The sequence below is a fragment of the Arvicanthis niloticus genome, chromosome 2 (genome assembly GCF_011762505.2).
Source record: "Arvicanthis niloticus isolate mArvNil1 chromosome 2, mArvNil1.pat.X, whole genome shotgun sequence".
Taxonomy (NCBI): Eukaryota; Metazoa; Chordata; class Mammalia; order Rodentia; family Muridae; genus Arvicanthis; species Arvicanthis niloticus.
The window spans coordinates 83,083,961-83,141,410 of NC_047659.1; the positions used below are offsets into that span (position 1 = coordinate 83,083,961).

General features: G+C 34.7%; 3 protein-coding genes and 1 pseudogene across 6 annotated transcripts; 3 read left to right on the plus strand and 1 right to left on the minus strand.

Annotated features, from left to right (window-relative positions):
• Window positions 1-243: 243 nt before the first annotated feature.
• On the minus strand, window positions 244-7,071 carry LOC117703837 (olfactory receptor 4K3-like). Its single transcript, XM_076929418.1, has 2 exons — window positions 6,672-7,071; window positions 244-2,710 (listed from the first exon to the last, which is right to left on the minus strand). Exon 2 carries the CDS (start codon window positions 2,660-2,662, stop codon window positions 1,751-1,753), a length of 912 nt encoding a protein of 303 aa, XP_076785533.1. The 5' UTR covers window positions 2,663-2,710; window positions 6,672-7,071; the 3' UTR covers window positions 244-1,750.
• An 11,708-nt stretch (window positions 7,072-18,779) lies between these two features.
• On the plus strand, window positions 18,780-23,945 carry LOC117703886 (olfactory receptor 4F15-like). Of its 2 annotated transcripts, none has more exons than XM_034495742.2 (3): window positions 18,780-18,903; window positions 20,001-20,043; window positions 22,120-23,945. In XM_034495742.2, exon 3 carries the CDS (start codon window positions 22,140-22,142, stop codon window positions 23,079-23,081), a length of 942 nt encoding a protein of 313 aa, XP_034351633.1. In that variant the 5' UTR covers window positions 18,780-18,903; window positions 20,001-20,043; window positions 22,120-22,139; the 3' UTR covers window positions 23,082-23,945. The 2 variants fall into 2 exon arrangements, with proteins under 2 accessions (XP_034351633.1, XP_076785535.1); XM_076929420.1 differs by lacking the exon at window positions 18,780-18,903 and adding an exon at window positions 18,934-19,900.
• A 6,320-nt stretch (window positions 23,946-30,265) lies between these two features.
• LOC117703997 (olfactory receptor 4F15-like) lies at window positions 30,266-38,868 on the plus strand. 2 transcript variants are annotated; one of them, XM_076929421.1, is made up of 3 exons: window positions 30,266-30,405; window positions 34,082-34,254; window positions 37,156-38,868. In XM_076929421.1, exon 3 carries the CDS (start codon window positions 37,593-37,595, stop codon window positions 38,514-38,516), a length of 924 nt encoding a protein of 307 aa, XP_076785536.1. In that variant the 5' UTR covers window positions 30,266-30,405; window positions 34,082-34,254; window positions 37,156-37,592; the 3' UTR covers window positions 38,517-38,868. The 2 variants fall into 2 exon arrangements, with proteins under 2 accessions (XP_076785536.1, XP_034351824.1); XM_034495933.2 differs by having other exon boundaries at window positions 37,455-38,868.
• Window positions 38,869-45,310: 6,442 nt separating this feature from the next.
• Window positions 45,311-47,767, plus strand: LOC117704031 (olfactory receptor 4K3-like; annotated as a pseudogene). Its single transcript, XR_013108741.1, has 2 exons — window positions 45,311-45,418; window positions 46,639-47,767. The product of XR_013108741.1 is annotated as an olfactory receptor 4K3-like (transcript).
• The last annotated feature ends 9,683 nt before the right edge of the window (window positions 47,768-57,450 follow it).

Sequence of the window (57,450 nt, forward strand, 5' to 3'; positions counted from 1 at the left end):
GAAGTGTGTGTGTGTGTGTGTGTGTTGTAACAACAAATAAGAGAAAGATGACAAATTTGAAAGAAAGCAGTAGTATTGAGTGTATCTGAGACATTAAAGAGAATTGATAGAAGGGAAGAAATGATATAGTTATAATATTGTCTCAAAATGTAATTAAAAATACTTAAAGAATTAAAAACATAAATTATTCAATTCTGCAATTGAGAAAACAAATAACAAACAAAGGATATAGTGTAGGAAGAAGGTTACAAACTATTAAAAAGTCACTAAAAGCCTAAAATACCATATAGATTAGAAAAGCAAGAAAGAAAATGGTAAGAAATATTTTATAGGTGGAAGCCAGCTTTCTGGCTACAGCATTTGAATCTGCTGTTAAAAGCAAACTTACCCTTAGGTAAAAGCACAATTTTTAGAGATTTAAATAAGGTGAAAGAGTACAATTAGTTAAGAATATATTTGATTCCCTGGTATTGGCAGCTGACCACATTCCTGTCTGGAAGAAAAATTCCATAGTCCACTCAGGATTTGAGATGAGTTCAGGGATTCAGTCAGAGAGTGAATCACCTTCATAGTAGTCTAGCACAGAGAAGCAAGCCCATTACATCCCTTAAGCTCAATGGATAAAGCCAGAAGCCATTGGGTCAATATAATGTTATCAAGGAAAAGAGACCTCTGGCCTGCAGAAGGCACAAGAGTAGACTGATCTGAGAGACATACATCTCACTGGAACATGGGGGCAGTAGCTCAATACTGTTAAACATTCTTTTTCAAATTTTATTTTATTTTATTTTAAGTGTGTGTGTGTGTGTGTGTGTGTGTGTGTGTGTGTGTGTGTAAATGCACATACAAGTGTGAGTACAGTTGTCTATAAGTCCAGAGGTTTGAGATGTCCTAGATTACAGGTGACTATGAGCCACACATCAGTTCTGGGCACTAGATTTAGGTTGTACTCTTTAATTGTTGCTTAGTCTCCAGCACTGTGTTAAGAATTCTTTAATACTATAATCATTTTTAAATGCTGATGGCATTTTCTGTGTTGAGATCTTTTTGAGCCTTTATAGTAAAGATTTTTTTTTAATGCTTTAATTCTCAAGAGTGGGTCTCTGGGAGGTCTTTCCCTTAGGCCATGCAACTTGAGCAGAGATTGTTTCCTAGATATATATTTTTTAATAGCAAGCAGATAATATAGCCTAGTGGATGTTGTCATTTTAACACTCAATATTTTAAGAAAACTTCAGCACCAAAGGAAACTATTTCAGAAATGACAAAGGACATGCTCCAGTCATGACCACTTGAGACAGCCCTACTCTAGACTGCAAAAACACTCTAATAAGTTTGAGATTCAATCTGCTGGCTTATTGGGAAATTTAGAGACTTGTCACATGCTTTGAAAATTGATTTTATGATGAGATAATGAGAGTTGAAGTAACAGCTCCAACTGTAATAGATACAAGTAATTTGTCATTAACCTGAAGCTTCACTTGAGATAATCAAAATCTTAAATTTAAAGATTAGCATCATTATATAAACAGAAAGTTATTTTTATACAATGATCAATGAAATTTATAAAAGTGAAGAGACACAGATCTATTAACTAGCAGTACATATAAGTTCCATCAATTGGGGAATGTTTGTAGTCTAGAGTAAAAGAAAAAGGTTGATTAGTTTAGGAACTCACAAGTTAACATTTTAATAATGTTAAAATTTTAAAAAATGTTAAAATCTTAAAATATCCACTGAAACTCATTTGCTAGGATTGCAATCTCTTCATAGCATTTTTAATCTCTTTGTTTCTTAAAGTATAAATGGCTGGATTCAGGAGAGGTGTGATAACTGCATAAAACACAGCAAGAAACTTGTCTACCCAGGTTATGCTGACTGGCCACAGGTAGATAAAGATGCAGGGCCCAAAAAATAACACCACCACTGTGATATGTGCAGTACAAGTAGAGAGAGCTTTGGATACTCCATCCTTAGAGTGAAGGCAGACTGTAGTCAGGATATGGGAGTAGGACATCAGCAACAGAATGAAGCATATGGCTGCTAGCACCCCACTGTCAGCATTTATCAAAATTTCTAGAACATAGATGTCCAAGCAGGCTAGCTTGATGACCAATGGAATATCACAGAAAAAACTGTCCAAAACTCTGGATCCACAGAAGGGCAGATTTACAATTATAACCAGTTGGCTTATTGAATGCACAAAGCCAATGATCCATGATGCCATCACTAATCCAATGCACATATGTCTGTTCATGATTCTGGAGTAATAGAGTGGCTTACAGATGGCTACATAACGGTCATATGCCATTGATACAAGCAGTACCATCTCACCTCCTCCAAAGAAGTGTCCAAAGAAAATCTGACACATGCACCCTCCAAAGGAGATGGTCTTTTTTTCCTTGAGGAAGTCTATGATCATCTTAGGTGTAGTGACTGAGGAAAGACAGAAGTCAATGAATGAGAGGTTGGCCAACAGGAAGTACATAGGAGAATGAAGGTGAAGGTCAGTGATGATTATGACTATAATAAATATGTTTCCCAAAATGGTGATTAAATAAAGTGAAGAAAATACTACCAGGAAAAAAGCCTGGAGCTCCCACGAATCACAAAGCCCAAGAATAATAAATTCAGACACCTCAGACTGGTTTATTTTCTCCATTTAGTTCAGTTCCAAATTATTCCAAAGTGAAACATACAGTGTGAGATTCTGGGAATAGCAGAAAATATTAATTAAAAGAAGATCTTAAATTCTTCTGATAGAAGTGATTGAACCTATTAATGTTGGAATGACCTTGGCTTTTGGATGTAACATTCCTTATAACATTCATATATTATGTGTCCTAGAAACTTTATTCTCATTTATTTACACAAATTAATTATTATATAGGTAAATAAAAAGAAATGTATGCTAATGTCAATGGCCATTAACAAAACAATGGCATATTTTTCAGAAACACGTGTGAATATAAATAAATAAAAATATAAATATATAAATAAAACACAAATGTAACTGTAAAATATAGAACAATTTAGTAAAATGTAACTAAAGTGCTCAGAGTGGATTTTTGACATCATGTTTATAAGATGAAAAGCAATAGGAAATAAACTTTGAACTTGATAAAACTAAATATGCAATGACAAAAATTTTTAGAGAAAAGTAACAAAGTTAGGTCAGGTCAAAGGTAAGTAGAAAGCTAAGCATATAAGCAAATTAAGATATTTTTAATTTTCATTCTTGAATTTCCATTATATACCATTATATAATAAATTATTTAATAAATAGTTATGATATAATATAAATAATCAATCTTAATTGGAAATGGTCTTCCTCAGGAAGACCCAACCAATTGGTTATCAATCCCAAATGGTCAGCCCTGAAACGTACACACAAGTAACGTACAAACTCATCATGATATATGCATATATTTAGTAATATAAATGTATAAATGTTACATACATATGTATACGTAAAAATCAGTGAAAAAAATGGGTTATGAATTTGAAAGCAAACAAGGAGGGCATACAAAAGGATTTGGGGAGTAAAGGGAAAGGAGAATGATATAATTATATTGTAAGCTTAAAAATAGAAGAAACAATAAAAATATTTTAAAAAGAGAGAGAGAAAAGGAACTCTCTAGAATCTAATAAGCTTTCTCATGTTATTTACCCTGACTAACCCAAAATGTCTTTCACTCATGAGTATGGGGACAGTATTATAACATATTATATTGTTCTTAATTGATCAGTATAAATGTGATCTGAATCAATTCAATGCTGTATACCTGAAATAAATGTGAACTTAAAAATGAGAATCATCAGGAGCTATAAGACAGGAAAGGAAAGTTCTATATGAACCTAAAATCTTAGATGACTAGCTCGTTAATGAATCTCAAAAATGTAATAATTAATGAGTGGATAAATATGTAAGTTACTTACAAAAAGAGAAATAGTAATAATAGTTCTTTTAAAATTGACAACATTATTTCAAAATGACAGTAGTTGATTTTATAAGAACTGAAAAGCCAGTGAATATAAGATGTTTAGCCATCTGTGATGGGATAAACATTCAGTCATTAAAAAAAAAAAAAAGTCATGAGTATTGGAAAGAAATATTCTCTGATCACAAATTTCAAATTTATAAATCCTGTATAAAATTACTTAAAACCTACAGTATACCAATTACAGTGAATAAGGAGGCCTAGTGTTCAGAAAAATAGATCTATAGTTTAGCTCATTTGTGCTAAAATGTGACTTAAAGAATACACTAATTAATATTAAATTTTTATTTTAAAAACAAAATAAATTTCTATTTAAAAAAGATAGGCTGTGAGAAGCTGAAATCAGGAAGTCAGTATGGAGTAGAGTGCAAACGAGACTTAGGAGAATCACAGGGTCTGGGCAAGTGTCGATTTATTTCAAATTAGAAGTTCCAAATTAGAAGACCTTCGCTTCTGAAACTAGGACAGTGGTGATATGTGCTTCCAGAATCAGATGGGTCCTTCATTTCTAGCATGTTTGTATTATTCCTGCTGATTCTCAGAAGCAATAAACTGGAAAACCATAACTTATAGAAGAGAAATCTGTTCCCTGTATTCATGAGTGGAAGACATTTTGGGCTAGTCAGGGTAAATAACATGAGAAAGCTTACTAGATTCTAGAGATTTCTATTTTCTTTTTTTTTTTCTTTTAAAAATATTTTTGTTATTTCTTTTATTTTTAAGCTTATAATGTAATTACATCATTCTCCTTTCCCTTTACTCCCCAAATCATCTTGCATACCCTCCTTGTTTGCTTTCAAATCCATAACCCAATTTTTTCACTAATGGTTTTTACATACACATATGTATGAAACATTTATACATTTATATTACTAAATATATGCATATAGCATGCTGAGTTTGTATGTTGCTTGTGTGTACGTTTCAGGGCTGACCATTTGGAATTGATAACCAATTGGTGGGCTTGTCCCTGGGGAAGACTGTTTCCTACCTGCTCTCATCATCCCTTAGCTGCTTATACTCAGTTCCTTTTACAAAATAGCATTCTCCACGTACTATGTCCTAGTGATGACCTCAAAATAATATTACTGATTATAGTGAATTGCACATACTAATAACCATTATAAACATAACACTCTTATAACAAATCATTTTTAATGAATAGCTTTATGTATGTTCAGTCAATTCAAAATATAGAAAATTTTCCTCTACATTTTTCATAACTCCCAATTCTCTGTCCTTCCACTTTCATTCCCTTTTCTTCCTATCTTCTTCTCCTCACTTTTCCTCTTTACATTTTCTGCCTCCTTTTGAACTATCACAATTTCAATGCCCTTGACACATTTCATCCAATACCTCTACAATGTCAAAATCTATTTTCTAATAACTGATGTTAGTTCATCATCCTCTATCAAAATTAGGTAATGTCATAATCATGGTAAAAAAATCTATGTTCATCTTACAGGTGAAAAAAGTCATCAGGTAAACTATAAAGGTAACATAGGTAATTAAAGACCTAGGATCAAGAAGGGAAGATTGATTACAGAAGAGTTAAACTTACTTGTGAAGATTCTATGAATTAAGAAAAAATTATAACACATTATCTATGACAAAATAACAGCATAAAGATTATAAATATGCAAGTAACTATATGAAAATATTATATATATATATATATATATATATATATATATATATATATATATCTCAATATATTGCCACTAGTCTTGGCATTGATTATTCTAGGGCTTCTCCTTGTGTAGTCACCATACTTGCATGGTTGTACATAATCAAATTTGTTAATGTGGTGTTATATTATGCAGTCTATAGCCACCCAAAAATAAAGCAAAACTATGATGAAAAAGTGTCAGATGTATGAAGATTTTTTTCTATCATCAAATTAATAAAAATCAATTAGTATTTAGCGAGCATAATAAATTCTTCTAAGGATTTTCTATTTCATATTTTTAAGGCTGTAAGTATTATTATACCAAAACTAAAAACCCTTGCTTATTTTCTCATACAGTATTTTCTTTGGAAGTAATTAATGTTTAGTAGAATTATAAGAAACATCAATTTATATTAAACTAATTCATATTGGTGTCAATATTAATAATTGACTATCAACTGTGCATACCCAATGTAGAAAATTAAATCTCTATTCAAAAAAAAAAAAAAACCCCACACTTCTAAAGCCAAAAGGCATGAATCAGAGCTTGAAGAAAAATCAAGTTAGGATTAAAAAATGAAAATCAGACCACCTTCATCTTTTAAAGTTGCTTATTTGAAAATCATATGAAAATTGTGTCCCAATCAACCTCTCTGACTTCCACATACCAGTTACTTCTAGTATACTGTGTCACTAATTTTCATAACATCAGGAATGTACCAGCATGCATAGCATGTATTCTCTAACATTATACCTTTTCCTTCTGTGATATCACTTTCAGTTCCTTAGTTTCAAAATCACAATTTCCTTCTCTCTCTCTCTCTCTCTCTCTCTCTCTCTCTCTCTCTCTCTCGGTCTCTCTCGCTCTCTCTCTCTCTCCCTCCCTCTCTTCCCCCTCTGTGTGTGTGTCTGTGTGTCTGTGTATCTGTGTGTGTTATATGCATCTAAATAATTAATAATCAATTATAGCTTATCTAGAAATTTCTGGTGATTATAGTTACCTCTCCGTGTTTGTAAGAAATCCATTATTTCATGAATACTAAGTATTCCCATGGTTCAGAATCATTGAGAGCAAGTCTTTTCAGCCAGGTCAACAATGGTAAAATACTCTTCTTGATGCCTTTGGAGATCAGACATCTCGTAATTGTTAAATAAAATCTTGATATTTCTGAAATCAATATGGGGTTTCAAATTCCACCTATTAATATTTGTAGTAAGACGTCATTAAAATAGTGTGGAATTTTCTTAAATATCTTAGAGACAGGGAGTAAGAAGAAATAAACAAGTATATATAGATCACATTTTATCAGAGAAAGATAATACCTGACCAAGTGTTTTTTCATGGATCAATCATTGTCCATAGTTATAACAACACTCCAAGATAGCATCAAATAAGGCAAATCAATCCATTTTCTGCTGTGCCAAGGGTTCATGTTAATGTGTAAGGTATATATTTAGTGCAGAGCAGCCTCTTGGGAAGGAAACCTTCTTCTATCTATATCTTGTCCCTTTGAGACCTCACAGTTTCAGAACTCAGAATACCAGCTAACAGTGCATCTATCTGTCATGAAGTCAAAAAGAATAAGGTGATGATGTAATAGTAAGCTTTAGGTAACACTGGTTGAGCATGCCTTTAAACCATTTTTTTCTTTAACATTTTCAAAAGAGTTAATATATTAAAGGAGAAAACTGACACATTTCTGTGTATGCTGCATTACTTTTCTCAAAACAGTGGGTGACTATCTTTGGGAGTTCTTCTAGTTAGTTGGTCATCAATGTTTTCATTCATGATTACATGAAAATAGAGGGGGAGAAAAGTGTCTGTCTAACATGAACAATGTACTGTGTATAACATATCTAGACTTAAAAATTTGTTTTGGCTGGATATTTAGGCCAACAGTAAAGCACTGATTTTAGTCTCATTACCACATATACATTTTTTTGTGCTTTAAGTATGGATTTTATTTATCTTTATCCTGAAACACTATACATGACTAACCTCAGACAGTAAAAGTCCCCCCCAAAATATATATATATAATATGTATATTATATATATAATATATAATATAATATATATTGTATATATAATATTATATATAATATATAATAGTATGTATTATATATTATATATTATATATTATATATTATATATTATATATTATATTATATATTATATATTATATATTATATATTATATATTATATATTATATATTATATATTATATATTATATATTATATATTATATATTATATATTATATATTATATATTATATATTATATATTATATATTATATATTATATATTATATATTATATATTATATATTATATATTATATATTATATATTATATATTATATATTATATATTATATATTAATTATATATTTATTATATATTATATATTATATATTATATATTATATATTATATATTATATATTATATATTATATATTATATATTATATATTATATATTATATATTATATATTATATATTATATATTATATATTATATATTATATATTATATATTATATATTATATATTATATATTATATATTATATATTATATATTATATATTATATATTATATATTATATATTATATATTATATATTATATATTATATATTATATATTATATATTATATATTATATATTATATATTATATTATATATATTATATATATTATATATATACTCTCTAACCCAAGGAATTGAGTAAAATTTTTTAAAACGAAAACCAAACCAAAAACAAAAAGATGAGGCTAAAGATATGGCTTAGTTAGTAGAATGCTTGCCTGGCAGACGCAAGACCCCAAATAAAACAGAGTGTCGTGATACAGACCCATAATCCCAGTAGTTAGGAAATAGAAAACAGGAGGATCAAGACCCGATCAAGGTCCCCAGTTACATCTTTGAAGCTAGTCTGGGATATATGAGTCCCAGTCTCAAAAACAAAAACCAGATGCTTGCCTTTCCTCCTGCTGTGAACAAACATGCCAGGACCCAGAATGTACTATAGTACTGTTCAAATACTCCCAAGTGGCCTTTATTTCACAAAACTGTTTCCACTAAAATTATTTTATGTCACTTTCATTGTGATGCTAATTCTTTGAAAAAAATTGGCAAATTCACAAATAATCCTTTGTAAGTCATTCTCCTGCCCCAAGGCTGCCTAGGTTGAACAGCATAAGCGCCTGGAGAATTCCCAGTGCTTCTGTGGTAACCTCAGCTTAGCCTCACATTAGGTATACACACCACAGGGTTCCAGAATCAATCTGCTGACCTGGGCAAAAGTGTTACTGACAGGCCAATCTCTGAAGCCCATTCCACAAATGGCATCTACTTCCACTGGGAAGGACATGTGAAGAGACTTTTGAGAAATGAATACAGGACACCATATGTCTGTCTGTCAGTAATTCCTGGTCCTTGTTACTTTAACAGATTCCAAAAACAGTGACTTCCTGCGGTTTTACTGGTCAGAACTCACATTCCTCTAGGCTAGGTCAAGGTGTCACCATGACTACATTGTTTGTGGTCACTCTGGGACAGGAATGCTGCACAGCTTCTGAAGGTTGCCTATGTTCTTGGCTTGTGGCCTTTTCCTTCCCAAGTGGCTGTGATGTCTTCCAAGTCTGTTCCACACTAATTCTTCTGCTACCTATCCATTAAGAATTTTGTGAAGATAAGAACCTACTCAGATAATCAAGGATCTTATTTCAAATTCATCTGATAGCCAGTGGTGGCTTGAAGCCAGGCAGTAGTGATGTGTGCCTTTAATCCCAGCGCTCCAGAAGCAGAGACAGGTAGATCTCTGTGAAGTTTAAGGCTAGCATGGTCTTCAGGGCTACACAAAGAAATCCTGTCTCAAAAAAGTGAAAATAATAATAATAAAAGCATGTGATTAGTGACTTTAATTTCCCTTCTGCTATGTGTGTGTCTGTGTCCTACCTGACATAACCCAAGTAGTACTAAAAGCAGGGGACAACTGTGTCTAACTGAGAGACTTTTGACAAGTTAGTCTTGTACATGGTAGCCTTAGGGCAGGGCCTCATGGGTCCAAGTGTATACACAGAAATCAGCTCAAGAACAAAGTACCACATATACATTAATTAATAATGAACTAAATTGTTAATATTATCCTCAAACACAAAAAAATATAAGGCTGTTCTGCAAGAACAATCTGTGTTCTTATTACTGGGCCATCTCTTGAGTCATCTTATAAGATTTTTAAATGTTTATTATTTCTGAGTTTGTTTAATTAGCACTAAGCATTTTTCTTATTTCTGTGATTTTAGGGTAAGTCTTCAGAGATGATTATATAGCCTGGAATAATAAGGACATAGGAGGAAATTCATGACTGGTACTATAAACCTAGTTAACTACCCAGTGGCCAATGAGGTCTTGAACCTTAGAGCAAAACCTTCTATTAGCATTTTCATAATACAGTATAATTTCTGACTGCATTCTTGCTACACATCCTTGTGTCTAGAGATAATGCAATTCTCACCTCTTGTCAAATAAGCTTCTTTTTGTAACAGGAAGGATACAAATTATCACAGAAATCAATGACTGGTAGAAATACAGAGCTGATATGAGGCTCCCAACACATATACAGCAGAAGACAATCGGGTCTGTGTTCGATCAGAGATGATACACCTAACCCTCAAGAGACTGGAGGCCCCAGAGTGTTTAGAGGTCAGGTGGGGTGGGGGGATGTGGGGTGGAGACATCCTTGTGGGGACAGGGCTGGAGATGATGTATGAAATGTGGAATGGTCGGAGGATGGACCAGGCCAGGAGAGCGGGAGAATAAAATCTAGAGTGTAAATAAATAAATAAATAAGAAAGAAAGAAATATAGAGAACAACACATCATGAGGTGCCGAACATTATTCCTACATCAAAGGCTCAAGCAATATCAAGGATTAGTAGGCAGAAAGGTTTTAAGATCCAGAATACTAGGACTCTTGCTACAAGTAATGTTGTTTGCATATAACAAGGAATTAAAATAAAAAAAAAATCTCAGTAATAAGGTCATCCAAAGAAAGTCTGCAAAATAATACCAGTTTGTGTAATGGTGTGGATTGGGGAAATCCTACAATCATCACCCTAGATGAATAGCTATAGGCAACAACTGGCTGCTCAAGAAAAGAGATTCAATAATATCAGGCCGTAATGCACCCTAGAATTGGTTATACAATCACAATTTGTCATTGCTAAATATATATGCATATGAGAAATGCTAAGTGGACTCAGCAGATGTTTGTGTGTAAGTGTGGAGGGTAGTGTGTGTGTTTGTGTGTGTGTGTGTGTGTGTGTGTAACAAAAAGAATTGAAGAGGTCATAAATTTGGGAGACAGTAGGAAAAACCAAGAAGGGTTAGAGGAAAATAATATAAATAGAATATCTATTTATGAAATTCTCAAAAATAGAAGTATGAAAATAAATAAAAATAATATTATCACCTTATCAATGTCAATTACACATTAAAAAAAAACTGTTCATTTTGCAACCCAGTATTAGCCCTTCCTCTCATGCCAGTACCCCCTCACACAAGTCCTCCCCCTATTCCACATTCCCCTGCTCCAAAGAGGAAAGCTCCCCCTCAGGTATTAACTCCCCACTATAACACACACACACACACACACACACACACACCTAACAGCCCATCAAGTTTCTGCAAGACAAGGAGAATTCTCTCTCACTGGGACCAGACAATACTGTCCATTTAGGGCCACTGAATACACAGCCAGGCAGGCAACAGGTTCAATGAAGGCCCTTCTCCAGTTATTGTGGGACCCACAGGAAGACCCAGGCTGCTCATCTGCTGCATATGTGTCGTGGGCCTGGGATTAGCCTGTGCTCCCTTTTTGATTGGTGATTCTGTCTCTAGGAGCCCCCAGGGTCCAGATTAGTTTATTTTGTTGGTCTTCCTTTTGAGACCCTGTCCTCTTTGGGACTGTCAATCTTTTTCCCAACTCTTCTGTAAGACTCCACAATCTCTATCAAATGTTTGAGTGTGAATCTCTGGCTCTTCTTTTGTTGGTTGCTTGATGGAGACTCTCGGAGGACAGTAAGGCTAGGTTCCTGTCTACAAGCATAACAGAGTATCATTAACAGTATCAGGGATTGGTTCTTGTCTGTAGTATGGGTTTCAATTTGGAGCAGTCATTAGTTGGTCATTCCCTCAATCTCTGATCTATTTTTGTTCCTGCAGATCTTGTAGGTAGGAAACATTTGGGGTCCAAGGTTTTGTATGTGGATTGATGTCCTTATCCCTCCACTGAGAGTCTTGCTAGGAGTCTCAGCTAGAGGCAACCCATAGGTCATCTAGGGCCTTCCTCAATCCCAGGTCTCTAGCACTTCCTAGAGATTTCCCCAAAATCACCAATCTTCCTTTTCTCTCCCCTTCTCTCCTTACATATGATCTCCCCTCCCCTGGACCTGTTCTCTTTCCTTTCCCCTCTTCAACCCAGTTCTCTCCTTCCATTGAACTCCTATATCAATTTTTTCCCCCACTTCTGAAAAAGATGCATCCTCCCTTGGGCCTTTGTTGATATTTGGCTTTTTGGAGTCTGTTGACAATAGCATGGTCACTCTGTACTTTATAGCTAATACTTACTTATAATTGAGTACAAACCATGCATGCCTTTTTGGGTCTAGGTTACCTTGCTCAGGATGATATTTTCTAGTTCCATCCATTTCACTTTGAAATTCACAACGTCTTTGTTTTTAATGGCTGAGTGGTATTCCATTATGTAAATGAGCCACATTTCTTTATCCAGTCTTCAGTTGCAAACATATAGGTTGTTTCCAGTTTCTGGCTATTATGAATAAAGCTGTTATGAGCGTAGTTGTGCAAGTGTTTTTGTGGGATGGTGGAGGATCTTTTGGGTATACACCCAAGAGTGTCCAAGCCGGGTCTTGAGGTAGAACCATTTCCAATCTTCTGAAAAATCACCCAGTTGATTTCCAGAGTGTTTATACAAGTTTGCATTCCCTCTAGCAGTGGCAGAATATTCCCTTTGTTCCACACTCTCACCAGCATGTGCTGTCCTTTGAGATTTTGATCTTAGAAACTCTGATGGGTATAAGGTGGAATCTCAGAGATATTTTGATTTGCATTTATCTTATGACTAGGGTCACTGAACATTTCTTTATGTGCTCCTCTGTTGAGAATTTTGTTTTGTTTACCTCTGTACCCTATTTTTTAATTGGGTTATTTGAATTTTAATTTATTTTAATTAATTAATTAATTTAATTAATTAATTAATTTGAATTTATTTCTAATTTTTTGAATTCTTTATATATTTTAGATATGACTACTCTGTCAGATATAGGGTTAGTTAAGACTTTTTCCAAATTGTAAACTGTCATTTTTGTCCTAATACCAGTGTTCTTTGACTTACAGAAGTTTTTTTATTTGTTTGTTTCATGAAGTCCCATTTATAACTTCTTGACCTGAACCATTAGTGCCTGAACCATTAGTGTTCTGTTCAGGTAGGTGTCTCCTATACCAATGAGTTCCAGGCTATTTCCAACTTTCTAGTCTATTAGATTTAGGGTATTTGGTTGTACTTTGAGGTCTTTGATCCATTTGGAATTGAGTTTTGTGTAGAATAATAAATATAGATCTATTTGTGTTGTTCTACATGCAGACATCCTGTTAGATCAGCACCATTTGTTGAAGATGATCTCCCTTTTCTGTTATATAGTTTTGCTTCTTTGTAAAAATATCAAGTGTCCATAAAGTGTATGGGTTTATTTTGGGGCCTTTGATTTTGTTCCATTGATCTGTCTGTTTCTATACCAATACCATGTAGTTTTTATTACTATTTCTCTATAGTACAGCTTGAAGTCAGAGATAGTGATATCTCTCCATAAGTTCTTTTATTTTTCAGGATTGTTTTAGATATCTTGGATTTTTTTTTCCTATGAAGTTGAAAATTGTTCTTTCAAGATCTGTAAAGAATTGTGTTGGAATTTTGATGGGTATTGCATTGAATCTATAGATTGCTTTTGGAAAGATGAACATTTTCACTATATAAATCATACTATACATGAGTAAAAGAACTCTTCATATTCTGATATCTTTCTCAATTTCCTTCTTCAGTAATTTGAAGTTCTTTTTGTATAGGTCATTCACTTGCTTAATTAGAATTACACCAAGATATTTTGTATTATTTCTGTCTATTATGAAGAGTACTATTTCCCTAACTTCTTTTGTTTTTCATGTTTGAAAGCCAGAATTTGTATTCCTACCTTGGAAATTTCATTATGTATGTATGTGTAATATTACATATCAATTAATTGTATATCTAATTAAATTTTATAATACTCTAGAGCAGTATTATAAAGCAGAACACTTCCTTGGCCCCAGACTTGAACTATTTCTAAGCATCATGGAGTCATTAACTTTCATAAGGAGAACATCTCTCAAAGGAGGAATATAAAGTAAATTATGCGTATTATTATGCAAACAAACCCTACATCCACAGCAACTGTCAACACTCTTGGAAATCCACTTCTTGCTGCCCCTGCTACAGGTGCAAAAAAACATGTCATCCTGTCACTTCTAGGCCATGCAGGACTCAACATTTTCTTAACATATTTATCAGCTGATAGAATTTTAGGGGGTCCCTTACATAACTATCATATCATCTACAAGTAGGGATATTTTGACTTCTTACTTTCTAGTTTGTATCCCTTCGATTTCATTTAGTTGTTTTATGGCTCTAGTTAGAACTTCAACTACTATATTGAAGAGATAGAGTGAAAGTGAGAGTGAGTACCTTTGCCTTGTCCCCAATTTTAGTGTAAATACTTTAATTTTCTCTTTATTTAATTTGATGTTGGCTATTGGCTTGCTTTATGTAAACTTTACTCTATTTGGTATGTACCTTGTATCTCTGCTCTCTCTATGACTTTTATCATAAAGGAGTACTAGATTTTGTCAATAGCCTTTTCAGCATCTGGTAAAATGATCATGTGATTTTTTTTCTTTTAATTTGTTTATGTGATGGATTATATGATGGATTTTTATATACTGAACCACACTTGCATCTCTGGGATGAAGCCTACTTGGTCACAGTTAATGGATGATGTCTTTGATGTGTTCTTGGATTCATTTTGTGAATATTTTATTAAGTATTTTTTCATTGATGTTCATAAGGGAAATTAGTCTGACATTTTCTTTCTTTGTTGATCTTTTGTATGGTTTAGGTATCAGGGTAGTGGTGGCCTCATAGAAAAAGTTTAGCAATGTTCTCTGTGTTTCTCCTTTATGGAATAGTTTGCGGAGTATTGGCATTAGCTCTTTTTTGAAAGTCTGGCCACTTGAGGATCTATATCTTCCACTGCTAGTAGTTTCAACCAGAGTGGCCAATATCAACACCCTGGAGCCTCTCACCTGCCTTGTCCCAGATCTCTGGCATGTCCTAGAGCTCCTCCCTCTACTCAGTGATTTACATTCTCTCTCTGGTTTTCTCTACATCTAATCTTCCCCACCTCACTTCCTTTCTCCTCCCTTCTCCCACTCAGTTCCATATATATATATATATATATATATATATATATATATATATATATATATTTACTTTCTAAAAAAGATTCAACCATTCTCCCTTATAACCTCCTTGTTATTTGGCTTTTTTGGGTCTGTGGGTTTTAGTGTGGTTACCCTGTACTTTATGGATAATATCCAGTTGTAAATGAATACATATTATATGTGTTTTCCTAAAAAGCTTCTGAAAAAATATGGCAAAATTACAGCCTACATATTAGGAAAAGATCCTCATCAACCCTACATCTGACATAGGTTTCACATATCCAAAATATATAAAACATTCAAGAATAATCCAAGTAATCTAATTTTTTAAAATGGGGGTACAGAGCTAAACAGAATTCTCAACAAACTAATCTCTAATGGCCAAGAAACATTTAAACAACTCAGTCATTCTGGATTTCTGATGGGGTTGAAAACTTATAGCTATTTACTTTGAGAGAAAAGATCTGAGTGTATGGTCATCAGCTGACATTCATCCTAAAGCCAAGGAAAAAGCCAGGTTCAGAACTAAGTGTTTTAGTTAGGATAGATGACAGAGGTGCTGGTTAGTCAACAAAAGGATGGACTGGGTATTAGGACTATCTTGTACCTCACTGGTACAAATAGGCATAATTATGCTCTAATTGTATTTTGAGAGAAAAGTTTCCTTTTAACATGAAGGGTGATGTGTAGGAGGAGCTAAGGTGGGAGGAGTACTGAGAGGAAGAAAAGGAGTAAGAAGAGGAGAAGAAGAAGGAGAGGAGAAGCTAGGTGATGAAAGAGAGATAGAGGGGGGAGACAGGGAAGCAGATGTTCATGTATCTCCACCAGTCAAAGATAGTTGATATATCTAGGTTGGGTAGTGGGTTACACCTCTGATTGAACAATACCAAACTTATAAAGCCTATGATTAACATTTCTTAAAAAAATGTATAAATGCAAAAAGGAAAAGGGGGCATGGGATAGGGGTTTTCTAAGGGGGGGGGATGGGGAAACGGGATGGTATCTAAAGTGTAAATGAAAGATCTAATAATAAAAAAAAAAAAGAAATGGTCAATGTCCTTAGTCATCAAGAAAATGCAGATCAAAAACACTCTGAGATTTCACCTTACACATACCAGAATAGCTAAGATCAAAAATTCAAGGAGCTGGCATGGATGTGGAGCAAGAGGAACAATCTATCACTGCTTATAGGAGTGCACGCTTGTATAAGCACTCTGGAAATCAATTTGGTAGTTTCTCAGAAGATTGGGAATAGTTTTACCTCAAGAGCCAGGTATACCACTCCCGGGCATGTACCCAAAAGATGTTTTACCATCCCATAAGGATACTCTCTCAACTATGTTTATAGGAGCTTTACTCATAATAGCCAGAAACTGGAAACAACCTAATTATTCCTCAACTTAAGAATGAATAAACAAAATGTGTTTGTTTTGTTTTGTTTTTTACAAAGGAATACTACTCAGCTATTACAAATAAGACACTGTGAATTTCTCAAGCAAATATATAGAACTAGAAAATATCATCTTGAATGAGGCAACCCAGGCTCTAAATGTAAGAAACCCTTACTTAATACAGATGATTGTAAAAAATGGCATGAAACCAGGAAAGTTAGGTACTAAAATCCAGTATGAGCAAGAGTATAGTAAGAGAGGATAATAGGAATTGAATGTAATCAAAATACATTGTATATATGTATGAAATTGTCAAATAATTTAAAATTTAAAATAAATAAACACATATCAAATACTAAATGTTAAAATGAAGTCTTAGTGCTGGCATTATAATTCAGTGTCAGTGTACTTGACTAGCTATAGGAGGAGCTGTATTTCATCCTCAGTACCACAAAGTCAGTATTCAATTCATCAAAACTGCACCCTTCACAGGCATAGACTGAATGGACTTTTATCACAAATGAAGCTGGACCAAAAAATGAAGTTTAGACTAGGTGAATAAGCATAACAAAACTCTATATCTATAAACAAAAGAACAAACAAACAAAACCACTAGTCTTTCACACACTTGCCTAATTCCTTTTCTTGCCTTGTTTCATATTCCATTGTACTTACATCCACCATACTATGTAATTTATTCTCCTGTAATAGAAATAATAGAGGGTCTAATATAATTTTCCAGTAAGATTCATTCACTTCACTCCTATATATTAACCAAAACTATTGAAAATAGTCCAAAAATGTTTTGTTTGTTTGTTTTTGGTTTAGAAGACTGGGACATGGCCTTTAATACAGGGTGGCTTCAATACATTATGTCACAGACTCACCTCACACATTTACTTACTGCCTTTACCCACAATGTGCTAAGACTACAGGCATTAACCACCATACTCATCATCCAACACACATAGACAGATAGGCAGACAGACAGACAGAATTTTCACTTGGGTGTTATAAAAATGATAGAAAGAGGAGATAGTGTGGTCTTTCCATTTACATACAATATCCATTAGGAAATAGACATGAAACAAGTTTCTTTCAATATTAGATAATATTACTTTGGTAATCTTTGTCTATATAGAGAATGTAAAGTTTTATTAAAAAAAAAAGATATGCATTAATTAATAATATATATGACTCTAAAGTAGAAATTTTTGCATGTTTTTTTAAATTAGCAACAGTGCTAATTTGAAGATTCTTTGCTTTTCTTTCCAGTGGTACAAAATATCATAACATGAACCAAACTCACAAATACAAGTACTTTGTTTCATATGTGAAATTTGAGCTTAGATATAATGACACAAAAATAAAATGGGGGATGATTATGGATATGGAAGCTGAAAATGGTGGGGGTAGATGGATGAGAAGGGTTAATAGAAGGAGTTAATATTTTTTATTGGATATTTTCTTTATTTACATTTCAAATGTTATCCCCTTTCCACCCTACCCAGAACTCCCCTATCCTATCCCCCTCCCCTGCATTTATGAGGGTATTCCTCCACCTACCCACTCACTCCTGCCTCTTCGCCCTCGAATTCCCCTACACTGGAGCATCGAGCCTTCACAGGACCAATGGCCTCCGATTGATGCCCAACAAGGTCATCCTATGCTACATATGTAGCTGGAGCCATGGGTCCCTCCATGTGTACTTCTTGGTTGGCGGTTTAGTTGCTGGGAGCTCTGGGGCAGGGGCGTTCTTGCTGATTGATATTCTTGTTCTTCCAGTGGGTTTGCAAACTCCTTCATCTCCTTCAGTCCTTTCTCCAGAAGGAGTTAATATTATAAGGTATATGTAAGTAAGAGAATGTCATAATTTAATTAATTGTTTTGACCAATTAATGTTAACAAAAGAAGAAAATGATAATGGATTAGTTAATAGCTACATGATTTTCAATAATATCATCTAAAATTATATATAATTAATATTATGCAGTAAAATGTCAGATGTTGCTTTTAAAGTATTTTGCTTCTTTGTTTTCTAATCAAATGCTTACAAAAACAACTAGAATTTCTCTCTTTAAGGCCATGGGATTCAGAAACAAAATTCCCATGGTAAATGGTCTGGAGACTTAGATCACCAGCCAACAAGTGGTCACCAAATACTGTTGTCAGGGTTTAGGTAGTTAGAGCATTGGGAAGAAGCACTAAAGACACAGCATGCATCCAAGAGGAAGACACTTTCCAACACATATAGTAATAGTCTAAATGCTGTGTTATGGTATTTGAAGATGCTAGGTAAGTGGACATTAATACTGCACTAAAGTTAGGAGTTATGTCTCTTTCATAGCTAATGCACAGTATCCCTGTTACACTCAAAGTTCCCTATCTTCTTTGCTTTTTTCATATATACCTAGCAAGCATTTATTTATATTGGGCTTCCCAACGCAAATTTATAAGTTAAATTGTTCTTTATAACCCTAGGTTTCATCTTGATTTGCAAAACAGTTTTGTGATTCAGTGGTAACTCTCTAGAAGCTAATGAAGATGTTGGCAATGAGATGATCTTATAAAAAAAAATGTCAGATGAGAGCAGGAAGAAGACCAATAGTCAGGGTCTAGGAGCTTGCCTGCTACACAGAGATATTCTGAATGTGGTGGCTGCTTAGGGGTTCACACAATGAGAATATACAAGAAGACACAAGAAATACTCCATTTGTGTGCCATCATTGATGACCTAGTTTTGCTTGTTATGTAGCTGAGGCCAATCTTTCTGCATTAGCCTTCATGATAGGTCAGTGTGAAGAGAGCAAGATATCTGGCCTTTAAATATTATTTTAATTTCTTCAGTTGTCGCCCCTATAGTGATGTCTTGCCTTATTGTATCTTCCCTATTATTTCTTCTCTTTGCCCACATCCCTTGTCTCTTCTCCTTTACTTTTCACGATCTGTCCTATTCTAGGATCAATCAAGATCCTACAATTTTATATTGATGATGAGTCTGTTAATGGGAACATTCCTTGTAGAGTGACATACATTTAGGAGAAAATATTTTTCAAATCTTAAACTTTTAAAATTTTAAAATTTTAAATTATAACTTTAAATGATAGATTGGGTAAATCTGATATCACTCCATTGAATTTATAAGTCTGTTCCTGACTTGTTTGTATTGTCAAACCCATTCTTAATTAACATTAGTACAACATTCTTCTAAACCATTTAAACAATACAGGAATATAGAATTTAAGAAGTGAAAGCCACATAGAATCCTACCTTTGAGGACTCACCATTGCTGGTATGATTTGGTGGTTTTTTTTTCTTTTGAAGAATGTATAAATTCAAACATGTCCACAAATAAACATATTACTATTTTTATACTTTCTCTTGTCTTTCAGTTAAGTAGAATCCCTTTGGGCTTGTATATGTAGAACTATTCAGGTGAGTTTTTAAAATTCATATTATTTGATTATATATATGTACTGATATTAATACATACACTATTGAGACTTTTCAACTATATTCTGGATATATATGTCACATATTTAATAATTCTGTAATAATACATTTTAAAATCTATTAATTTATAGTACATATACAATGTACAAAATGAGATTTTATCTTGAATAATTAAAAAAAGTAGGAATCATTTGCTAATCTATTTTCCTGCTTTTCCAAATCCCTCCTTTTCTTCTCATTTTGATTGGAAAACAGGAAAAGAATGATTAATGAGGATGGACATCAAACCTAGTTGACTAGTTAACTATATGTGTTCATCCGGTTGTGAGTTCTGTATATAAACAGTGCTATTGTTCCAAGCAGACTCTATGTGTTAAAATTTTGACCACCTTGTGAATATTGATATTCTGAATTAATTCTGAGTATATTTCTTTCTTCCCATGAAAACAATATTATCAGTAAAAAATTCTAAATACTTAGAGAGTAAAATCAAAACAGCTAAGTAATAAATTATTTTTTCTATGACTCAGAGAATGCTGTTAGTGCTGCTTTTCTTTTAAAAATGAAGTAATTGTGGTTTAATAGAATATTTGATTCATTCCCACAACTGAAAATCTACTGAATATGTATATACTTTGGAGCCCAGAATATAAATATTTTAAATTTGTAGATAGCATTTCATTCCTTTAGAGTTTTGAGTATAGGACCTTTACAAAAGACATCTCTTGCCATTCACCTCAAGGATTGTCCTAGTTAACCCAGTCTTGATCTATTTCATCTGTCATGTACAATATAAATTTTCTACTTAGCACCAATATGGTGGGGCCTCCTAACAACACCTCTGCAGTGTTTCCCTTGAGTTATGGCTATTACTAGATATCCATAACCAAGAGTGTGCTCAGCCTGACTACCTCAAGTCTTTCATGCAGGCGTCCAGGTATAAAATTGAGAGATGATGTGAAAAATGCCAAGGCTTTAGCAGACCTTATTGGTGACTGTAAAATGGGGATTTCATATGTAGGACTACAATGTTCAGCATTGTGTGTCATACTCTATGGTTTTCCACCTATTAACTTAAGATATGCTTATTCACTGAACCTTGAGCTAACTTTCTAGGCAATCTGAAGACTGGCATGCCCAGAATCTGCTTGTCCCTGTATATCCTGCACTGATATGATTATGTTCCACTACAGTCAGCTTTTAAGCAGGTGATGGGAAATCTGAACTCAGTTCTTTATGCTTGTACACAAAGAACCTTTCAAATCATCTCTGCATCCCTAGTTCTGTTTTATAATATTTAAATTACCTATGAAGTCAACTAGACATATGATGAGAATCAAATGTGACTTGAAAGTTTAATCTGTTACAGCACAAAATAATAATTTATTAGGTCCCATAAAACCATATAGTTCTCTATAACTGATCACTTGATATTTGTGCTATAACTGATCACTTGAATTTCATCCACTCTATTTTTTATTTGACCATTAGAAAATAGTAATTACATTTAAGCTGCTTATTATACTGCAAAAGCTTATTATTGGTTTAAATAAAAGATAAAATTCTAATAATGTATCTAAGATTATAAATTTGGCTTCTCCTCCTGTCTGATCTCCATCACTCTTCCTCTCACCCTACTGGTATAATTATTTTGAATTGCTAGTGCAGACCAATAAAAAAGATTAAAATTCTTCTCATCCTCTGAAGTAATAGCAAGGCTATTATCAAAGAGTGAATACCACTGTGGTGACTCATGTAGTTTAGATACTACATTGTGTTTTTGTTTAAATGTATTATAATAGTAGGTGTTGCATTTTATTTAGTTCCTGATGAACAATCCAATTTTCACCTAAGTACCTGATCTAGTTCCAGGCATGTGGTACATAACTACAGAGTATTAGATGGACAGATAAATGATCTAAGGAATAGTCAATGCTTTCTATGGATAATAAAAAATTATTTTGTCTTAATTAAGTTAGAAAATATTCTGAATTGGTTTTTAAACTATTTACTTATATTAAATTATTTTTTACAACTCTTTTGTTGTCATTCACTTAGGTAACAGAAGAAAAAAGTAAATGCTTAAAAAAAATTATACCGAGGTTTCTGAATTTGTGTTTCTGGGACTTTCAACATCTAGAAAAATTCAACCTTTTATCCTTGCCTTCTCTGTGGTATTTTATGTAGCCATTGTGCTGGGTAATATTCTTGTTGTGCTTACACTAGCCTTTGACCCACATTTACATTCCCCTATGTACTTTCTTTTGGGAAACCTTGCACTTATTGATTTATGTCTTTCCACCTTAACTGTACCCAAGATGATTTCTGATCTGTCTTGTGGGTACAATACCATCTCATTCCAGGGTTGTGTCTTCCAGATATTTGTCCTTCATGTTCTTGGGGCATCTGAGATGGTATTGTTGGTAGCTATGGCCTGGGACAGATATGTGGCCATATGTAAGCCCCTCCACTACCTCATTATCATGAGCCGAAGGATGTGCCTCATGCTTCTGTCTGGTGCTTGGGTTATTGGCTTTTTACACTCAGTGGCCCAATTAGCTTTTATTCTCAAATTAAGTTTTTGTGGTCCTAATGAGATAGATAGCTTTTATTGTGATCTTCCTCAGTTTATCAAACTGGCATGCATAGACCCCAAGAAAATGCAGTTAATGGTTACGGCCAACAGTGGGTTTATTTCCATGGGTACTTTCTTCTTGTTGATAATCTCCTACATTGTTATCCTGTTCATTGTAAGAAAACATTCATCATCGGGTGATTTGTCCAAGGCCCTCTCAACACTTTCTGCTCACATTTCTGTGGTAGTTTTATTCTTTGGACCATGCATCTTTGTGTACATGTGGCCATTTCCTACTGTGCCACTGGATAAATTCCTTGCCATTCTGGATTTTATGATTACACCCATCCTGAACCCTGTCATTTACACACTGAGGAACAAAGACATGAAGGTGGCAATGAGAAGACTGATTACTCAGCTACTCAATCTGAGGAAATCACTCTAATGTACGGAAACACAAAATGCATCTTCTGATTGCTCTCCGATAATCATAACTGAAGACTGCTAGGCTGAGACAGTTTATTATTCTATGTCTGGCATTTTATAGATATTGAATAATTTATTTCAAGTAAACCAGCAATAATGGCATGTTTAAGTAGAGCTTAGTATTCATTAAGTATGATAACTATACTTTATTATCCACAAAAAGCTAAAAAAATAATAAATTTCCATCTATAGTATATATTTGCAAAGCTGATTTTATATGTTGATATATTTCTGTCTTTCCTGAGGAAAAAAAAGTATTTATTTCATCATACTTATATGTTGATAAGTAAAGCTTATTAATTTTCTATGCTGATTCAGAATATTTTGTACATTTTATACTGTGAAATTGAAAGAAATATGTGTTAAATAAATTCTAAAAATATCTTTTATTCTAAGAAATTGAAGTTTTTCCTGGCCCTCACAGCCAAAGCTAATAATACACCCTGAAGTCACTTAAAGTTTCTAGTCTACTGTGTACTCAAGCTGCTTAAACTGCCTTTAAGAGAACATTGTAACAATCAACCTTAATTTCCTTGGACTTCCCATGTAAACAACTATTACAACCTAAACTGCAATCTCAATTTGTATGTTCTCCTATTCCTCTGATCCAGATAATTGTATGTCTTGCCAGAAGCAGCTAATACAGAAGTTAAAAATAACTTCTTAAATGCAACCACAAAGGTTGAAAGCAGACATTTATCATTATTGTTTGTTAATTAAATGATGATTGTTTTCCTGGGTGAGATGGGATCAGTTTGAGACAATGACTTATGCTCTCATAAAACTCTTTGTAAAAATTTTTGTAAAGTATACCATTCCTTTACTATCTGATGGTTTCTATGCTGTTCATAAATACATGGTGAAGTCCTTTGTTGGATATGGCAAACAGATCACTCACACATGTAGCTCATAAAACAGACAGACACACATAGGGGTAGACAAACAGACACAAAAACAAACAAACTACAAGAAAGCCATTAGACAGGCACAGATTCAGATCCACAACAAATAAAGGACAGAAGACACGAGAAATGTAAAGTGGAGCATTCAAGTCTGAATTCCCTCTTGGTTAAAGGAATCCAATAGGAAGGATTTTTACTTCTTTCCTTGATTGCAATACAGATAAATTTTTCATAACTCAGATTTACCCACTAATGCTTTATAATCTACGCACTGAAGAAGACTACATCTCCTCCTCCAGAAACCACTAATCTTCAACAGTCCCCCTGTGAGGCCTTTTCCCCCATCCTTGATGTTTGTGGCCTCAGTTCTGTCCAGTTCTTGTACAGATAACCACAGTTGTAGTAAGCTCATTAGTGCAACAGCTGTGTCATGTTCACAAGATGTCTGCTTGCTGCACATCTCCCAATCCTCTGACCCAGGTCTTGGTGCCATGCACTTTTGCAATGCTCCCTGAGTACTAAAGAGGAATAGAAGGCTACTACAGGTAGGACTGAGCACTCTCCTATCACTAATTCCCAGTTATGGGTTTTTGTGTTTACATTCCCCAAACTTCAGCCCCATTACAAAGTATAATAAGAAGCTTCACTGATGAAGGCAGACTAATCTTATATTGTGTGTGCCTCTAGATGTATTTAAATTAATGATTTTTTTAAAATATTTAACTTCATTTTAATGTTTACTAGTTTTACTTCATCTATTTTCACTCTAATTTTTAAAATTGGCTATATGGGGGATAGAGACCTGATTCCACGATAAAGAGCACTTGCTGCTTGTAGAGAAGGCTGGGATTCTATTCCTAGAATCAAATGGCCCATAACTGCCTGTAATTCTTGCTCATAGTATTCTATTGTATCTTTGGCCTCAGTGAGCGCTGGCATGCATATGCACAAATACATGATCACATACACATAAATGAACATGTTTTTAAAAAACTGACAGGCAAGATGTGCCCTCAAATGCAATAGTGGCATGTCTGAGATGGCAATAACCAAACACATTTTAACCAGATTTGAAGTCTGTTACATGGGGAAAAAAAAAAAAACACATTCTTAAGTTTAAATGAGAAGGTAGAATCACTTCTTCTCAAACACAACTTAAATTCTGGTATGTCACCTCTCAGGCTGTGCTCTCTCTAACACTATGTTGGCCATACTATATTAATGCCTGCATAGGATCATTTTCCAGTGAAGACAAAACCAGTTGTATAATATTGCCTCTGTAATTAATAATATTGGAAAATGATGGACACAAAAATTGGACATCTGCAGTAATTGCTAAAATACATCTAGTAAATTGACTACATTCTATTTAAATTATGCTACACATATAATCTTTAATATAAATGATAAATTATTTTTCCATTATCTTTTTATCACTTAACAATATACATAGAATAACCTTCACAATCAATTAATTCTTATAAATTCACAAATAATTCACAATAAATCAATTCAGGTAAACTTGTTTACCTGAATCACAAAGAACAGAAGGTCAAAAATGTACTTAAGTCTTGCATATAGTAACAGTATGCCCTAAAAAATAGACACCTAAAATAAATGTCACTGACCATCTATTTTGAACTCATGGTCATCACCTAGGACTGAAGTTTACCTGTTAGTTCAATTTGCAACACTATACACTGAGAAAATAGTGTATTCTCATCAAAGAATAAAAACAGGTTATTTGTATTATGAATATTTTGAGTTTTATTATGTTGTTTATTTTCTTTACATCCTTGTCAAAGCTTCCCCTCCCTCATCTCTTCCTGGCCCCTCCCTCTCATGTCATCAACTTCCCCTTCTCCTCTAAAAGAAAAGGCTTCACATACATAATAACTAGTCTAGGCATATCAAGTTGTAGTAAGTCTATGCATGTCTTCATCAATTAAGACAATACGAGGTATCCCACTTAAAAATAAGGGATACAAATGTATCAAGACAAAGGCATAAAGACAGCTCCTGCTCCTCCTTTAAGTGTCCCACATTAAGACCCTGCTACAAAGGTGTTATGAGGGCAGAGTCTGTCCCCTGCATGCTCTCTGGTTGACAGTTCATTCTTTATGAGCCACTATGGACCCACGTTAATTGATTCTGTAGGATTTTTGTGTCTTTAATCCTACTGGCGCCTTAAATTCTCCGTATCCCACAGGATTCCTCAAACTCTGCTTAATGTTCAACTGTGGGTCTCTACTTCTATTTCGATCAGTTGCTAAGTGAAGCCTCTCTAACGACAGTTATATGAGGCTCCTCTCTGCAAATATAGCAGAGTATCATTAATCAGTGGTGGGTTCCCTTTCATTGCATGGGTCTCAAACTGGGTCAGTCATCAGTTGGTCCTTTCATCAACTCCATTTTTTTTTTTTTTTTGCCTGTGCATATCTTGTAGAGAAGACAAATTGTGGGTCTAAGATTCTATGGCTGGTTGTTTTTCAAATACCTATATTGAAAGTATTGCTTGATTACAGGAGATAGCCAGTTTAGGTTTCATATCCACCAATTCTATGAGTCTTATCTAGGGTCACTTACATAAATTCCTAGGAGTTTTCATTTTCTAAGGTTTCTAGCTTGTCCCAGAGAACGACCCACACACAGGAAAACCAGTTGTCTCTAACAGTACTCTTTCTCTTCATCCTCTCTTACCTTATCCCTCATGTTCCTATCCTCAACTCCTCTCTCACCCTGTCTTTTCTCTCATCCACCCCCTAAATCTAATCTATTACCCTTTCTCCATGACATTCAAGTGTCTCCCCTTGGGTTCTCCTTGTTACTTATCTTCTTTGGGTCTATCATTTATAGCATGATTATCCTGTACTTTATGACTAATATTCACTTACAAGTGAGTATAGAGCTTGTTTGTCTTTCTTTATCTGAATTACTTCACTTAGAATCATATTTTTGGTCTCATTCATTTGCCTGCAAATTTCATTATGTCCTTGTTTGTGGGGAAGCAATGGGGGGCGGGGGGGGGGGGGAAGAGGGAAGCCGGAGGCCGGATCCGACAGTGGTCTGGCATCAGGGTCCCGGGCGGGTTTCCCACGCCACCAGCGGAGGGTCCCACATTGGTACAGCCACGCAGGCTGGCGGTGGGCAGCTCAAGTTTCCAAAGGCTGGGAACCTGGTGGTGGCAGATCAGGCAGATCAGGCAGATCAGGCAGATCAGGCGACATGTGGAGTCCAGTTTTCCAAAGCTTTTATTGTTCATGGCATGGTAAATGGATGTAGGTGGTATGCGCTTCCCCTGCCAAAGGCCAGGGGAGCCTAATTTTATAGGGAGGGGAAAAGGGGGAGGGAATAACTTAATTAGCTATGCCCCTGGCCTTTAGATAACTCATTAATATTTAAATCTCTGGAGGTGGAGACCTCTACCTGTGCTACGTGATTGAAGGTTACAGGTTAAATGGAGTTACCTCGTCCAAGGCCCAACACTTGTTTTTGATAGATGAGTATTATTTCATTGTATAAATAAACCACATTTCCTTTGTCCATTCTTTGTTTGAGGGACATCTGTGTTGTTCCCAGTTTCTGGATCTTATGAATAAAGTTGCTACAAAAATAGTTGAGCAAGTGTCCTTGTGGCATAGTGGAACATCTTTTTGGTATATTCCTGAGAGTGGTATATGCATCTGGGTCTTGAGGTACATATATTCCTATTTTCCTGAGAAACTGGCAAATTGATCACTCAAGTGGTTTTTATAAGTTTGCACTCCCACCAGCAACAGAGAAGTGTTCCCCTTGCTCTATATCCTCACCATCATGAGCTATCTCTTGAGTTTTTTATTTTAGCCATTCTGACAGGTCTAAGATAGAAGCCATTTCAAATTTTTAACTCAGTATTGTTCCTGCCCAAACGAAAGACAGTGACAAAAATGGAACAGAGACTGAAAGGAAAGGTCATCCAGAAACCTCCCCACCTAGGGATCTGTCTCATCCTCAGATACCAAACCCCAACACTGTTGATGATGCCAAGAAGTGCTTGCTGACAAGAGCCTGGTATGACTGTCCTCTTAGGCATTGTAACAGCACCTGACCAATACAGGTGCAGATACTCACAGCCAACTGTTGGCCTGAGCCTGTGAACCCCAATGGAAGAGTTAGAGGAAGGACTGATGGAGCTGAAGGGGGTTGTAACCACATAAGAAGAACAATATCAATTAACCAGACCACCCAGAGCTCCCAGAGACCAAACAATCAACCAAAGAGTATTCATGGAAGGATCCATGACTATCTATCTATCTATCTATCTATCTATCTATCTATCTATCTATCTATAGATAATCAGTGTATAGCAGAGGATGGCCTTATATGGCATGAATGGGAGGGGTGGCCCTTGGTCCTGTGGATGTTTGATGCCCCCAGTGTAGGGGGATGCTAGAGCCATGAGGTAGGAGTAGGTGAGTAGGTGGAGGAGCACGCTCATAGAGGCAAAGGGAAGGGGGAAGAAGAAAGTTGGGATGGGGAGTTTGTTGCAGGGAAACAATGAAGGGGGATATCATTTAAAATGTAAAGGATTATAATGATTAATAAAAAATAAATTAATAAAATGTTAAATGACAAAGAATAGAAGCTCAGGGTCTTTTTGACTTGCCTTTACCTGATGAGTAAGGATGCTGAATATTTCTCTACTTGCTTCTCAGCATTTAGAGATTCCTCTGTTGAGAAATCTTTTTCCAGATCCCTACCCCATTTTTAACTTAGGTTACTTAGTTTGCTGATATCTAATTTATTAAGTTCTTATATATTTTGGTTTTCAACATTCTGTCAGATATAGAGTTGGTAAAATTTCCCCATTCTGTAGAGTGCTGCTTTCTCCCTTTGAATTGGTCCTTTGCCTATAGAAGCTCTCCAGTTTCCCAGGTCTCATTTATTAATTGCTGATCTTAGTGCTTGAACTGCTGTTGTTCTGTTCAGGAAGTTGTCTCTAATGCCAATGCATTCAACGCTATTCCCCACTTTTTCTTATATCAGATTTAGTGTATCTGATTTTATGTTGAGTTCTTTAATTCATTTTGGCTAAATATGGATCTATCTGATTTCTTCTATATGTTGACATCCTGTTATTACAGAAATATTGGTTGAAGATCCTTCTTTTGTTCCATTATATGGGTTTGCCTTATTAAAAATAAGTACCCACAGGTAAATTTATTTCTGAGTTTTGTTAATCAATTCCACTCATCATCTGTCTGTTTTTATGCCAGTACCATGTGATATTTATTACTTTTTCTCTATAGTACAACTTGAAATCAAAGATGGTGATAACTCTATAATTTCTTTCATTGTATACATTTTACCTATATTGAGTTTCTTGGGGTTTTTTCACATGAATTTGAGTATTATTCTTTCAAGGTCTGTAAAAATAATGTTGGAAATCTGATGGGAATTGCACTGAATCTTTAGATTACTTTAGGTTGAATGGCTATTTTTCCTATGTTAATTCTACCAATACAGAAGCATGGGGGATCTTTTTATCTTTGATGTAGTCTTTAATTTTATTTCTCAGAGACTTGAAGTTCTTGTCATACAGGTGTTTTTTTTATATGACATACAGATCTAACTTGGTTAGAGTTACATAAAGATATTTTATATTATTTGTGGCTATTGTAAAGGATGTTGTTTCCCTGATTTCATTCTCAGCCTGTTTATTGTTTGTATAAAGGAGGGCTACTGATTTCTTTAAGTTAATTTTGTATCTAGCCACTTTGCTGAAGATGTTTGTCAGCTGTACAAATTTTCTGGTAGATGATTTGGGGTTACTTATATATACTATCATATCATCTGTTAATAGCGATCTATTGACTTATATTCCAATTTGTATTCCCTTTATCTCTTTTAGTTGTTTTATTGCTCTAACTAAAACTCCAAGTACTATATTTTTACCTAATTTTTTTCTCAGCATGTTTATCATTTGTATATAAGATAGCTACTCTTTTTTTTTTCTTAATTTCGTATCCTGTCACTTTGCCTTTGCAGGAGTTGTTAACATTTTAAACCATCATTTTATTATTTATTGCATTTTACTAACCTAACTGAAATCTAACTTTGATGAAGCTTCAGAGTCACTAGAGGGCTAAATTCAGAGAAAGTAGGTAGCTATGAGATTCCCCCAGGAAAAATGCTATAGAAAGCCTTTCCAAGTTGGAGTTCTATTTAAAACACAGAATTAAAAAGATTGTCTATAAGAAGGTATTGCTGTACATCAGTTTACACTGAGAACAAATTCTCATTAAAGTCAGTAAGGGTAGAAAATGAGTTCACCATCATCTTAAGGCAAAACACAAGTTAAAATTAGCTAAGAAAAATTGGTTTCAAAGTCAGTTTGTACAGGTAAGTATTTGACAAACTTTTTGATTTAGGAATGTCAATTTTCTTCTAATCAGCTCATTTCAGAATTTTCCCCTGTGACATTTTATACTTTTAAATATGGATCTTAGAGTTCTAAATGTGTAATTTATATGAGTACTGAGCACAAATATTAAACATTTTCTATCCCAGTGATATCTTATTTGCTACAGTTTTACACACACACAGGAATACATGACTCATATAGTCAAACACACACACACACACACACAGAGGAATGCATGAGTGATACAGTCATGAATTTAATCTGGAATACAATGGCTTTCATATACAATTTGATATTGATATTATCTAAAAATTTTAAATATTTCTTCTTTTAGCACTGAAGTAGTAAATTCAGATATGTTCAGCTATTGACATCAACAGGCAAACATAAACTGCACTATGATAACAAAAAAAGTTGAAATTTTTTTATACAATAGTGTGAACGTTGTTAATCATGTATGTAGGTTTGTGTGTGTACTTGCATGCATGACACACACATGTGTGCACCTTCAGAATAAAGAGGTTTCTCTTATCCTTCTGACTTAGTTTTCTCCAAGTCAAAGTTTCTACAAGAAGCCAGACAATCCTTACTGTATATTATAGATCATCTTCCTCTTTCTACTAATATAAATAAGAAAAGCAAGAGTTACAATCTACTATGATGGAAACTAAAATTTACTTATATAAATAGGGAAAATTTTTTAAAAGAATAATTTGAAGTCTAGAGATGATATTGTCTACTACCCACTGATATTAATATAAGTATTATTTTATACTTATTTATATTTTCTCTGAGTTTTAAAAATAAAAGAGAACTAATTATTTGTACTGAAATAATTATAAGGGAAAAGGTAGCTTGTATTTATATTGTATAATCTAGAGTCAAAAATGACAACATCTCATGAATAAAGAAAAGGGATAAATGTAAAAATGAATATTTGTACTCTGCTCTAGACCTGACGGTTGGTTACATTCACAAAATAAGAGGTGTTTATAACTATCTTCATGAGTAGTAGTAATGAACTAAAATGAGTTGATTTCTGTTTCTCTTCTTTTGATGTTGAGGATAGAATCTGAGCCTGCACACATGGTGGAAGGCCAATACATTTTAATAATATGCTTCCTTAATTAGCCTCACCCCTTGTTTCTTTCCTGTTTATTTTCCCATCCCCTTTCATTTATTCATTTAGTTCACAAATTACTTTTATTCTGTCAATATCTTTAATGTTAACTCTTTTACATTCTGGACACCTAACATTATTGTCTTTGTTAAAATGTTACTTGAAGTGGTTTGAATCTCTACTCTATGAAAATTAAGATAATGAAGGAAGACCTCGTGTGTCTTGGTATGACATCCTACTCAAACATAGCAAAGCATGCTGTGTTACCTAGTTCTGGACTTGAAAGCAAGACATCTACCAGACAACACTTCTTTATGCTTGCTGGAGTGTAGAATATCTAATGATTCTGTTTCAGCTTGCTTTGTTCTCAAAGTAAATATGAGGTAGTAATTCATTATAACCGTCTGTGCAGATGAGAAAACAGTTGTCAGTAACCACTGTAGACAGAGAAATTATGTGAAGATGTAGGATGTAGACTGGCCTGTGATGGAAATTGCTCATATGAAGTTTATCCAGTGCTAATTTTCATACAATTTGTTTTTAATTTATAAGCAATAATTCTTCTTGGTATACAAATCAATTTTATTATAAAGAGATAAGATACAACTAATTAGAGTTAACTATATTCCCTGAATTGGCAAAAATTTTAGGTAAATCATAAATATATATTTGGGCACACTATAGTTGCCCTCCCAGAATAAAATATGAGGTCCCCTTCCTAACTCTACAATGAAACATTTTTCTCTAATTACAATGGATTTCACATTGTATAAACCTATTTCTATAATAAATATCTATTCTATCTTCTCATATTCTTGAATATTTAGTGTATTTCCATTTAGTTTATATTTTCAGAAATAAATAGCAATGTAAAATAAAGTAAAAGATAATCAGTTCTGACATTTGCAATCTCATTTCCTTTAAACATAGATACACGAAATAAAATGTCAGAGTTTCCTTTTCTTCTTTTATTTTCTATTGGATATTTTATTTATATTTCAAATGCTATCCCCTTACCCCATTTCCCTCCCACCCAGGAACCCCCTATCCTAGCCCCCCTCCTCTGGCTATGAGGATGTGCTCCCACTCACCCCTCACTCCCACCTCCCCACCTTCAAAGTTTCTTTTTCAGTGACCCTCTTTGACTTGTGGACTCACTCACTGTGACTCACATTCCCATCACTGAGACTGAGAAGTAGTTCAGCCCATAACAGCCACAGAGTTATCATACTCTCAGGAAGTATCATAAAACAAGCTGGAACTGGTTTCTAAAACTTCTGACTTAAAAAAAAAATCTTAACCTAAAGTTTAAAACTAATTTCTGAAGCTGAAGAAATGATTCAGTGATTATGAATAATACTGCTCTTGAAAAAGACCCTCCTGGCTTCTATGTACTTCTGGATACATATAGCATACACACACTCAAACAAACAAACACAGACAGACACACATGCACACACACACAATTCTTAATATTAATAGATGTCTATTCTGGAAAATATAATTTAGAGACTTCTAATCACCCAGAGATATTTTGTTATAAGACATCTGATAAGATCCTTGGAATTCCACTGTCCCATAATTGACCTGCATTTAATAACAACCAATGAGAGCTGTGATTTTTATTATTCATTCATATTCTAAAAATCTGTAATAGATCACGACATATTTAAGTAATCTCATGGCTATCTAACTCTAATATGTGTATTCCATTTTTCATTTTAATTTTGGTTTAATTTATCACAGTTTAATTTCAAGATCTCTGTTTCTCAAATGAAAACTGAATCTTCTGGTAAGATCACAAAAGGCCCCAAAGCATAGCAACCAACTTACCCATGTAAGTGGTCTCATAGATTACTTCAGAGGGAATTCTTATTTTATGACTTTTATTCAATTTACCCATTAGCTGGGTTAGACCTCATATTTTATTTAGTTTTTGAATATGATTCAGAAGTTCAAATTTTTAAGTGAATGCATAAACTATCATTTATTTTTAATAAATATTATCCTTTTATTGTATTTTAATTATGTTGTGTGCATTTTAAGTGAAAATTTTAGGTTGAATATTTTCCTTTACTTGACTTTAATTTCTTGAGGCAAATCATTCTGTGATCTTCAAATGATTCTTTCTTTGTTTCTTCCAATTATTGATGAACTAAATTATTTTTATTTATCAAACATTATTAGATAATAGTGCTCACAGTTTCTTCCTTTTATTAATCATTATTATTTTGTGTATAATCCTAAATTATTGAATTCAATTATAATAATCAATAATCCTGTTATAATATTTCATAAATAATATCTGGATTTTTATGGTAGCAATTGCTTAGCAAATTAACTCAATAGTGAGTTCATAGCTGGGCAGGGTACAGCCATTGTGGAATGCCTACTGAACTTGTACAAGGAACTGTGTTCAATTTGAAGTCTGTAAAAATTATTATAATATGTGAATGTGTTGATTTATTTCTTGATGAAATTTATAACAATTTGTAAATAATATCTGAAATCACATTATGCTAATGTCTTTTCAGGGTCTTATGTAATATGTTCTGGGCCTTAATTCATCAAGCACTTTCAGCAGTGCTATTTGATGTTAATTGGAAACACATTACAATTAACCAGAACAGGGGGAAAACAATGTAATCATTCCTTGGATTCAATATGGAGAACAGTGAAGAAAGGAAACCAAAAGGAGCAACAGCAGGTACAAAAAGTAAACAATTGAAATCGCTCGAAAGTAAAACCTGTGGTTCTGGAAGTAGATGCCATGAGCCAAAATCTGTGGTATGTCCCTTTAGTGTGTCCCTGAGAATGATAAAGATAATAACAGGTTTGGTTAAACTACATGATTGTGAATTCAGATTTTACAGATCAACAGAAAACTCAAGAAAAATTTATTCATGAGTATACTATATTTAACTCTGGACATTTTGCTTGTGGATCAAAAGTAAAACTACAGGCAAATAATTTAATAGATACTATTTTAACTGAGTATCATGATGCTAGAAAAAATAAACAGAAGAGGTCTAGTGCAAGTAAGTCATACCATATGTTAAGGGTTATCATATAAGAGCCACTGCTATAAAAAAATAAAAAGTATGAAAAATTTACAGACAATTTTGGAGCCACTGAACATTGATATCTAAGCAGGACCGACCATGATAAGAGTTTCATGAGCTAAATGTTTAAAAAAAAAAAGACCAACGAAAGACCAGAATGCATTTAACTGCAATCTACAGAAAACCTAGTTTGTAATGAATCCTAAAAGCCAAGTTTACTTTTGTCAATCACTAGAAGAAATCTTGAGAAAGAATTGTTGGCTTTGATAAAGTTGTTCAGCTTGCACAGAGTGCTGAGCTTGCAGACAGCTCCACTGTGCTGCATGTGTGACACGTCTTTAGGAAATCATAGCTGTTGCTATCTTAGGAATAGCAGCAGCATTAACTACACAAATGAAAGTAATACTTTGGCAACATGAAAGGTTTTTTTCTCCTTCAGAGGAAATGAATTTTAGAAAATATACTAATTCAGCATCACATGTTCAATTTACAAGGAAAAATAGAAATATTAGTACATGTACCCCCTTGCCCCCCCCCCCAAAGACCTAATGTTCCTGATTTGAGATAAAGCTTCAGTCTGGTCAAAAAAAAATGCTTATAAGAACTTCTTGCAGTCAGGGATTCAAAGGCTAGGAAATACATAAAAACAAATTAAGAAAATCAGGACTTAATCCTGTATAGAAATCCAGTAAAAGACTAAGTAAAAACCAATTGTTATAGAAAACATCCAGAATACAGTTTTTCTCAAGAAGCAAGCTGCCTATGGCAATTGGGTTGGTAGGACTTACTGAATAAACAGCAAGCTTGATAAGAAATGACACAGAGAGAACAATCACAGGCGACAACAGTTCAGAGATTTTATCTTATGAGTTTATATTCTGTATTGTACATAAAAGTTTGAGGGTTTGGGTAATCTGGAGTGTATTTTAAACTGCCAATCACAATAGAATAATTAAGGAATATATATCCTGAATTTCTAAACGTAACTCCTGAACTTAACCCTTTATCAATCTGTAAGTCAGGAGATGTTTTATTATATATTAAGTCTAGATTGAGAATATGGAATATAGACAGATTTTACCTTAGTATAAGTAAGTTAATTGGCTTATTAAAAATTTCTATACAAAAGAAATACATAATAAATGTTGATATATAAAATAAATTATATTGATATATAATTTTAAAATTAATAGCATGTTTACTTTTACAGCCACTGAATGTTGATATCTAAGCAGGACCATGACAAGAGTTTCATGAGCTAAATGTTAAAAAAAAAAGGATCATTAGGTAGTAGTAGTGTCTTTTATCTCAGCACTCGGGAGACAGAGGCAGAAGGAGCTCTGTGAGGCCAGCCTAGTCTACAAAGAGAGTTGAGAACAGCCAGGGCCATTACACAAATAATAATCCCAGGCTTGGAAAAAAAAACTCCTTTTGAGTAGGTAAGTTCCAAAAGTAAATATACACATGAATGACATGAATTATGAAGATACTACAGAAAAATGGTAACACAGTTTGTAGCATTGGTAGAGTCATATCTTTGAATAGGATTCCAAAGGTGCATGGCAGTGAAAGCAAAAATGCAAAAGAAAGGTGAACTAACATAGAGAAAAATATTCACTATTGAGGATGGAGAGATAGTTCATTGAATAAGACCACCTGCTGCTGTTACAGCAGTCCCAACTTTAGGTGCTAGCATGCACGTTACTTGCAGCCATCTGTAGAAACTTTAATCCCAGTGCATTAAAAGCCCTCTTCTGAATACAGTTGGCTAAAATGAATATGAAGAAAAAACACTCATACACGTTAAAAATGAAATAAATATTTAAAATTCTGTATTCAATAACATATACTATGAGAGAAACATAGCTTAAATCTACAATGAAATCACAGTATCATTCATCAGAAGAGATATTATCAAACCCCCAAAGTTACAAATATTCATTAAGAGTAGGGTCAAAGTCCAATTTTATGCATTGTTGGTGGGAATGATAATATTGCAGTTGTATTGAATCATAGAGGTTCTGAGAATGTTAAAAAGAGGTTTTGACTATATTTATCCATTATTTTCCTTGGGTTGTGTCTTAAGAAAACAAATTCAGTGTATGTAAGAAATACATGTTTGTTTATATTTATGACTGCTATTTGTAGCTTACATGTGGAATTAATCAACACAAAATTAAATGTCAGCCAAACAAAGAAATGAGTTGTATCATTTTACAGCATAATGAATAAAAGTGCAAAACACTGTGTTAAAGAAAATGTCAGAGACAGAAAATATGTTCAACTTCTCACTGTGGGTATAAAATGCTAAAAACTCAATATGACTTTAGAGTAGTGATCAACAGTCGTTGCAAGCAGAGAAGTGGGAGTTTAGAAAAGGCTTCTTTAGATCTGTGCACACCACCTGCATGTACTCCAAAACCAATGTACCCTTGAATGAGTACAACTAATGCATGTCTATCAAAATATTTGAGTAATTTTACAATGAAGTATTTAATGATGGAATGTGTTTTAAAAATAATGAGCATAAACCTCCATTTCTGCAGTGAAATAATAATTTCATGAATAATACCTTCAAGAAAGAATAATTTGCAAAGTATTCCAAAAGCATACTGCAAGAATATTTTCTGTCACCTGAACTGATTCGACATTGAAAACATCTAGGAAAGAGTCCAGAGAAAATATTCAGAAATACCGAAAGGCATATCTACTGCAATAAAATGTCTGGTCACAGAATATAAAGAGGGCTCTCCGTTTGCCCTTCTCTATCATTTTTATGTTTGTGTTTCTTTAGATTTACAATACTCATTACTTTAATATTTTTAATTTACTTTTCTTTTGCTAGCCAACTCAAAAGGGTCTTTCTTTTGATTTTTAAATTAAGAGAACAAAGGAGCTCCATGTTGTAAAATGTCCTTTATCAACATTGGCTACAATTTTTCAACACTTACTCACATCAAGTGAATTGAAAGTGCTCTTGCCAATGGATCAACTAAATGACTCCAGAGTTTCTGAGTTTGTGCTTCTAGGACTCTCTAGTTCTTGGGAAACTAAAGTTTTTCTCATGGTAACATTCTCTATGCTCTACATAGGAATCATTTTGGGAAATCTCTTCATTGTCATTTTAGTAATTGCTGACTCCCACTTACATTTACCCATGTACTTCCTGTTGGCCAACCTGTCATTGAATGATGTGTGGGTTTCCTCCACCACAGTTCCCAAGCTGATTTCAGATCTTCTGAAAGAACACAAAGTAATTTCTTTCCGCAATTGCATGACTCAGATCTGTTTTATCCACATTATGGGAGGGGTGGAGATGGTGCTGCTCATAGCCATGGCATTTGACAGGTACACGGCCATCTGCAAACCTCTACACTACTTGAACATCATGAGCCCTAGAATATGCATTGCATTTGTAATTGCTGGCTGGGTCACTGGAGTGGTCCATGCCCTGTCACAGTTCTCTTTTGTTGTAGACCTGCCATTTTGTGGTCCTAACAAAGTGGACAGCTTTTACTGCGACTTCCCTCGAATCATACAACTCGCGTGCACTGATGGAGACAAGTTTGAGTTTGTTGTTGCTGCCAACAGTGGCTTCATGAGCATGGGTACCTTCTTCTTGCTTCTCCTCTCCTATGTCTTCATTTTGGTCACAGTCTGGAAAAGATCTTCAGGGGACTTGTCAAAGGCGCTTGTCACTCTGTCAGCTCACATCACTGTGGTTGTTCTGTTTTTTACTCCATGCATGTTTCTCTATGTGTGGCCTTTCCCCACATCATCGATTGACAAATACCTGTTCATTGCTGACTTTGCTCTCACCCCTGCACTGAATCCTGTCATCTATACATTAAGAAACAAAGATATAAGAATAGCAATTCGAAGATTCTACAAAAGGGCTTCACTGTAGCTGATTTTGTTGACTATGCTTTGTGTAGGAATTCTAAAAGTATACATCCAACTGTATACTGTTCCACTGAGGCACATGCTACTTAACCTTGCCAACTACACATGTCACCTACCTCACAACCCTTTGCATTTTAACAAACTATTAATGCCCCTGAGAAAGTAGAAAAAACAAGTATGTAATTCTTAAAAGAAAAAAAAAGCACTATGGAAGAATAAGTGTGTTTTCTATTTTAACTTGGTGATAATTTGAACACACACACACACAAAAGACATAATGTCAGGCTTTCATGTTCATAAATGAAGTCCAATGTTTTTGAATGAATAAATGAATCATCACAATAAGTTGTTCTATATTTGGCACTAGTAGCTTCAGTTATTTGGGTTGTGTTCCCTCATAAGAACACAGACTTTAAATTTAAATCTGAATAACTTATTCAGAGGAGAAGTTTCAGGGTCATCATTGGAAAGTGATATATCACTAGCTTCTACTGGCTTTACCCTATAGCTGATTATACAAATGCTGCAATTTAGAATCATTTCAAGTGTAAGATAAGGTATACAGAGTGGTTCTTCATTCTGAAAACTCATATTATTTTCTTGTCATGCCTAATTTATCTCCTAGAAAATTTCCTATGTGCACTTTAGAAATACTAGAAAAGCAGTCAAGCAGGTTTGATGATAACTACATTAAAGTAAGCTAACCACCAAGTAAATTTAAGGTCATTATCTAAAGTCTGTGTCACTTACAGAACTACAAGTTAAGTTTTACTACTTTAATTACATGACACTAACTGATACATGAGCATGAATAATTCTATCATCAAAACATCCAATTCTCTACTTCATGTGAGTCCCTAAAAGCTATCAACTTATGGTGATCTTCCATTCATGAACACAGCCAAGCAAATAAATGGCCAGCATAATATTCTAAACACAAGAGTTAGATACCCCCCCATAAACACTAGTAATCTAACTTTTGCTGGGCCAAGTATTGACATCTAAGCTTGAAATTAAAAGTTGAGAAAGAATCAAACTAAAGTATGAATACACATATAACAAATAATATAATTCATGGACTATAAGGAGGCACAAGGAAAAAAGGAAACATTCGAGGAAAAGGTACTGAGATAGAGCTTCATGGTTGAAATTATTAAAAAAGGTAATTTACACCACAGACAGTAGAGTAGGAAGGAAGGACGTCTTTCATCTTCCTGGGTAAAGCAGTGTATCCATTCTTCTTTTTTTCATTTATTGAATTTTGTATACAATATATTCTGATTATGTTTTCCTCTCCCTCTACTTTCCCCAGTTCCTCTTCACATCTCCTCCAATCCAGATCTGCCTCCTTTGTGTCTCTCATTATAAAACAAACAGGCTGCTAAGGGATAATAACAAAATAAAATAAGATAAAAAATAAACAAATTAGAATAGATCAAGACAGAAAGAAGACAGAAAAGACAGATATAAATGCAAAGAACAACAAGGATTCCCATAAAAACACACAGCTAGAAGTCATGGTATATACATATACTTCTACCTGGTATATACATGACTTCTACCCTTAAAAGTAGTGGTTTCCCCAGGGATTCTCCCTTAGAAAAAGTTATTTTTTTATTTATAAGTTGTTACCAATTGGAAATAGTTTCTGGGTTAGCAACTGTGGGTTGTGTCTGCTTGCAGACCCAGTACATACTACAGATTTCTGAAGTGGAAGAAGCAGTCTGAATCATAAAACAGTACTCTTATTTAATGTGATCTATGCCTGTGCCTACAGCCTGACTATTCTAACATCTGGAAGCTTTCATTTCCAAGTTTCAAACATACCACCTGCCAGTTTGGCTGTGCTTTGAAGTATCACCATTCTTTCCTAAAATCCCCAGAAAAAAAAAATAGACATGCTTGTGTTAAAGATTCTATAAGGCTTCAGAGATGACACAGTTGTTAAAAAAAATTCTCAGTACTTAAAACTCACATTGAGTGGATGCCAGCTAGTCATTCTGTACACACACACACAAACACACACACACACACACACACACACACACACACACACACACACACGTTACAATCAAATAAACCTGAAACACCTACAGAGATGATTGGCTTATTAAAATGTCTGTGAGTTTGTAAAGATAGAATGTTACCAGTCCTGAGTCAAATATCATTGTTTTTTACCTAAAATCCAGCCATGTGAGTATTAGGCAAATGTTTTATGCATAAAAAGTGCATAAAAAGACACTTAGCTTTCACTAGCACAAATAGAAAAATACTTATTACCAGACAACATATTAGCCAAAGTAGAGATAAAACCTACCTGATGTTCCCACTAATGTGTTTTCCTTATCCATTGATTATATGACTCTCTTTTCTTCTGTTATTATAAACACTTAGTGTAAATATTATAACATTTGATCATGGTTTTAGGCAACAAGAAGCTATGGTCCTAGGCCATGGTCACTCGTTTGTATTTAGAATAAACTATTTCTTCCTGATATTAAGATAGAGATATGTTTTGGGTATAAACACTACATACATTTTTTTCTTTTTTATTGGATATTTTATGTATTTACATTTCAAATGTTATCCCTTTTCCAGGTTTCCCCATCCAGAACCCCCCATCCTGAAATTAGACATCACATTTAAGGCACTTTCACGACAGCATGATAAATGTCCTTAGAAAACCTTCCCCAAGTAGAAATGGGCTATTCATCTCATATGTACACATCATTCTTTAAAATACCAATAAAATCAAATGTGTAATAAACTACTCAAATAAGAGAAATGTGTATGTATGACAAGCAAAAGAGGGTTTACACTGTTTTATTCCCAACATCTGTAAATTAGATGCAACCTTAATGTCCTGGACTGATAAATAGATAAATAGCCATGCATAAAATGAAAAAAAAACATAGAACAATGAAATTGCTAAAACAATGGCATTGATTGATCTGAAGGGCAGAGAGAAGAAACTTCTGATCAAAAGTAAACATACTACGTGACTATGAAAGTGTAAACCAATGCTGTGATGCCATAGCACCTTATAACATCTCAGATATTTATTATCAAAAAGATAGATACCATTTATTGTAAAATATAGAAAAGGAATTCTTAAATCATTGATAGGAATGCAAACTTGTAAAACCAGTGTAGATATAATGTGGAAGTTTCTTCAACGTTACAATAAGAACTACTAGTACTGGGGAAATGGCAGAGCAGATAAAGTGCTTGCTACATATGAGTGAAGACCAATTCCCAAACCCACGTAAAATTCAGGTGGGACACTGCGTGCAGAAAGTGGAGAGATTGAATCCCCAGAGCAAGCTGTGTAGTCACACTAGCTAAAATGGTAAACTCCAGGTACAGCAAATTCTACCTCAATGTCTAAGATAGAAAATGGTCAAATTCATGCCTGCACAGTGCTACTCATACAAAACTGTGTACCGGCACGTATACCTGTACCCACACATATGAAAACATATATACATACACACACCATATATATGGATATGAAAAACTAGAATTACTATATGACTCAGAAATCATCTGTTAAATAAACATTAAAAATGAAATATACATATAGCAGATGTATAATCTCATATTTATTGAGATAAGATTCACAATGGCTGTGCCATGGAATCAACCTCTATGCCCTATGTTTTCATTTTTGTGGGCACATATATACATGCAAGTGCACAGGTTGTTCAGGAGGTAAGAGGTGAAGGGACCCTCCAGAATGTACCAGAGACTGAGAGGTGAGAGACTCTCAGAACTCAATGGGAGGGACCTTAGATGAAATGCTCTATAGTGGGGAGAGGAAACATGGAAAGTCCACCTTCAGCATAAACACAGGGCATTAAGTGAGGGATGGGGTTGCCATCATACAGTCAAAAACTCTGACCCATAACTGGTCTGTCTGAAAGAACTGCAGGAACCAAAATGGAGAAAAGCCTGAGGATAAGGAGGTCCAGTGACAGGCCCAAGGTGGGATCCAGCTGGGGGATGGGGAAGCCCCAAGGCCTGACATTACTACTGAGGCTATGAAACGTTCACAAAAAGGAACCTATCATGACTGCCCTCCAAAAGGCCCAACAAGCAGCTGAAACAGTCAGATTTCAGTCAGATTTCAGTCAGATTTTAGTCAGATTTTCAATATCCGCACTGGTCTCAGGTCCCAGGAACTTAAAGAACGTCTGACATTTCCTGGGAGCTGGTTACGATAGTGAGACAGTCTTGGGCAATAAGGATAAGACAGTAGAATAGTCTGGGACAATGAGGATACGACAGTCTTAGACAATGGGATGATCTTAGACAATGATGATTCAATAGTCGGATAGCCCTAAGCAATGACCCTCGCCCAAACTTCCGGTTTTGCTGTGTCTTTATAACCTGCCCCCAAAATTAAAGTTTCAGAGCTTGATCAGAACTCCAGACTAGCTCTCATTCTTTTGTGTCTCTTGTCCCTTCATTTTTTTTGCCCTCTTCTCTAGGGTCTCCTCGAATCACCACAGGCTGAGACAAACCTGGACCACTGAGATCTCTCAGACACTGGACCACCAACCAGGCAGCATACACCAGCTGGTGTAAGGCCCCCAACACATATACAGCAGAGGACTACTGGGTCTGCATTTAGTCAGAGAAGATGCACCAAATCCTCAAACGACTGGAGGCCCCAGGAAGTTGGGAGGTCTGGAGGGGGTTGGCATCTTCATGGAGACAGCGGTGGGGGGGGATCAAAGGATGTGGAACAGTCAGAGGGTAGACGAGGATGGGGATAAAATCTTTTTTTAATAATTCCATTCATTTACATCTTAAATAATATCCCAATTCCCAGTTACCCCCTCCACCAATCCCCCATGCCATGATATCCCACTTCCTGGTTACCACTCCACCACCCTTTCATCTTACATTTGAAAAAAAAATATATAAGGCATGTTCCCACTTATATGCAAAGGCTTTAAAAGTTAAATTAATAAGAAAGTAGTAAGTGGTCATCAATAGTAGATTGGAGAGAAAACAGGAGAAGATATATAATTCCATATTTACATATGGCTAATAATTTTAGGAAAATAAACACTAAATTAAAATTAATAGAGAGGTATTAAATGATGAGAAGTTGAAGAGATTTTTGGATGTTTTAATGCCCACATAGAGTATTTATATGAAATTAGTAGAGTACTAATATGAAATTTTAGTCTATGTATGTATATCAAAATATAATAGTGTTCACCTTAAGTATGTGCAGTAATAGATTCAAAAATAAAAGCAAAATTATACAAACTAAAATAAGATTGTTTGCCTGACTTAGAGTTATGGCATGAGTTGGCCTAAAGTATCAAAAGGGTGTCTGGGAGAAAATAAATGGCTTTGTTGTCATTTTCAGATATCATCATAGTTGTCTATGATGTACATTCACAGCCATAAAACTACAATCAAGGTGATTTTTCTTTTTCAAAAATTATTATATTTGTGTGTTTGTGTACATGAATATAGGCATGTGTGTTTATGTTTATATGTATTCATGCAAAGGTACATGCGTGAAGACTAGCAGGCTACTTGAAGGAGTCAGTATTTCCCCTCCACCGTACAGGACCCACTTAAGCTTCAGTTCATCGGGCTTGGCAGCAAATGATGTTACACATCTCACTAGCTCATATTATTCATCATGTGAACTGTACATGGCTATAACACATACAGAAATGTCAGCTAAATTGAAGAGAGACAGAGGAATAGGGAGAGACAGAGAGACACAGAGGGAGACAGAGACTTCTATTTTCTAAAACACCCTCGTTTTTCCAACTCCTATTTTGCCATAGAAATGGTGCCAATACAGATATGTGCTACCACATCAGACTTTATGTATGGTCAGGAAAGTGAATCCAACTTCCCAAAGTTGAGTAGCAAGTACTTTATCCCTTGTACCATCTTACCCATTGGCACTATGCTAAAAAAGAGATCTTTCTAATTAATTCATGTAAAATAATTAAATCTTTACTAAATATATCCTCACTGTCTTTCTTCTCTTGCTCCTAGAGACTCTTACTATATTCTCTACTTCTAAGTTTCTTTGATTTAACTTCTTCACATAAGTAGAAGCTATACACCATTTATTCTTCTGTGACGGAATTTTCTTAAGATCCATCCACATCACAAATAGCAGCATTGTTTGTGTTCATTATTATTGTTAGTAGTAGTGGTAGTAATAGTAGTAGTAGTGATGCAATAATATCTTGTAATGTGCACATGTGTGCATGTTGTACATGGGCTTGTATGTATATAAGTGTGCCATATATATATATATATATATATATATGATATAGATATGTCAATTTCTTTGTAGGTTCCTCTGTCATAGATACTTCAGTAGATAATATATGCTGCAAGTAATACATCAAAGAACATGGGTATGCAGCATTCATTCAAGTATTGTTTTCATTTCACATGTATCTCAAGTGATGGGGTGGTAAACTTAAAGTAGTTTGATTTTTAATTTTTTTGAAAAATCTTTCATCACTTTTAGGTACTATACCACTGTACACTGCCAACAGTAATATACAAGGGTTCTGCTTCTCCACACTTAAGCTAACATATATCATATTTTGCTTAAACTTTCTTAACTTGCATTTTACTATTTAACAAGAATCTAGTTTTCAAAATGATGGAGTAATGAGAGATGTCTCCAGTTCAGGATCCCCAAGGACTTGATTTCCTTTAAGGTGCAGAACAGGAAAATTTCCCATGCAGATGTGACTTTTGTCAGTATATATAAGCCACACTGAGGTAAAATACTTGGCAACACTGGCAACAGCAGAAATGACACTATCACAGTGTGGTACAGCGTCACATTGAAGGAGCATTTAGAAGAATCACTATCAACTTGCGGGGACTGGGGTGAGGTTCTGTGCTGTAAGTACATCCTGAAGATATTGTTATGCCGTCATTTTCTATCACAAGTACTCATTTAAAAGTTGTTCTCTTTGATAACATCACCTTTCTTTACCACCAGTGATACTCAGAGAGTCTTGTATATGCATTTTTGATTATTTTCCAAAACATTATATAAGTTTACCTTTCCAAAATATCATTGAGACTTCTGGAAATTTTAAAAAAGTTTTATCAGTTCACATAAAATAAACCCTTTATGTAAAATGAAAAGTTAAAAGTCTATCTCTTGAAAACTCACTCTGCTGAAAGGCCATTTACTTTACTCTAAAATTATCTCATTATGTTTGGATTTTTGGACACTTTACATTCTACAGACAATGCAGTAGAGAAGCAGGTAAAGGAAATGGAAAGAAGACAAGATTGTATGGGGTTTAAACAATAATAATTCACTGCAAATACACTAATTCAATATAAGTTATCTTAAAATCCCATTGTTATACAATGAGAGAGGGTAGGAAGAACACAAAAAGGTAGAAAGATGAAGAGATTAGCATTCATTAACCAATTATTCAGAATAGCATATGAAATTTCACTATTTAGTGTTGAAATTCTTCTAGTATTTGAAAATAAATCACATTCTTGAGGCCTAAGAAAATATGAGTGATTAGAAATACACTCAAAAGTATAAGTCAAAAATTCAAGGAAAGACATATTGCTAACAATGTGGCTTTAGTACCTTTATCAATTTATTTGATAAACAATTTTTGCACAATTTCTTGTAGAATTGGTTTGATTCTGTCTGTTCATAAACAGTCAATGATAAGTTTGTGCTTGGGAATTACATTTGTATGTTTGAAATATACCAAATAAATTGTTATTATGAGATCATGATGGTCTAGTAAAGAAGCTGTAGCCGTATCAAATATTCATTCAAGAAAATTCTTTCAAATTTCATTCAGAAAGAGCTCATTTTAATATTGAAAAAGTTAAAAGATAATCTTTGCTACTAATATTTTAAACAATACACTCATTTTGATACCTGTAAATATTATCTGTCAGATATGCAAAGCTTTGGAACAATCATTCTACAATTTTTAGGAAATTTTCCTGATGAGACACAATATACAGATACTTATTTTAATACTTATTTAAAATTTGAGTGTCATATAATGTTAAGATCTCAATTTGAATATTTTTCTGCTGACTTAACTCTGAACATTAAGTTATTGTTTCTATTTCAGGAATTGTTAGTTCAGCTTTTTGTCTCTCAACCTATTAGAACTCCTTGTAGTAAATGGAACAAACAAACAAGACTGCGGTGTCTGAGTTTATTTTTCAGGGACTCTGTGCTTCAGAGGAACTACAGATCTTCCTCCTACTGCCATTTTCCATCCTCTACCTGATGACTGTGGTAGGCAACCTCTTTGTTGTGATATTGATCATCATCTCCATTCTCCCATGTACTTTCTGTTAGCTAATCTCTCATTTATTGACTTTTGCCTTTCCTCAGTAACCACCCCAAAACTGATAACTGACCTTCTAAAAGACAATAAAACCATTTCCTTTGGGGGCTGCATGAGCCAGATCCTCTGTGTGCACTTCTTTGGAGGAGGTGAGATGGTACTTCTTGTAACAATGGCCTATGACAGATATGTGGCCATCTGCAGGCCACTCCACTACAGCAGCATCATGGACAGACAGAAATGTATCTGGCTTGTTCTGATATCATGGATCATTGGCTTTATACATGCCATGAGTCAACTGATCCTGATTTTGGAACTACCTTTCTGTGGACCTAGAGTGATAGACAGCTTTTTCTGTGATATTCCTTTGGTGATGAAATTAGCCTGCATGAATACTGATACTCTGGGAATAGTGATAAATGCTGACAGTGGTGTCTTAGCAACATCTTGTTTCATTCTTTTGCTAATTTCTTACACTTATATTTTACTAACTGTTCAGCTTCACTCTAAAGATGGCTCATCAAAGGCACTATCTACCTGTACTTCCCATGTTATAGTGGTTGTGCTGTTCTTTGGACCCTGCATTTTCATCTATCTGTGGCCAGTCAGCATCACTTGGGTGGACAAGTTCCTAGCTGTGTTTTATACAGTCATCACACCTCTCCTGAATCCAGCTATCTATACACTGAGAAATAAAGATATTAAGAATTCTATAAAGAAGCTGAAAAATCACATGTGAATTTCAGGATAATATTTAGATTTTGTGAAAAATCATTCTGTCCATACCAGTTTAGCTGTATTTTGAAAAACTAAACTGCATAGATGAAACATTTCTGTAATTTATTAGTTGAATAAATATACAGTTTATTGAAATAACTATTACAAAAATAAATTCAGAAGTTGGATACTTAGTTTTTTTTTTTTACCAATTAGAAAGAATAATAATTTTGCTTCATATACATATTTGTGTCTGAAGATTAGAGGATTCTGATAATGATATAAGAATAATAATCAGTTCAATTTACTAAGCGTTACCTGTGGTTACAACACTGTGCAATTCTCTAACTAGTTTATAATTTACAAAGTTCTCTTTGAATTACTTATCGATATTACAATTTTAATAAAATATATCAAGCAACAGCACAGGCTGGTGAGGATGTGGAGCAATGGGAACACTTCCTTTCTGGTGAGAACACAAACGTGTACAACCATGTTAGAAATCAATTTGGCAATTTCTCAGAAAACTGAGAGTAGTTCTACCTAAAGACCTAGCTATACCACTCCTGAGCATATAACCAAAATGTACTCCATCACACCACAAGGATACTTGCTCAGCTATATTCACAGAAGCTTTATTTGTAATAGCCAGAAACTGGAGACAATGCCAAGGACCAGTCTCAGCTTAGTGAGGGGTTCTGAGAGAAGGGGTACCTGTGAGTAGTAAAAAGAACAACTCAAAGTCAAATCGTGGTTCCAAGCTGACAGCCTGTGTTCTGCTTGATACAGCTTTTCCAGTCTACTTCTCTCTATGTTTTGCTTTTTCTCTGGGGATTTCTCTGGGTATATTCTGCTTGCTTGCTATTCTAAGAGATCTTTCTGTCCATGCCCTGCTTGCTTGTGTGTATCCATTCTGTCTTTTTTCCCTAAAAAATTCTCTGGATAGCTCATCTTCTTCAAAACACAGGTACAATATTTTATTTTACATACCAAGCCAGTCATTTACTTCAGATATTTTTCTGATTAGCCTATGAATCAGAATCCCAGGACCCCAACCAACCCTTTGATCCTTAGGTGGCAGCAAGCACACATTTTCTTTTAACATTGCAAAAGAATTCAGAGACCTGCCTGCCTCTGTTAAGCACAGATGCTCACCTAGCTCGGTGGGAACCTGCCCTGAAATTACCATTGTCACCATGCCTGAACCTAACCTGGCTCTGTTGTTGGCTGATCCTGAACTCAGAATCTATCTGCCTTTGTAAGCATAAACAAAAATCTTAGCTAGGTGGGATCTCCTGCAATCACCACTCCATAAATCTCTTACTTCCTTTCTTAGTAATTTTCTAACAAGTTGAATCACAGCTCAGCTGCTTTTGTTCTTCTAGACTCATGAAATGTCTCATATAATTCATATTGCATTCCTAATTTTCACATAGTGGAGAAATTAGATATTTTTGGACTCATGTATTTCTTTCTCATAGCCTTAAGGGTTGTCCTGAAGGTCCCAGTGTTTACCATTTTGCTGAGAAATATCTACACCCTTGACTCCTGAGCTCGTGCTATTTCTGATTATCCTAGAGTCATAGAGTCATCAACTTTAACAGGAAGGACATTTCTTGAAGGAATATGAAATATGGACATTATTACACAAACAAACACGCCTTGTGCCCACAGCAGCAGTTGACACTAATGGAGGCTCACACCAGGGCCCTGTACCTGGAACAAGAACCGGGCCACTTTGTCCCTACCAAGGCCATGCTGGGCTCAGCAAAATAACCTAGATGACATTCGACCAATGAATAGATAAATAAAAATTGGTATTTTTATACAATAGAATATTACTCAGCTATTAAAAGTAATGGCATTGTAAAATTTTCAGACAAATGGATAGAAGTGGGAAAGATCATCCTGTGTGATGTAACTCAGACCCAGAAAAACAAACATGGTATGTACTCACTTAAAAGTATATATTAACCATAAAGTACAGGATAACCATGCTACAATGCACAGATCATAAGAAGCTAAGTAACTAGGAGGACCCAATCGGGGACACTCGAATCTCATGAAAAAGGAGAAACATTAATAGCTGATGGGAGGGGGGAAATTGGGTAGGAGAGGGTGGGGGAGGAAAGCAGGAGGGATCAAGTGTGGGGTGATCAGAGGGATCGAGTACTGGGAGAGACAGAATGGAGAGATGTAGCTCTAGGATGATCTAGAAAACTAGAACAATGGAAACTCCCAGGAATCTATGAGAGTGACCCTAGCTAAGCCTGATAGCAATGAAAGATATGGAACCCAAAACAGCCATCTCCTGGAACCACAAAAAAACTTCCAGTGGAGGGAGTAAGATACTAACTCAGTCACAAAACTTTCAACCCACAATTTATTCTGCCTAAATAATATACAGGAATTATGATGGAGCAGATACTGAAGGACTGGACTGACTCAGCTTGAGACCCATGCCATGAGAAAGAACGCATCCTTCATACTACTAATGATATTCTGCTATACATGTAGACAGGGGCCTTGCATATCTGCCATCTGAAAGGCTTCACCTAGCAACTAGTAGAAACAGATACAGAGACCCACAATCAAATATTAAGTGGAGCTTAGGGGATCCTAGTGAAGATGGGAAGAAAAGATTAAAGGCTTAAGAAAGCTCAAGAACATCACAAGGAAGCCTACAGAATCAACCAATGTGGGCCCATAGTGGCCTACAGAGATTGAACCATCAAACAGAGAGCATGTTTAAGACAAACCAAACCATTGGTGAGGAGTTTATTTTACATTTCCCATTTTATCTCCACCCAGAAATTAGGCTACAAGCCACTTGCCACTTGCGTGTGCACTTGTTTGAGTGTTTTGTCTTTGCAGTTGATCCACCTGACTAGGTCCCTTTAAGACTGGAAGCTTGCAGCCTCTGGTTAGCACCTCAAAGTGACACTGCAGGAGTCTAAATAAAGCAGGAAAAAAGGGGGAGGGGGACTTATCTCTGCCTTTTGTTCTCAGTTCCTGTAAGACTCTCTGAGCATGTGTTCACATGGTAAAAAGCTAAAGTAATTTTGCATATTCAGATCATAAATTGAATAAGAGGTTATAACAGAGAATGCCTACGTGCATGTACACTAGGAACAATTGTATGGCTTAACTTTCACCATTTGTTACTAGTTTAAGGGTCATGGAAAGTTTAAGACTCTGACTAAACTGTTCTTGAAGTTTTGTTTAGACAAACCCAGTTAATATTTTATCTCCTGTTTTTGCAAGGTTTTATGACCTTTGGTTAATCGCTTCTATAACACCTTGGATTGTGCCCTAAGTTTTAAAAGTCTGTTGTTATCTCAGAAACAACTAAGAAGTTATGTTATAAAAGGTGTTCCAATGTCTCTGTGAATGTTGCCATTCTGAACAATAGTAATCCTTGCATGCTAGAAGTTTCTGCAGAATAAATGCTCTTTGTCTTTGCATACTATGTGAGTTTGGGGTCTTCCTTCAGCGATTTCTGGACCTTCACATTGGCACATATGTAACAAGGGTACACCTTGTTCTTCATGTGGGACTCCTAACAATAGAAGCAAGGTTGTTCCTGGCTCTATTGTGTGCCTTTGATTCATTTTTCCCTAACTGGACTCCCTTGACTAGCTACAATAGGTAAGAGACCTAGTCCTGTTGAAACATGATATGCTAAAGCAAGACAATATCCAAAGAAGCCCTCCCCTTCTATCAGTAGAAATGAAGGACAGGAGGATGGGACGATGGGAGATGGGAGGGAGGGCCTGGGAAGAGAGGAAGAAGGGGAAGATTTTATAGGAATGTAAAGTAAATTAAAAAAAAACATTTTTTAAGTAAGATAAATGTGTGTGTGTATATATATATATATATATTTATCATTATATGTATATATGTATACATACATATTATATATTATACATTATACATTGTACATTGTAGATTATAGATTATAGATGATTGTAGATTTTATATATATATATATATATATATATATATATATATATATAATAGTCCCAGTTGCCTCATGTTGATATACTCGCTGTCATTTTTTAATTTGTAACTATTTATGATTTCCTATCTTTTGTTGCACAACTGCAAGTGCAGAGTTTATAATATCAGAATATACTTTCCTCTGTACACAAATTATTTTATGACCTTGATTTTATTTTTTACGATGAAAGTAGGAGAATGTTCTAAAAATCATATCCTCTTAAAACATTACATATATGTACATACATATATATGTATATATTGTATGTCTGAGGTTCATGTTATCTATCATATAATAATGATGTTATTTGCTAGATGAAACTCTATGTATATACATTTACATTATTTTGAAATCTAGTGTATTCCAAGAAAAAGTACATCATAATTTACTGAATATCTTGTCCTAATATTTCATTAAGAATGGTTATGTTCAATCTGTATTTGTATTCCATTAAAATTTAAAGAGATTGTTAGAACATAAATTCATTAAAACATGCCAATATATGCATCATGTTTTTCTGAAATCAAATTAAAGGTCAACAAGCCTCATATCTGTACACAAAGCTTGAGCATATGGGGAACTTATGGGGACATTTCAGTATCTATTTCATAAAATATTATCTTGATTGTGGTTGTAGATTAAACACTCCAAAATTTTAAGTCACCATTTTTCTTTTATTAAATTTGTTTTTGAGAATATCTGCATATTTCTAAGAACACAACTTTAATTAAATTTTAGCCATTCAGTGAAATTGCATCTAAATAATTCGTATTGCAAGAAGAAGCAAAATGGAGGCCTGTAGTACAACTCAGCAAGTAAAGAAGTTAGCTTCCAAGCTTGATAACACAAATTCAATGCACCAAATCTACATATTAAAAGAAGAAATCCAACACCCACATGTGATTTTAGAGAGGGTTACAATTAAAAGACTGTCTTGAGTCTCAGAAGAAACCTTGTACTTTTAAACTCTTTGAGACTGTGAAAGACAATGAGGATTTTAAAATATATTTTTAATTATTTTATTTATTTACATTCCAATCTTTGCCCCCTTCTGGTGCCCCTACCACAGTTCCTCATCCCAGTCCTCCTCCTCCTTGCATCCTAGGGGGTGCTCCCATTGCCTGAAGGCCTCCTACTTGCCTGGAGCCTCAAGTCTCTCCAGGATTAGGCACATCTTCTCCCACTAAGGTCACACCAGGCAGTCCTCTGCTGTATATGTGGCACAGGGCTCCAGCTAGCCCCCATATGCTGCCTGGTTGGTGACTCAGTCTCTGGGAGCCTCCTGAGGTCTGCGGTCTGCTAGTCTTCCTAAGCGGTTGCCCTCCCCTTCAGCTTCTTAAATCCTTCCCCTAAATCGACCATAGGGGTCCAGACTTCATTCCAGTGATTGTGTATAGGTATCAGCATCTGTCTCAGTCAGCTGCTATTAGGGCCTCTCAGAGGACAGCCATGCTAGGCTGAGTGACATAGGCAGCTGAGGGAGCACCATATCAGAGACAAAAGGGAGGGCAGATGTGGTGAAGAACTCTTGGAGGAGGGACTGGGAAGGTGGTAAGATTTTGTAAATAAATAAATAAATAAATAAATAAATAAATAAATAAATAAAATAATTTAAAATATATATTATAATTAATAACTCTGTTTTAATAAGACACACACCTTAATCGATGGATTAAACCTTTGGAAATGATAGTTTTATAACTGACATATCTTTAGTATGATGATTTGATTCTCATTTTATTCATGACTTCAAATATATTAAAAATGTAGATTTTAAGAGAATGTATATATCATGTATGTCTCATATTTTCTATACTTTATAGCCTCTTGTAGGATTTTCATTTTTATCTGTTATCATGTTACATATAGTATCCCTCCTTTTTTTAAATTTTGGAAGCACTTGTGTGATTGGCCAATTAATAGCTGAAGTTGTGTAACGTTTTTTCAAACAGCATTGCCTGAATTAGATTCTTTTGTTTGAAAATATATTGTTATAGATCCAAAAAATCCTTTAATTTTTTTATGTTTTACTTATTCAGTTAGAAAATTAACAATTCATATGAAATTTATATTTAGTAATTCATTTTCTTAAACTTTGAAATACTCTGTTGCTTTACAGAATATACTACAGAATTTCAAAAAATTTATAGACACACTCAAGTATTAAGTAGTAAATAGATATTATTGATGATCTTTAGATAGACATCTCTAAAAACCTCATAAACAATGACAAAACACGAGAAAAAGAAGGTGATAATATCATGCACATTTGTCAATTAAGAAAATATGACTGGGAGACACAAAAACCGAAAGTGGATATCGAGATGTGATTATTTAACACCATTTGAGTGCAGGTATATAAAATGCTTAGAAACTAGTTTAGAAAACAATAATACTGGCTCCAGATATGAAATTAAGGTTGCTTCACTGCAAATTCTGAGGAAATAGAATTTGTGTCATGATAAAAAGAGAGACACCCAATTGTAGTTGCCAAGAAGCCAGAGGTATAGGAATAAGATGATGATAAATAACATTAAACTCAACAGTAATATCAATACAAATAAGATTTAAAGTGATTTTTGCATAGAATATGGAGAATTTGAATTATTTTTTTCTCTAATAACATCTGTAGTAGAAATGAAAATATACTTGAAAGAAAGAAAGATGATGATGATAGATTTAACAATAAGAAGTTGAGGCAAAAGGACTGATTGGAATGTGCAGAAACATTAAGGGTCTAAATTACTTGTTTGCTTGATTGCAAAAGCTTTTTTCTTCCATTTTAATATTATTTTATAATTCAATTTCCTCTTATCATGGTTTCCTTTACCCTAACTCTTCCCAGATCTTTTCCACTCTCCTCAACAAACCAACTACAGATTTGTTCTTTATCTTTCCCTTTAGAAAACAAACAGGCAAATACACACAAACAAACAAACAAAAATCAAAAAAAAAATCTCAGTAAAAAAGAAGTTTAAATACAAAATATAAAAACAAAAATCAAGAACTGTAGTTTATAACAAATAAACAAACAAAATCAGTAAGAAAAAAAATTGCCCAAAGAAATATGAGACAAAAATACCACAAACATACCATTACTTCATTTTGTGATGGCTGTGACTGGACATGGGGCCACACTTAGGTTTTGTTTCTATGTATACCCAAGGAGACTCCTTTAGAATTAAAAAAAAAAAAAAAAGTATTTTTTCCTTTGGAACAGACTTAGACTTACATTGGAGTCAGTTTCTTGGTTAGGGATGAGAGCTCCTACCCACTTACACCATATAGTACAAGAACTCCTTGCAGATTAAAACTGTGTAGGTTCTATGTGTCCTGTCACAGTCTCTGTAAATTCATAGTATATCAGCTCTGTTATGTTTAGAAAATATTGTTTCCTTGGTACCATCCATCTCTGCTTCTTACAGTCATTTTGCCTTCTTTTCAACATGGATTTCCAAGCCATGAAGAAAGGAGGTTGATGAAGACATTCCCTGTAGAACTTAGTATTCCAGTGTTTCAACGTATCTATGAATTGTCCAGTTGTGTTCCTCCGTGATTGCTCCCATCTACTTTTAGAAGAAGCTTCTCTAATGATGGTGGGGCTGATAGGTCACACATGGGCGGGCATGGGTCCTGTTGGGCCGAGTTGTGGATCCCACGTGCCTGCCACAGAAGTGCGGGAATTTGACTGAGTTCACTCCATGTGTTGACAGGCGGATGCTGTGGGGCTTTGCCCAGGCATGGGGAGAACTCAGTATGATGTCCCGCAGGGCAGGGCTCCTGAGTGGTGGTCTCCAGGCCAATGTGGCTGACCCAGGATACTGGTGGTTTGTGTCCTTGGACTCCCAGACTCTTTGTTACCTCGCGTGGCAGGATTGGCTAGCTTGCTTGAATTGGTGGCCTCTATGGTGGGAAGTAGAGAAGTCTTCTGGCGGGAGATTAAACATGGCTCAGTAGTCAAAGGCGTTCTCCATCTTTGACTACTAAGTTCAGTTCCCCACTGCAGGGCCCCAAAGACAGGAGGAAGTCCATGGTTTTAAAGGGTTTATTGTCATGGCGGAAAGTGGATGACTCAGGCTATACCCCCATACTTCCAGGATGGGCCTTTGGTTAAATACTGTCTGTAAGGAGGAGGGGGGTGCGGATATTTAATTGGCTAAGCTCTCTGGCCTTTAGGTATCTGTTAATATGAAGATCTCTTGAGGCTGAGGCCTGTAGTCATGCCCTCTCCCTGTGCTAGGTAACACAAACCTCTCTTTGGGAGGGGCTGTAGGGGCATTGTCCTACGTGACTGAAAGGCACAGATCAATGGAGGTCTTGGCCGAGTGTCAGGAGCCTGGAGTCTGGAAGAGTGGTGAAAAATATGCCGTCCCTTGCAGGTATGGATACCTGTTAGTTCTCCGGCTATCTCTAGACAGTGCTCTACCAGAAACCAAGCCATCCTTTCGCAGTCCCACAGTTGAGCAAGGTACTGATCTGCAGGTATTACTATAGCAAAAGTGATACAGGCTTTCCTGTAACCAAGGCTGGCCTTCAACTCACTGTTTAGCCTAAAATGACTATAAATTCATGATATTCAAATGTTGCCACCTCCCACCTGGCTGCACACAAAATATCTAGACTTAAAAACAAAACAACAATAACCAAAAAGGAAACAAAAAAGAAAGCATTATACTAAGAGTTTAAGGAAAGTAGAAATTATATAAAATTTAGTTAATGGATCTTTTTGGAAAATTCATAGCATATGTTTAATTGATGGTCTTTTGAGAACATAGTTTGATAATTAGGAATATGAGTTACTATATTTTCAGCTAGGGATACAAGATAAACTCTGACATTTCAACTTTCAAAAATCCATTGTCTCCATGTTTAAAATTGATGTAAAAGCACAGCACTGGTAACTTTGTGATGTTTAAGTGAGATAATATGCTAAGTATATTGTCTCTTGCAGAAAAATATTCTAATTTATGTGTTAACATTAGCATTGATTATATTTTATTTCTGTGTATGTACTATCTTTACAGGAAACAATGCCATAATAATGTCCATGTGTATAATATTGAGTCAATATTTAACTGTTGTTAATTATATCAATATATGTATCTGACTTGCACAGTGACTTGTCAAAAACAAACAAACAAAACAAAACCACATACACCAGGTAAAATAGGCACAATATCAAGTTTGTCAAGTAAAGCACTAACGTGAAATATAACAGAAATTACTGTCCCTTGCCTGAGAGCTCATAGAAGAGAAGGCAAGATGAAAATAAATATGTCTTTGAGAGTCAAAGAGAACAAAACAGAACACAAAATACCTATCTTTGAAAAAACACAGCTCAATTTCTTTCCTCAATATAATGTGTTAGCAGTTTGTTTTTTTCTTTACTGGTAAAGAATTTACTCTAAAAGGGTCATTTTGAAAGCCAGGAAGGCCTTGAACCTATGAATCTCCTGCCTTACCTTTATGCATACTACTAATAAAGACATGAGCCACTTTACCCTATTTCTTATCTCTTCTAGTGTTACCTCATGTTTACTGCACTTCACTTTCTTATATTCATTCAATCCACTTATCTCTAACTTCATGTCTTCAGCCAAGAAAAATGTGTTAGGATCAACAGGAATACACCTGACTATCATGGGTGTGACTTTTGTGATTTTCTATCAACAAATGGTTTTAAATCCAAACCTCTGTTCTAGCCAATGAATCAAATACATTAATCTCTGATTTCTGATTTTGTATTTCTTGGACCCTCCAGTTCTTGGTCAACAATATTTTTTCTCATGACCAACTTTTCTTTTGAATTTGAATTAGAATCAATGGAAAAAGAAAAATTTTATGCCAATTGAATGTGAAGGGTATGATGCTAC

Coding starts and splice junctions, on each gene's coding strand:
- LOC117703837 (XM_076929418.1), bottom strand. CDS start 2,662: ATGGAGAAAATAAACCAGTCTGAGGTGTCTGAATTTATTATTCTTGGG.
- LOC117703886 (XM_034495742.2), top strand. CDS start 22,140: ATGCTTAAAAAAAATTATACCGAGGTTTCTGAATTTGTGTTTCTGGGA.
- LOC117703997 (XM_076929421.1), top strand. CDS start 37,593: ATGGATCAACTAAATGACTCCAGAGTTTCTGAGTTTGTGCTTCTAGGA.